This window comes from Lithobates pipiens, unplaced genomic scaffold, assembly GCF_037356315.1.
Source record: "Lithobates pipiens isolate NorthernLeopardFrog02 unplaced genomic scaffold, aLitPip1_a1.2 Scaffold_23, whole genome shotgun sequence".
In the NCBI taxonomy this organism is placed as follows: Eukaryota; Metazoa; Chordata; class Amphibia; order Anura; family Ranidae; genus Lithobates; species Lithobates pipiens.
In genome coordinates this window covers 23,279,601-23,351,689 of record NW_027507785.1, presented here as the reverse complement: position 1 = coordinate 23,351,689, position 72,089 = coordinate 23,279,601, and the positions used below count along the sequence as shown (strand labels likewise).

At 48.1% G+C, this 72,089-nt stretch overlaps 5 protein-coding genes across 5 annotated transcripts in view; 4 read left to right on the top strand and 1 right to left on the bottom strand.

The window, feature by feature from the left end:
• Positions 1–32,668: 32,668 nt before the first annotated feature.
• Positions 32,669–39,957, bottom strand: LOC143927310 (histone H2A type 1-like). The gene is made up of 2 exons (XM_077451317.1): positions 39,537–39,957; positions 32,669–32,937 (listed from the first exon to the last, which is right to left on the bottom strand). Exons 1-2 carry the CDS (start codon positions 39,923–39,925, stop codon positions 32,862–32,864), a joined length of 465 nt encoding a protein of 154 aa, XP_077307443.1. The 5' UTR covers positions 39,926–39,957; the 3' UTR covers positions 32,669–32,861.
• Positions 35,560–36,656, top strand: LOC143927308 (uncharacterized). Its single transcript, XM_077451315.1, has one exon. It carries the CDS (start codon positions 35,560–35,562, stop codon positions 36,220–36,222), a length of 663 nt encoding a protein of 220 aa, XP_077307441.1. The 3' UTR covers positions 36,223–36,656.
• Positions 38,033–38,677, top strand: LOC143926901 (histone H4). The gene has a single exon (XM_077450940.1). It carries the CDS (start codon positions 38,033–38,035, stop codon positions 38,342–38,344), a length of 312 nt encoding a protein of 103 aa, XP_077307066.1. The 3' UTR covers positions 38,345–38,677.
• A 269-nt stretch (positions 39,958–40,226) lies between the features above and the next one.
• LOC143927307 (histone H2B 1.1) lies at positions 40,227–40,896 on the top strand. Its single transcript, XM_077451314.1, has one exon. The coding sequence runs from the start codon at positions 40,250–40,252 to the stop codon at positions 40,628–40,630; it is 381 nt and encodes a 126-aa protein (XP_077307440.1). The 5' UTR covers positions 40,227–40,249; the 3' UTR covers positions 40,631–40,896.
• A 30,220-nt stretch (positions 40,897–71,116) lies between these two features.
• The window catches only part of HEATR1 (HEAT repeat containing 1), a 6,702-nt gene continuing 5,729 nt past the window's right edge, over positions 71,117–72,089 (top strand). The window contains exon 1 of the mRNA XM_077451312.1: positions 71,117–72,089. This exon is cut by the window's right edge and continues 5,729 nt beyond it. Within this exon, the coding sequence (XP_077307438.1) occupies positions 71,276–72,089 (814 nt within the window). The 5' untranslated portion in view covers positions 71,117–71,275.

The window sequence follows — 72,089 nt, the reverse complement described above, 5'->3', positions numbered from 1 at the left end:
TTATTCCAGACTAAATGCACATGAAGCATAGATGAGACATTTATCCGAGAAATATCATCTGATGATCTCGGTGTCGGATTTGGCGGTATAAAAGGGCTGATTGTTTGTCTGTAACGTTCTTCACTATTCAGGCGGGAAAATTTGAAACCAGGAATTTGAAATCTGAGCCAATCAGAGCAGTGGGCGTTTAATAACCCTAACAATAAGGCTCTTTAGATGAGGAGCAGATTGGGAGGGGAATTAATGAACCTTCCTTCTATTCCCATCCCGATTCTTCATGGATTGCGGAGATCATCTCCACATTCCTCTATTCCTCGCCTTGTACTGCACTCACACCCCGTGTTCTACCAGAAATGACCAGGGGGTGGCAGAGCTGAGTAAACACTTATGCCGCACTCACACATTGTTACAATAAAAGATCCTCCACAATCTCCCGCCTTACATTGTTACTTTATCTGAAAAGACACATTGAGACAATCGTGGTGTTCTTAACCTAAATCACAATGGAGGAAAGAAACAAGAAAACAAAACATTGTATCTACTCAATCAGCCCAGTCAAATCTTTGTCTATTTGTATCTATTTCAATCATCAACATCAGATCAATGTACAAAGATAAATCCTGCCTGATAGGTAAATGACACAAAATATATACAAAGTATCAGCTACATAGAAATCTGATCACAATATCACCTCGGACAGCACACAATCCTTTATAGAAGTAGAGGTGGAAAATTGTCCCTAGGGCATTAGACATATTTATCACCGTCACTAATATATACTGTAAATATTAGCAGGGTCGGGACAAGGGGTGGGCAGGAGGGACGGCTGCCCATGGCGCAATGGTATATTGCAGGGGTAGGGGGCACCCTGAGCCTAACCCTAAGGGAAAGGGGGGGGGGGGGGCAGTTTGGCATCTTTGCCCTGGGCGCTGGATGACCTTGTCCCGGCACTGGATATTAGTAAAGGTGATAAACATGCCCAGTGCCATAGGGACAATTTTAATAATAATAATAAATGTGACAATCTACACATTTATAGGTAGAGGTTCAATTGAGTAAAACAAAAACAAGATGTGCATATTGCAATCAATGTGAATGTTTAGCCCTTTATTTATTTTTGATTGCCATTAGGAAAGGTTACAACCTCTGTCAGGTTTTTACGACTTCAACACATTCCATATAGAGGTGCAGGGCTTCAGCTGTAAACTTGAAAACAACAATGTGTGCACCCCATACACTCTACAATCTGATTTCCTCCACTAACAATTACATAGAGCAGCTTACCAGACAGACCTGATATGTTGGGAAGTCAAACAGAGCTTTGGTCTTGATTAGGGATGAGACAAAAAAAACCCGGTTCGGTTTGCACCAGAACCTGCAAAAATGTGCGAAAAATTGAGAACCCTGTTAAAGTTTATGGGACTCGAATGTTCAAAATCAAAAGTGCTAATTATAAAGGCTAATATGCTAGTTATTATCCTAAAAAGGGCTTGGGTACCCGAGTCTTGCCCCAGGGGACATGTATCAATGCAAAAAAAAAAAAAAAGAAGTTAAATATTCCTTTAAATATCATACCTGGGGGTGTCTATAGTATGCCTGTAAAGTCGTGGGTGTTTCTCGTGCTTAGAACAGTCCCTGCACAAAATTAAATTTTTAAAGGAATAAAAGTCATTTAAAACTGCTTGCGGCTTTAATGTAATGTCTGGTCCTGGCAATATAGATGACAATCAGTGAGTCAAGCGGCATAGGTAAACACCCCCCCCCCAGTCCATTACCAGGCCCTTGGGTCTTGAATGGATATTAAGGGGAACCCCGCACACCCCCCCAAAAAAATAATGAAAGGTGTGGGGCCTCCAGGCCCTATATTCTCTGAACAGCAGAATATAGGCGGTGAAAGCAAGGCAGGGACTGTGTAGGTTTGTTGTGAAGTAGAATCTGCATTTTTTTAAAGCTTTTTGGAAAACATGGAAAGGGTTATCACCCCTGTAACATTTTTTTTTTTTTTTTTTTTGCTGTCTATGCACTTCTTCAGAAGATTCCACCTCCCTTTCTGTCCCAATGACATTTATTTTTTTAATTTGGGGTTTCTAGTGAAACAAGGATTGGTGATAAAGCATCAGTGGAGAGGAGACACATTTTTCCCATATCAACTCTTACAGGAAAGAATTTCCCTTCCTAGGGGTCGATTGCAGGCTTAGCAGGATCAGGGAGGCCATGCAGCGTAATTTAACTGAGACATTTGGTCCGGAGTCATCTGGGTTACTAAGGACGACATGATTCACAGCAATCTCCTCCCAGCCACGTACAAGTCCATGGGTTTCTTGGGACTGTAAATGATCCCTTAAAGACTGCTGCTGATGTTGAGTGCTAGGTTCCAAATCCATGCTGACACAATCCTCCTCCTCTTCGTTCTCCTTGTCCTCTTCCTGTGTGATTGGCAGGCCAGCAGGAACAGTGTCTGGATAAGGGGGGGCCTTGAGAGTTAAGGAAGTCCTCCTCTTCCTGCCTCTGTTCTGCCTCAAGTGCCCTGTCCATTATTCCACACAGCATGTGCTCCAACAGGTGGACAAGAGGGACAGTGTCAATTTAGCCAAGCTAGCATTCAATCGCTGGGCATGTCGATGGCTGGGAGTGAACTTCTTTTTGGCGGTGCAGCAGCTGGAGCAGGCAAATTTGCCTGGTACAATCTGATGTTGGTGTACGGATATGTGTGTCACAGCCAAGTACTTGCAGACAATCTACTAATTCTACACCTTCATTCAACTCAGTGCATGTTTCAGAGAGGACTGAAGGTATAGTGGGGTTAGAGATCCCGCTGATGAGGAGCAAGGAGAGGTCTGCTTTTTTCTTTGGTGTGGGTCTTTTAGGTATGCTTGCCAACAAACTGCATGGCAGGTTGACATATGTCTGGTCAAGCATGTGGTGCCCAAGTGGCTGATGCACTCGTCTCAAAAAAGCCCACACCAAAGAACTTTTGGAATAACGTGCAGAGACAGCAGCACCCTGCACATACGGAGCTCTGCGGTGTGATGCAGTCAGTGTGCTTCCCTTGGCCCCTGGAGAGCATCCTACCTCGTTGTAGATGTGCCTCCTTCTCCTCCTCTCTCCTATCAGGCACCCACATGGAGTCAGTGACTTTATCATCTCCTCCCTCCTCATCACTGGAGCAAACCTGGCAGTATGCTGCAGCTGGGGGAACATGACTGCCAGATGACTGTCCTTCTTGGGCACTCCCTCTCTCTGGGCTCACGTTACTGCCTTTGTCTTGCTGGGTACGATCATCAGAGCCTTCAAAATGCTGGGCATCCTCCTGGAGCATGTACCTAACACTGTGGTCAAACAGTTCGGGGGACTCCTCAGGACATGGTGGGGCTAGGGAAGGAGTGACTGATGCTATTGAGCCAAGGAAATAGGCCGCATTTGCAGCTGCTTTGCTAGATAAAGTACCCTGAGCCTGGATGATAGAGGATGAGGAGGATGAGGACAGCTTGGTCATCCACTCTACCAAGTCTTCGGCATGTCAACTGCCTGCCTGTAGTATTATTAGTATGAGAACACTGGCAATTTTAATTAAGTAAAGCTTTGGGCGCACAGTGTGCAAAGGACACTAAAACAAAATACTGCAGCTCCTGCCTGTATTTGTATGAGAACACCAGCAATTGTATTCAGGTAAGCTTTAGGTGCACGCCATGCAAAGGACACTAAAACAAACTACTGCAGCTCCCTGCCTGCATTTATATGAGAACACCGGCAATTGTAGTCGGGTAAAGCTTTAGGTGCACACTGTGCAAAGGACACTAAAACAAAATAATGCAGCTCCCTGCCTGTATTTGTATGAGAACACCGGCAATTGTATTCAGACAAAGCTTTAGGTGCACATTGTGCAAAGGACACAGTACACTAAGTGAAAATAGTGCAGCTCTATGCCTGTCAGTGTATTATGAAGAGAATAAAAGGAACGGATCTAGCTAAACTGAATACAGTGCATAAATATATATACAACACACCTGGGATGCATATATATCCTCTAAACACTGTAACTGAAGCAAACTGACTCGCCTGTATATATATCTGTGGTGCGGATTGGAGACCTGCAAGTCATAGACAATTCCTGCACACTGTCTGGGATCTCCCCGGGGAGGGGGGAGGAGGGGATGAACATTTCCTCTTCTAGACCATCTTTCTACAAGGAATTCTCACAATTCAATATGGAACGCAGCGACTGCAGATACTTCCGTGATCATTAGAAGGGAACCAGTAGGGAGACAAATCATCCTCTGGACGTGTTACAATGATCAGCGACAAGATCATTGTGTTATGTGGACAATGTACTCTTTACTATACTAAATATCCATTTCAGTTACAGATTTTTTTATTTTTTTTATTTTGTTTTACAATAGAATTTTTTTTTATTGAACAATAGAAATAGAAAATACAACATGACAGAACCATAGATAAGGAAAATACAGAGTTCCAGATATAGTAACAGGCAATACAAATTGCATATTACAACTAGTGATGGCCGAACGGTTCGCCCGGCGGTCGTTTCGCGGCGAATTTCCGACTTTCGCCGTCCGCGGGTTCGAACGCCTTTTTCCGTCGTTCGCCCCGGCGGACTTACGTGTTTAATGTATACAAGAACTTTAACCTTTCGTGACACGTTTATCATGTGTTACAGGACAACCAATTGAGACATGACAGCTCATGGACACTTGGACATTCCCCCTAACCTATAAATACACCCGATCCGGTGGCCATTTTACATTCTTTCTTCTGTCACTGTAGGGAAAGGATCCTGTGTGGAGTAGGGACAGAGAAAACGCTAGCTATTTGGTACACAAAAGTTCTTTTCAGGACTGGTATAGGTGTTAGGTCAGCAGCCTGAGTTTCTTTTGTCAGTTTAGATAAAGGGACAGAGCGCTGTATGCTGCTATTTTAGGGACAGCTCAGCCAGATTAGTCTTTCTTCATCATCATCATCATCATCATCATTAGCTGTTACTATCAGGTCCACAAAAGAGCTGTTCCAGCTAATCGTTCCAGCCTACTCTTTTTTGCCAATTTGTATAGGGACAGGCAGGAAGCAGTGTGTCAGGCAGTGAGGATAATTTTAAAGACTTGCTGTTACTATTAGTTCCACAAAGGTTCTTTTCAGGACTGGTATCAGTGGTACGGTAATAGGCTTGTACACGTATAATATTCTTTCTTCCAAATATAGAAAGAATATTATACTTGACTGCTGCCCTTCTGCTGCAGTCTGCTAATCATTCACAACTCACTTGTTCCACAAAGCTCTTTATCAGGACTGGTAACTTGGTCTGTCTAGGGTGCTACGGTACATAGGCTTGGGTGCGGTACAGTCTGCTGTTCTGTAAGGACCGCTATCGGTCCACAATACATAGGGTTGCCGTGCACTACTGCTGACCGCTGCCCTATACTGCAGCAGTCCTTCATTGGTATAGGGACTGACGTACAGTCTGCTAATCACTAACACACAACCTGCTTGGTCCACAAAAGTTCTTATAAGGACTGGTAACTTGGTATAGGGTGCTACGGTACATAGGCTTGAGTGCGGTACAGTCTGCTGTTCTGTAAGGACCGCTATCGGTCCACAATACATAGGGTTGCCGTGCACTACTGCTGACCGCTGCCCTATACTGCAGCAGTCCTTCATTGGTATAGGGACTGACGTACAGTCTGCTAATCACTAACACACAACCTGCTTGTTCCACAAAAGTTCTTATAAGGACTGGTAACTTGGTATAGGGTGCTACGGTACATAGGCTTGAGTGCGGTACAGTCTGCTGTTCTGTAAGGACCGCTATCGGTCCACAATAGATAGGGTTGACGTGCACCACTGCTGACCGCTGCCCTATACTGCAGCAGTCCTTCAGCGGTATAGGGACTGACGTACAGTCTGCTAAACACTAATACACAACCTGCTTGGTCCACAAAAGTTCTTATAAGGACTGGTAACTTGGTATAGGGTGCTACGGTACATAGGCTTGAGTGCGGTACAGTCTGCTGTTCTGTAAGGACCGCTATCGGTCCACAATAGATAGGGTTGACGTGCACCACTGCTGACCGCTGCCCTATACTGCAGCAGTCCTTCAGCGGTATAGGGACTGACGTACAGTCTGCTAAACACTAATACACAACCTGCTTGGTCCACAAAAGTTCTTATAAGGACTGGTAACTTGGTATAGGGTGCTACGGTACATAGGCTTGAGTGCGGTACAGTCTGCTGTTCTGTAAGGACCGCTATCGGTCCACAATAGATAGGGTTGACGTGCACCACTGCTGACCGCTGCCCTATACTGCAGCAGTCCTTCAGCGGTATAGGGACTGACGCACAGTCTGCTAAACACTAACACACAACCTGCTTGGTCCACAAAAGTTTTTATAAGGACTGGTAACTTGGTATAGGGTGCTACGGTACATAGGCCTGAGTGCGTTACAGTCTGCTGTTCTGTAAGGACCGCTATCGGTCCACAATACATAGGGTTGCCGTGCACTACTGCTGACCGCTGCCCTATACTGCAGCAGTCCTTCATTGGTATAGGGACTGACGTACAGTCTGCTAATCACTAACACACAACCTGCTTGGTCCACAAAAGTTCTTATAAGGACTGGTAACTTGGTATAGGGTGCTACGGTACATAGGCCTGAGTGCGTTACAGTCTGCTGTTCTGTAAGGACCGCTATCGGTCCACAATACATAGGGTTGACGTGCACCACTGCTGACCGCTGCCCTATACTGCAGCAGTCCTTCAGCGGTATAGGGACTGACGTACAGTCTGCTAAACACTAATACACAACCTGCTTGGTCCACAAAAGTTCTTATAAGGACTGGTAACTTGGTATAGGGTGCTACGGTACATAGGCTTGAGTGCGGTACAGTCTGCTGTTCTGTAAGGACCGCTATCGGTCCACAATACATAGGGTTGCCGTGCACTACTGCTGACCGCTGCCCTATACTGCAGCAGTCCTTCATTGGTATAGGGACTGACGTACAGTCTGCTAATCACTAACACACAACCTGCTTGTTCCACAAAAGTTCTTATAAGGACTGGTAACTTGGTATAGGGTGCTACGGTACATAGGCTTGAGTGCGGTACAGTCTGCTGTTCTGTAAGGACCGCTATCGGTCCACAATAGATAGGGTTGACGTGCACCACTGCTGACCGCTGCCCTATACTGCAGCAGTCCTTCAGCGGTATAGGGACTGACGTACAGTCTGCTAAACACTAATACACAACCTGCTTGGTCCACAAAAGTTCTTATAAGGACTGGTAACTTGGTATAGGGTGCTACGGTACATAGGCTTGAGTGCGGTACAGTCTGCTGTTCTGTAAGGACCGCTATCGGTCCACAATAGATAGGGTTGACGTGCACCACTGCTGACCGCTGCCCTATACTGCAGCAGTCCTTCAGCGGTATAGGGACTGACGTACAGTCTGCTAAACACTAATACACAACCTGCTTGGTCCACAAAAGTTCTTATAAGGACTGGTAACTTGGTATAGGGTGCTACGGTACATAGGCTTGAGTGCGGTACAGTCTGCTGTTCTGTAAGGACCGCTATAGGTCCACAATAGATAGGGTTGACGTGCACCACTGCTGACCGCTCACCTATACTGCAGCAGTCCTTCAGCGGTATAGGGACTAAGAGTTTTGTCACAGGGTCATTTAAAAAATGACATGCAGAGGAAGAGGCAGGCCCTTCCGCAGGGGTGGTAGGGGTAGGGCAGGAGCAACAGGCTTGAGCCAAAGTGGGAAGTTGCAGAAGGTGCGTTCAATTACTTTAAAGGATGCACCAGACTTGGTTGAGTGGCTCGCTCAGCCTTACTCTTCTGCACCCTCCTCATCCTCTCGATCTGCACCCTCTTCTTCACTCTCTGCTATGTGCACCCCCAAAGACACTACCACCAACAACACGACCACCACCACCACCACCACATACCTTCCGCTTGAGTCACTGGAATTATTTTCCGATCCATATCAAGAGGACATTTCTGATGCGCAGCCACTCTTGGTATTGGATCAGGAAGAGGAGGTAGCAACAAGCGCTACTCAGCAGTCTGACGCCAGTACCCAGATCAGCCCAAGGAGGAGGTTGGTCCCCGGTGTTGCTGCCTACTCTACTTATAGCGGTGGGGAAGGTGACGTTGATGATGACGTGTCTAGTGATGTCACGTGGGTGCCCACAAGAGAGGAAGAGGAGGGGAGTTCAGAGGGAGATATGGACCAGCAGATAGGGAGGAGAAGCAGCAATGACTTACATTGCACAGCAGGGACAAAGCAGACTGCAAATGTATCAGGAGCGAGTCATCGACCATGTACGGTCACATCTGGCGCTCCCAGGACACCGGCACATGGCTCCGCAGTGTGGGCTTTTTTTAACGTGTCCGCTGCTGACAATAGCGTTGCCATCTGCAATCTTTGCAGTCAACGCGTTAGTCGCGGTAAGCCCAATACTCACCTAGGGACGACCGCCTTAAGAAGGCACATGAGCAGCCATCACCGAGCCCAGTGGGAGCAACGGAACACACAAAGCCACACTGCAGGCTCTCACCGTCCAGCCTCGTCTTCTACTTCTCCTTCTCCTCTCTCCTCACAATTGTCCTCCACTCCACCTTCCATCACGCCAAGCTCACATTTTTCTGCAAAAAGGCAGGCTTCCGTGGGCCTAATGTTTGAGCGTAAAAAAATGATGACGCCGGATAACCCTCTTGCCCAACGGTTGGCGGCTGGCTTGTCAGAACTCATAGCCCGCCAACTACTGCCATATAAACTGGTGGACTCGGAGGCCTTTCGCAAATTTGTGGCCATTGGAACACCACAATGGAAGGTCCCAGGAAGGAAGTATTTCTCAGAGAAGGGCATCCCAGAGCTATATGGCCATGTTCAGCGGCAAGTGAATGTATCTCTGGCACACAGTGTCGGTGCCAAGATACATCTGACCACAGACACGTGGTCTAGCAAACACGGGCAGGGAAGGTATATCAGTTTTACTGCCCACTGGGTGAACCTTCTGACGGCCGTCAAGCATGTAACCCGTGGCACCCGTGTAGATTTGGTTTTACCGCCACGGATTGCATGCAGGCCTGACTCTTCTTCTCCTCCTCCTACTCCATCCTCCTCCCTCTCCTCCTCAGCTGCCTCCTCCTTTTCCGCTGCTAGCGTCTCTTCCACTGCACCGCCCAAGCTCCCCAGAACCTATTCCACATGCCAGGTGAGACGTTGCCATGCCGTGCTGCGTCTGTTGTGCCTGGAAGCAAAGAGCCACACTGGCCCGGCACTCCTTTCAGCTTTGCGTTCACAGGCAGATGAGTGGCTAACACCGCTCAATTTGACAGTTGGTAAAGTGGTGTGTGACAACGGTGCCAATCTGCTTAGCGCATTGAAACAGGGCAAAATCACGCACGTGCCGTGCATGGCACACGTCTTAAACTTGGTCGTGCAGCGATTCCTTGTCAAATACCCTGGGGTCCAGGACATCTTGCGGCAGGCAAGGAAAATCTCGGCCCATTTCAGAAGATCTTACACGGCCATGGCTCGCCTTGCTGACATTCAGCGGCGACACCATCTGCCGGTCAGACGTCTTATTTGCGATTGCCCGACGCGATGGAACTCAACCTTCTATATGCTTGATAGGCTGCTCCAGCAGAAACGTGCAGTTAACGTCTACCTGTATGAACTCTGCGAAAGAAACGGTTCTGGGGAGCTGGGTTTTTTTTCACCGCGCCAGTGGCTGCTCATGCGCGACACATGCAGACTTCTGCGGCCATTTGAGGAGATCACCAAACTGGTCAGTCGCAGCCATGGCGCCATCAGTGACATGGTACCTTATGCCTTCTTTCTGGAGCGTGCATTGCGTCGTGTCATTGATCAGGCTGTGGAGGAGCAGGAGCGGGAAGATGAGGAAGTCGCAATGCTGGATGAATTCCCAGGGGGGGCTACTCTATCTGAGACAAGTCAACAACAGGAGTCTGATGAGGAGTCAGAGGAGGATGGTGCCGGGGCGGATGAGCAGGAGCAAGAAGAGCATGCTTTAAACCTTTCTGGGATCCCTGTTGTGCGAGGATGGGGAGAGGAGAATGAAGAGGACGACATTATCCTGGATGATGAGCAGGAGCCAGGCCACCACACCGCTTCCACTTTAGTGCAAATGGGGGCCTTCATGCTCCAGTGTTTTAATAGGGACCCCCGTATAAAAAGCATGAGGGTCAAGGACCAGTACTGGGTGGCAACGTACTTAGACCCCCGGTACAAACACAAAATGGCGGAAATGTTACCGCCGTCGCAGAGGGCTGTCAGAATGCAGCACTTCCAGGCCTTGCTTCGAGAAATGCTGCATTCTGCTTTTGCGTGCGCTGGCAGAGGAGCAATTCCCACTCCCAGAGAAGGATTTGCGGGTACCAATCCAACAGCGCCTGCAAGAAGAGGCCGGTTTGAAGATGTGTTGGTGACTTCGGATATGAGGTCATTCTTTCAGCCGACCCATCGACAGGTGTCATCCGGATCCAGCATCAGGGAACGCCTAGACCGTCAGGTGTCCGACTACATTGGGTTAACGGCCGATGTGGACGCTCTGAGGAGTGATGAACCCCTAGACTACTGGGTGGGCAGGCTTGACCTCTGGCCAGAGCTTGCCCAATTTGCAATCGAACTGTTGGCTTGCCCCTCATCCAGTGTCCTGTCCGAAAGGACGTTCAGCGCAGCAGGGGGGATTGTGACCGATAAGCGTACTCGCCTAGCTCACCACAGTGTTAACTACCTCACATTTCTAAAAATGAATGAGGCATGGATCTCGGAGGAATTCAACACATGTGATCAGTAGACCATGTATATGTCTATAAACAATTTTTGGAATCAAGCACACAGACCTTCTTAATTCATTTGGCTCACTTCCCTGACCCAAAAAAGCACACCGTACTATATGCCCCTACCCTCCTCTTTGAAGAGGTTGAGCGGTGTCATATTTCTACTGGGGCTGCTTATTATGAGGGGTTCCCACCATCCCTGTGCTGTGCTGACTTCCTCCTGGGTGTTCTTATTATGAGGGGCTCCCACCATCCCTGTGCTGTGCTGACTTCCTCCTGGGGGTTCTTATTATGAGGGGATCACACCATCCCTGTGCTGTGCTGACTTCCTCCTGGGGCTGCTTACGGTGCTGCTGTCAGCGCTGTATGTCACGGAGCTGCTGTCAGCGCTGTATGTCACGGAGCTGCTGTCAGCGCTGTATGTCACGGAGCTGCTGTCAGCGCTGTATGTCACGGAGCTGCTGTCAGCGCTGTATGTCACGGAGCTGCTGTCAGCGCTGTATGTCACGGAGCTGCTGTCAGCGCTGTATGTCACGGAGCTGCTGTCAGCGCTGTATGTCACGGAGCTGCTGTCAGCGCTGTATGTCACGGAGCTGCTGTCAGCGCTGTATGTCACGGAGCTGCTGTCAGCGCTGTATGTCACGGAGCTGCTGTCAGCGCTGTATGTCACGGAGCTGCTGTCAGCGCTGTATGTCACGGAGCTGCTGTCAGCGCTGTATGTCACGGTGCTGCTGTCAGCGCTGTATGTCACGGAGCTGCTGTCAGCGCTGTATGTCACGGAGCTGCTGTCAGCGCTGTATGTCACGGAGCTGCTGTCAGCGCTGTATGTCACGGAGCTGCTGTCAGCGCTGTATGTCACGGAGCTGCTGTCAGCGCTGTATGTCACGGAGCTGCTGTCAGCGCTGTATGTCACGGAGCTGCTGTCAGCGCTGTATGTCACGGTGCTGCTGTCAGCGCTGTATGTCACGGAGCTGCTGTCAGCGCTGTATGTCACGGAGCTGCTGTCAGTGCTGTATGTCACGGAGCTGCTGTCAGCGCTGTATGTCACGGAGCTGCTGTCAGCGCTGTATGTCACGGTGCTGCTGTCAGCGCTGTATGTCACGGAGCTGCTGTCAGCGCTGTATGTCACGGAGCTGCTGTCAGTGCTGTATGTCACGGAGCTGCTGTCAGCGCTGTATGTCACGGAGCTGCTGTCAGCGCTGTATGTCACGGAGCTGCTGTCAGCGCTGTATGTCACGGTGCTGCTGTCAGCGCTGTATGTCACGGAGCTGCTGTCAGCGCTGTATGTCACGGAGCTGCTGTCAGCGCTGTATGTCACGGAGATGCTGTCAGCGCTGTATGTCACGGAGCTGCTGTCAGCGCTGTATGTCACGGAGCTGCTGTCAGCGCTGTATGTCACGGTGCTGATGTCAGTGCTCTGTATTACGGTGCTGCTGTCAGTGCTCTGTATCTCCTGCACCCTCTTGTTTGCCTACCCTGGTCCCTGACCTTCCCTCTCCTCCATTGCCTTCATTAGCTCCATAGTCCTGAATTGTCAGAACAATTTCCCAAATAAAAAAAAAATGCTTGTAGTTATCGATCCCAAATTCACCTCATACATGTATTATGCTATTGTCCAGGTGGTGGGACTACGTGCTACCCCCTAATAATTACCCCGTGGCCGCAAATTCGACCTAAAGGTTTGCGAAATTCGCCTCCCATTGAAGTCAATGGAGCCCGCGGCGAACGGTCGTTTTCGCGAACGTTTGTGTCCGTTCGCGTTTCGCGTTCGCGAAACGTCCCGTCGGAAGTTCGTCCATCACTAATTACAACCATACAGTATATAACTGAACAATGTATTAGATAGGGTCTCTCAACAAAGTCCAGAATATTAGAGCACAAAGTAAGTATAGATCCACAAAAGGCCTAGTTTATGTTAGCTATAGGGTAGCGAAAGTAAACTAAGAGAAGAAAGGAAGACGAGGGGGGAAAAGAAAAAAAAAGGAAAAAAGGGGAATTAAGCCCCTACACAGGAGAATCCACAAAGTCACACTAGAGTGCCAGGGTGAGGTGCGTAAAACATTGCAAATCTACCCTCCAGACAGGGAAAGGGGTAAGACAGGAGCCCCACAGATCCAAGACTAAGCCTCACCCGGTTGTCAACTGTGTATTAGACATGTGCGATTTGTTTTGTAAGAATCTCAAATGCGTACGAATTTCTAAAAAAATCTAAAATTCGTACGTTCGGGAGGATCCGAAATACGAATTGCTGTGCGTCCAAATTCTGTACGGAATACGAACTTTTGTTTACGAATTCCGGATTTCGGATCAGTTGTCGTCGAATCGACGACGACTTCAAGCGTTTTTTGCGGCGTTTTTTACCGCGATTCTCGGCGTTTTTTACCGCGTTTTTCAGTCGTTATGCTTATTATGACTTGCAGAAGACTTTTGTGAAAGTCAATGTAAGTTGCCTGAAGACATCAGTGAAGGACTTTCATCCTCTCTCGGCAGGCTGCCAAGAAAATAACAAAATGATACAATGTTTCTTCTTCAATGGGCTGAACTCCATGTGTAGAAGTTCTCAGTTTAACCATTTAAAGACTAAATCTTTTTTGACACTTGTTGCTTACAAGTAAAAATCCAGTATTTTCTACTAGAAAATCACTCAGAAGCCCCAAAAAGTATATATATTTTTTTAGCAGAGACCCTAGGGAATCAAATAGCGGTTGTTGCAATATTTTATGTGACGCGGTATTTGCCCAGAGGTCTTTCAAACGCAAGTTAGCCCTTTTTTTCGGTCGACCTCTAGGGAGCACTGACATTAGCAGCGTGACATACAGCAATGACACCTGCACCGTGATAGAGTGATCTGACACCAGCACCGTGATAGAGAGCACTGACATCAGCAGCGTGACATACAGCAATGACACCTGCACCGTGATATACAGCACTGACACCTGCACCGTGATAGAGTGATCTGACACCAGCACCGTGATAGAGAGCACTGACATCAGCAGCGTGACATACAGCAATGACACCTACACCGTGATATACAGCACTGACACCAGCACCGTGATATACAGCACTGACATCAGCAGCGTGACATACAGCAATGACACCTACACCGTGATATACAGCACTGACACCAGCACCGTGATAGAGAGCACTGACATCAGCAGCGTGACATACAGCAATGACACCTGCACCGTGATATACAGCCCTGACACCAGCAGCGTGACATACAGCAATGACACCTGCACCTTGATAGAGTGATCTGACAACAGCACCGTGATAGAGAGCACTGACATCAGCAGCGTGACATAAAGCACTGACACCAGCACCATGATATACAGCACTGACACCTGCACCGTAAGCAGCCCCAGGAGGAAGTCAGCATAGCACAGGGATGGTGGGAGCCCCTCATAATAAGCAGCCCCAGGAGGAAGTCAGCACAGCACAGGGATGGTGAACTTTACAAACCTACAGGTCATATTTGCAGCCACAAAATAATTACTAGCTGTGCACACATAGTGCCACCACATGGCCAATGACATAACACATGTATGAGGTGAATCTGGGATCGACAACTACAAGCATTCGTTTTTTATATGTGAAATTCTGAAAATGCAGGAATCTTGAGATAATGGAGGCGAGGGAAGGTCAGGGTAGGCAAAGAAGAGGGTGCAGGAGATGATCACCAGCACCGTGATATAGAGCACTGACACCTGCACCGTGATAAAGTGATCTGACACCAGCACCGTGATAGTGAGCACTGACATCAGCAGCGTGACATAAAGCACTGACACAAGCACCGTGATATACAGCACTGACACCTGCACCTTAAGCAGCCCCAGGAGGAAGTCAGCACAGCACAGGGATGGTGGGAGACCCTCATAATAAGCAGCCCCAGGAGGAAGTCAGGACAGCACAGGGATGGTGGGAGCCCCTCATAATGAGCATAGCACAGGGATGGAGGGAGCCCCTCATAATAAGCAGCCCCAGGAGGAAGTCAACACAGCACAGGGATGGTGAACTTTACAAACCTACAGGTCATATTTGCAGCCACAAAATAATTACTAGCTGTGCACACATAGTCCCACCACATGGCCAATGACATAACACATGTATGAAGTGAATCTGGGATCGACAACTACAAGCATTCTTTTTTTATATGTGAAATTCTGACAATTCAGGACTCTTGAGACAATGGAGGCGAGGGAAGGTCAGGGTAGGCAAAGAAGAGGGTGCAGGAGATGATCACCAGCACCAGCACCGTGATATACAGCACTGACACCTGCACCGTAAGCAGCCCCAGGAGGAAGTCAGCATAGCACAGGGATGGTGGGAGTCCCTCATAATGAGCATAGCACAGGGATGGTGGGAGCCCCTCATAATAAGCAGCCCCAGGAGGAAGTCATCACAGCCCAGGGATGGTGAACTTTACAAACCTACAGGTCATATTTGCAGCCACAAAATAATTACTAGCTGTGCACACATAGTCCCACCACATGGCCAATGACATAACACATGTATGAGGTGAATCTGGGATCGACAACTACAAGCATTCTTTTTTTATATGTGAAATTCTGACAATTCAGGACTCTTGAGACAATGGAGGCGAGGGAAGGTCAGGGTAGACAAAGAAGAGGGTACAGGAGATGATCACCAGCACCAGCACCGTGATATACAGCAATGACACCTGCACCGTAAGCAGCCTCATGAGGAAGTAGCATACCATAGCACAGGGATGGTGGGAGACTCTCATAATGAGCATAGCACAGGGATGGTGGGAGCCCCTCATAATATGCACAGCAGAGGGTGCAGAAGAGTAAGGCTGAGTGAGCCACTCAACCAATTCTGGTGCTTCCTTTGACGTAATCGCACGCACCTTCTGCAATTTCCCACTTTGGCTCAAGCCTGTTGCTCCTGCCCTACCCCCACCACCCTTGCGGAAAAGCCGGCCTCTTCCTCTGCCTGTCATTTTTTAAATGACCCTGTGACAAAACTCTCTAGACAAGTGCAGTATGTATGTGGAAGAAGGTATATAACATCCCGCTTCAATCTATTGTTTTTGGGGGTCACAGGTCTATCACACCAGTTACAATACTTTTTTTTGGATTGCGTTTGTCACTCTTTGTAGTATCGCTGCAGAACCGCTCAGCAGTCACAATGCCGGACAGTGGAAAAGCACTATACTAGGTACTGCACACCAAATAGTACACCTATACCAGTCCTTAAGGACCTTTGTGGAACTAGTAGGTTGTGATTAGCAGACTGTACCTCACTCAACCCTATATACTGTAGTATGCTATACCTTACCAGTCCTTAGAAGGACCTTTGTGGAATTAGAAGGTTGTGATTAGCAGGCTGTACCTCACTCAACCCTATATACTGTAGTACACTATACCTTACCAGTCCTTAGAAGGACCTTTGTGGAACTAGTAGGTTGTGATTAGCAGACTGTACCTCAGTCCCTATACTCATAAAGGACTACTGCAGCAGAAGGGCAGCAGTCAGCAGTAGTGCACCTCAACCCTATATATTGTGGACCTATACCAGTCCTTAAGGATTAGCAGACTGTACCTCACTCAACCTTATATACTGTAGTACACTATACCTTACCAGTCCTTAGAAGGACCTTTGTGGAACTAGTAGGTTGTGATTAGCAGACTGTACCTCAGTCCCTATACTCATAAAGGACTACTGCAGCAGAAGGGCAGAAGTCAGCAGTAGTGCACCTCAACCCTATATATTGTGGACCTATACCAGTCCTTAAGGATTAGCAGACTGTACCTCACTCAACCCTATATACTGTAGTAAGCTATACCTTACCAGTCCTTAGAGGGACCTTTGTGGAACTAGTGGGTTGTGATTAGCAGACTGTACCTCAGTCCCTATACTCATAAAGGACTACTGCAGCAGAAGGGCAGCAGTCAGCAGTAGTGCACCTCAACCCTATATATTGTGGACCTATACCAGTCCTTAAGGATTAGCAGACTGTACCTCACTCAACCCTATATACTGTAGTACACTATACCTTACCAGTCCTTATAAGGACCTTTGTGGAACTAGTGGGTTGTGATTAGCAGACTGTACCTCAGTCCCTATACTCATAAAGGACTACTGCAGCAGAAGGGCAGCAGTCAAGTATAATATTCTTTCTATATTTGGAAGCAAGAATATTATACGTGTACAACCCTATTACCATACCAGTCCTGAAAAGGACCTCTGTGGACCTAATAGTAACAGCTAATGATTAAACTGACTGTCCCTCACTGCTACACACAGCTTCCTGTCTGTCCCTATTTAAACTGACAAAACACAGGCTGCTGCAACAATAACTTGAATAGCACTGCACTCAAAACTATATCCTGTACTACTACACCATACCAGTCCTGAAAAGGACCTTTGTGGACCTAATAGTAACAGCTAATGATTAAACTGACTGTCCCTGCAGCACACAGCATCCTGTCCCTATCTGCACTGAGAAAAGACAATCTGCTGCAACAATGACTTGAATAGCAGTGCCTCAAACCTTTATCCTGAACTACACCTATACCATACCAGTCCTTAAAAGAACTTTTGTGGACCTAATAGCTAGCGATTTGTGTCACTGCAGTCTCTCCCTGCTCCACACAGCAACCTCTCCCTATAGTGACAGTAGAAAGAATGTAAAATGGCCGCTGGATCGGGTCTATTTATAAGTTAGGGGGAATGTCCAAGTGTCCAGGTGCTGTAATGTCTCAATTGGCTGTCCTGTACCACATGATGGATATGTCATCATAGGTCAAAGTTCTTTTACACAGTAAACACGTGGGTCCGCCGGGCGAACAGCGGCAATAGTCTGCCGATCGGGTGAATCGCGAACAGCCGAAATTTGCCGCGAACCGACCGCCGGGCGAACAGTTCGGCCATCCCTAATTACGATTCTTGATATAATTGTTCACAGCAGGGCTCTCCAGCACCCACCAAGAGTCACTTTGAGGGCTTACAGTGTTGTGGCAACACCAACACCTTAGGCGCAAATTTCTGCAGAGCATATAGGGCAGGCCCCTACTTTCAAACATCCAACTTACAGACGTCTCCTACTTGCAAACGGAAGGAGACAACAGGAAGTGAGATGAAAAAAGACGGACGGACAAAAAAATTATACAGGAGTGATAACCATTCCCCTTAATATCCGTTCAAGACCCAAAGGGGCTTGTAATGGGCAGGGGGGGGGAGGGGGCTACCCATGCCATTTTTCTCAATGGTTTTCATCCATATTGCTGGAACCAGATATTACATTAAACCCCCAAGCAGTTTTAAATGACTTTTTTTCAGTTAAATGTCATTTTGTGCAGGGACTGTTCTAAACATGGGAAACACGTGGCACTTCACAGGCATACTATAGACACGCCCCAGGCACGATATTTAAAGGAATATTTCACTTTTTTTTTATTTCACTTTAATTGTCATTAAAATCAGTGCTCCCGAAAAAACGGCCGTTTTTAAAACACATTTTAGGCATTGACCCATGTCCCCTGGGGCAGGAGCCGGGTTCCCAAATGTTCGAGTCCCATAGACTTCAATGGGGTTCTAAAGTTCGCACACATTTTAGGTTCATTCAAAAGTTCTGGTACGAACCGAACCGGGGGGTGTTCGGCTCATCCCTAATGAGGAGCAAGGAGAGATCCGCTTTGTTCTTTGGTGTGGGTCTTTAAGGTATGCTTGCCAACGAGCTGCATGGCAAGTCAACATATGTCTGGTCAAGCATGTGGTGCCCAAGCGGCTGATGTTTTGGCCACGCAATATAAGCTTGAGACATATGTTGCAAATAGAAGAGGTGAGATCTGATGCAATCCTCTCAAAAAAGGGCCACATCAAAGAACTTTTGGAATAATGCGCAGAGGCAGCGCCCTGCATAGGCGGAGCTCTGCAGTGTGATGCAGTCGGTATGCTGCCCCTAAGCTGGCCCACGGAGGGCATCCTGCCTCGTTGGAGATGTGCCGCCTCCTCCTCTCTTCTATCAGGCACCCACGTGGAGTCAGTGACCTCATCACCCCCTACCTCTTCATCACTGGAGTACACCTGGCAGTATGCTGCAGCTGGAGGAACATGACGGCCAGATTGCTGTCCTTCTTGAACATCCCCTCTCTCTGTGCTCACGTTACTGCCTTCCTCTAGCTGGGTATTATCATCAGAGCCTACAAAACGCTGGGCATTCTCCTGGAGCATGTACCCAACACTGTGCTCAAACAGTTCGAGGGAGTCCTCAGGAGAACATGATGGGTCTAGGGAAGGAGTGACTATGCTGTTCTGGAGGCACACAACACCTACTAACTCCTGCAGATGTCTGTAATAGTGAACACCAGCAATAAAGGGTAGATACAGGTGTATACTGTGCTGTGCTGGAGGCACACAACACCCAGGGGTCAAGTCCTGGGGAAGAAAAAGTGTGGGAACTCCCACCCAAGATCCACTCCCTCACCAAAAAAAACAAAAAAAACAAATGGGACACTATTCTTCCCACTGCCACTCTATACACCTAAGCTAGCTGTGTTGGCTATCTTACCAAAGAAACACGTGTGTGTGTCCTTCCACTCAGAAGGGCCACCAGGTACTCACGAGTCTGCCGTTCCTGGCTGCCATAGTCGCCACCGCATCAGTACAGGCTGGAACAACTTCCAATCCAGTCCTCACATTGGCATCTGGCTCTCTCTTCACAGTTCTGTCCTTGCAATTTGTAGAGTGCGCCAATGCTGGGACAAGATCATCCAGTGCTCACTCCTCACCCCCATATGACTCCTTCTATCACACATACCCCCCTCAGCACAAATCCTCACTCCCCACATCCCCCCTACAACATAAATCCACAAACCCCCAATCCCCCCTCTCAGCACAGACCCCTGAACCCCCATCTCCCCCTAGCAGCAAAAATCCCACCTTTCTGCACAAATCCTCACCCTCATATAAACCCTTCCAGTAGTAACCCCCCTTCTCAGCACAAACCCTTGCCTTTGCCTTCTTTCCTAGCACACATCCTTCCCTATCTCTCCCTCCAAGCACAAATCCTCCCCCATCTCCCCACCCCAGCATTAATTCTCCCTTTCATCACAAATCCTCTCATCTCCCCCTCTCGGCATGAATTCTCTCTCTCATCACAAATCCTCTCTCATCTCCCCCTTCCAGCATAAATCCCCCCTCTTAGCAAAAAACATCCACCCTCTCCCCCTTCAGCAAACCCCTCCCCCATCTCAAACCTGTGCCTCCTTCTCTTCCCTCCCAGCACAAATCCTCCCCCATCTCCCAATTCCAGCATATATTCCCCCTCTTAGAAAAAAAATAAAACCTCCCCCATCTCCTCCTCCCAGCAAAAATACCCCCTCTCATCACAAATCCTCCCCCACCCAAACCTGTGCCTCCTTCTCTCCCCTTCCAGTACAAATCCCCCTCCAAGCTCCTTCTACTGTTCTGTAAGAGCAGCCTGATATGCTGGGACTTGTAGTGCCCTAGATTATAGAGGACTGAAGAATGGCAGCCTACTCGGCTGGGACTTGTGGGGGACTGAGGATTCCTCAGTCCCCCCACAGTCTAGGGCACTACAAGTCCCAACATAGGAGGCTGCCATATCTCAGCCCACAACGGAGGGCACTACAAGTCCCAGCAGAGCGGGCTGTCACCAGTCCTCCAAACACAGCATGAGGAGATCGCACAGCCTTTCACCCCCATACACTCCTCCCCACTCTCCCCTTACAATAGTGTCCGGCCCCAGACTGCCCCAGAGTCTGGACGGCATGTCACACTGCATGGTTGGGCAGTGGGAAGAATTTCCCCTTGTCAGATAGGTCCCCCCTCGCAGACTCCGGCGCAGCACACAAGGCTGGAGATCACTCCGGCACTGCTCAGACACCTCAGTAGCTGTGGGCAGCAGTGGCCGGAACTACAGACTGGGCATGGGCAGATGCGGCTGCTGACTTCCTTCCTTCACTGTGTCCTTCTGTCCTTCACTATGTGGCGATGCTGGGCATCGGCGCTTAGTGAAGGATCGGCTCGGGCAGCTCTAGCCCTGCAAAGCTAACGTCGTTCCTACTGTGAAAAAAAAGTGCAGGAACGCCGTTCCCATGCGTTCCCGCAGGACTCGAGCCATGACAACACCCACTAACTCCTGCAGATGCCTGTATTAGAGAACACCAGCAATAAAGGGTAGATACATGTGTATATTGTGCTGTGCTGGAGGCACACAACACCCACTAACTTCTGCAGATGCCTGTATTAGAGAACACCAGCAATAAAGGGTAGATACAGGTATATACTGTGCTGGAGGCACACAACACTCACTTTAACTCCTGCAGATGCCTGAGAAAAGAACACACTGCCCCTGCCTATCTAGCTCTTTCCCTGCACAACGGAACACACTACACAAGGCCGCCGTGCTGGCGGCCTCATATAGTGTGGGGTGTGCACTAAACCCCCTGAGCTATAATTGGCCACAGGCATCCTGCCTGTGGCCAATTATGGCTCTCTTCGCTGCCTGCGATGTGATTGGCCAAGCATGCGGGGTCACAGTGCATGCTTGGCCAATCATGAGCCAGCAATGCACTGCGATGGTGCAGTGTATTGTGGGCCGTGAGAGCCACACAAATTTGGCTCGAATGGCCCATAACGTTTGGTATTCGCTGAACGTGCGAACAGCCGATGTTTGAGTCAAGCTCATCCCTAATACTGTGGATGCCTGGGCTGGGCTTTCACACTCACACTGTCACTCTGTCCCCAACTCTCTGGATCGCCAGGATACTCAGACCACTATGAGGGCTCCTCCGTTCCACCTGCACAGCTCGCCTCCTGCTCCTGGTGACTATTTTTTAAATTATGGCGCACCTGGTGGGATGCGCCATGACATCACTCGCCTTGCCACCAGTAGTAGCCAACCCATCCTCTGTCAAGCTTGCCCTCGGGGCCGGGTGGCCCCACTCGCTGGCCGAATACAGGATCACATGGGACCGCTCCGGAAATTGCCAAAAATACGGGCAGCCACGACAGGCAACACTGCTTGCTGCCCAGCCATTCACAAGCACCAGCTTCATATGGTGCCCATGGCACTTGTCATATGTGCCATACCTGGATACTCTATTTTGTGCAGTACCATGGCAACTGCAGATTAAACAGAGACCAAGATGGCAGCTTCCTTGGATGTAAAAGAGGTTTAGTTCCACTTTAACCATGATATCATTAAAGTGGAACTTTTGTCAGAAAAATGAAGTCCTGCTAGAACCCAAACTTGACCACAGGATGGAGCCAGAGAGTGAAATCATTCCACTCTCTGGCTCCATCCTGTAGTCAAATACAGGTATAACATGGCCCATTGTAAATCAATAAATACCCCAAGCTAAAAAAAAAAAGAAAAAAAAATGTGATTAGGAAAAAATAAAAACAAAACAACTCGCAAAAGAAATGAAAAGCTTAAAAACACTCCTGGAGTAAAGGCCTAATAAAGAAAATGTATTAGTAAATTGTAGGATTCTAGAGATAAGGATGGAGGTTTGTTATATGAAGGCTGCCTTCTGTTACCTGGGTGGTCATTAGGGGTTCCCGGAGTTATCTGAGGATGTAGAAAAGAGGAGAGCGCCACACCATCCATGTTTATCTGTTGGTCAACAACCTACTTAAATGATAAAATAGAAGACAACAATATTGTAAGTGAAAACGAAAAAACATAAGCCGCGCTTTAAGCGCGGCTTATGTTTTTTCGTTTATCTATTTTGCTTGTATGTGATACAGTGAAGCCGCAGCTGAACACTTTTGATACTTTTCATTATTTAAGAAATTCACAATTATTTCACACACTTCACAATCTTTCACCTTAGCGCAGTTTGTTTCCCCCTTTTTTTCTAACAATATTGTAAGCTAAGAGCATGTATACTGTATTTGTGTTGTATATGCAGTATATATATATATATATATATATATATATATATATATATATATATATATATATATATATATATATATATATATATATATATATATATATATATATATATTTAGACAGACATTTAGATCTGTTGTATTAGATCTAGACAAATTGTAGAATCAGACTGTATAGTGTTTGTTAGTGATGGACGAACTTCCGACGGGACGTTTCGCGAACGCGAAACGCGAACGGGCACAAACGTTCGCGAAAACGACCGTTCGCCGCGGGCTCCATTGACTTCAATGGGAGGCGAATTTCGCAAACCTTTAGGTCGAATTTGCGGCCACGGGGTAATTATTAGGGGGTAGCACGCAGTCCCACCACCTGGACAATAGCATAATACATGTATGAGGTGAATTTGGGATCGATAACTACAAGCATTTTTTTTTTATTTGGGAAATTGTTCTGACAATTCAGGACTATGGAGCTAATGAAGGCAATGGAGGAGAGGGAAGGTCAGGGACCAGGGTAGGCAAACAAGAGGGTGCAGGAGATACAGAGCACTGACAGCAGCACCGTAATACAGAGCACTGACATCAGCACCGTGACATACAGCGCTGACAGCAGCTCCGTGACATACAGCGCTGACAGCAGCTCCGTGACATACAGCGCTGACAGCAGCTCCGTGACATACAGCGCTGACAGCAGCTCCGTGACATACAGCGCTGACAGCAGCTCCGTGACATACAGCGCTGACAGCAGCACCGTGACATACAGCGCTGACAGCAGCTCCGTGACATACAGCGCTGACAGCAGCTCCGTGACATACAGCGCTGACAGCAGCTCCGTGACATACAGCACTGACAGCAGCTCCGTGACATACAGCGCTGACAGCAGCTCCGTGACATACAGCGCTGACAGCAGCACCGTGACATACAGCGCTGACAGCAGCTCCGTGACATACAGCGCTGACAGCAGCTCCGTGACATACAGCGCTGACAGCAGCTCCGTGACATACAGCACTGACAGCAGCTCCGTGACATACAGCGCTGACAGCAGCTCCGTGACATACAGCGCTGACAGCAGCACCGTGACATACAGCGCTGACAGCAGCTCCGTGACATACAGCGCTGACAGCAGCTCCGTGACATACAGCGCTGACAGCAGCTCCGTGACATACAGCGCTGACAGCAGCTCCGTGACATACAGCGCTGACAGCAGCTCCGTGACATACAGCGCTGACAGCAGCTCCGTGACATACAGCGCTGACAGCAGCTCCGTGACATACAGCGCTGACAGCAGCTCCGTGACATACAGCGCTGACAGCAGCACCGTAAGCAGCCCCAGGAGGAAGTCAGCACAGCACAGGGATGGTGTGATCCCCTCATAATAAGAACCCCCAGGAGGAAGTCAGCACAGCACAGGGATGGTGGGAGCCCCTCATAATAAGAACCCCCAGGAGGAAGTCAGCACAGCACAGGGATGGTGGGAGCCCCTCATAATAAGAACACCCAGGAGGAAGTCAGCACAGCACAGGGATGGTGGGAACCCCTCATAATAAGCAGCCCCAGTAGAAATATGACACCGCTCAACCTCTTCAAAGAGGAGGGTAGGGGCATATAGTACGGTGTGCTTTTTTGGGTCAGGGAAGTGAGCCAAATGAATTAAGAAGGTCTGTGTGCTTGATTCCAAAAATTGTTTATAGACATATACATGGTCTACTGATCACATGTGTTGAATTCCTCCGAGATCCATGCCTCATTCATTTTTAGAAATGTGAGGTAGTTAACACTGTCGTGAGCTAGGCGAGTACGCTTATCGGTCACAATCCCCCCTGCTGCGCTGAACGTCCTTTCGGACAGGACACTGGATGAGGGGCAAGCCAACAGTTCGATTGCAAATTGGGCAAGCTCTGGCCAGAGGTCAAGCCTGCCCACCCAGTAGTCTAGGGGTTCATCACTCCTCAGAGCGTCCACATCGGCCGTTAACCCAATGTAGTCGGACACCTGACGGTCTAGGCGTTCCCTGATGCTGGATCCGGATGACACCTGTCGATGGGTCGGCTGAAAGAATGACCTCATATCCGAAGTCACCAACACATCTTCAAACCGGCCTCTTCTTGCAGGCGCTGTTGGATTGGTACCCGCAAATCCTTCTCTGGGAGTGGGAATTGCTCCTCTGCCAGCGCACGCAAAAGCAGAATGCAGCATTTCTCGAAGCAAGGCCTGGAAGTGCTGCATTCTGACAGCCCTCTGCGACGGCGGTAACATTTCCGCCATTTTGTGTTTGTACCGGGGATCTAAGTACGTTGCCACCCAGTACTGGTCCTTGACCCTCATGCTTTTTATACGGGGGTCCCTATTAAAACACTGGAGCATGAAGGCCCCCATTTGCACTCAAGCGGAAGGTATGTGGTGGTGGTGGTGTTGTTGGTGGTAGTGTCTTTGGGGGTGCACATAGCAGAGAGTGAAGAAGAGGGTGCAGATCGAGAGGATGAGGAGGGTGCAGAAGAATAAGGCTGAGTGAGCCACTCAACCAAGTCTGGTGCGTCCTTTAAAGTAATTGAACGCACCTTCTGCAACTTCCCACTTTGGCTCAAGGCTGTTGCTCCTGCCCTACCCCTACCACCCCTGCGGAAGGGCCTGCCTCTTCCTCTGCCTGTCATTTTTTAAATCACCCTGTGACAAAACTCTTAGTCCCTATACCGCTGAAGGACTGCTGCAGTATAGGGCAGCGGTCAGCAGTAGTGCACGTCAACCCTATGTATTGTGGACCGATAGCGGTCCTTACAGAACAGCAGACTGTACTGCACTCAGGCCTATGTACCGTAGCACCCTATACCAAGTTACCAGTCCTTATAAGAACTTTTGTGGACCAAGCAGGTTGTGTGTTAGTGATTAGCAGACTGTACGTCAGTCCCTATACCAATGAAGGACTGCTGCAGTATAGGGCAGCGGTCAGCAGTAGTGCACGTCAACCCTATGTATTGTGGACCGATAGCGGTCCTTACAGAACAGCAGACTGTACTGCACTCAGGCCTATGTACCGTAGCACCCTATACCAAGTTACCAGTCCTTATAAAAACTTTTGTGGACCAAGCAGGTTGTGTGTTAGTGATTAGCAGACTGTACGTCAGTCCCTATACCAATGAAGGACTGCTGCAGTATAGGGCAGCGGTCAGCAGTAGTGCACGTCAACCCTATGTATTGTGGACCGATAGCGGTCCTTACAGAACAGCAGACTGTACTGCACTCAGGCCTATGTACCGTAGCACCCTATACCAAGTTACCAGTCCTTATAAAAACTTTTGTGGACCAAGCAGGTTGTGTGTTAGTGATTAGCAGACTGTACGTCAGTCCCTATACCAATGAAGGACTGCTGCAGTATAGGGCAGCGGTCAGCAGTAGTGCACGGCAACCCTATGTATTGTGGACCGATAGCGGTCCTTACAGAACAGCAGACTGTAACGCACTCAGGCCTATGTACCGTAGCACCCTATACCAAGTTACCAGTCCTTATAAGAACTTTTGTGGACCAAGCAGGTTGTGTGTTAGTGATTAGCAGACTGTACGTCAGTCCCTATACCAATGAAGGACTGCTGCAGTATAGGGCAGCGGTCAGCAGTAGTGCACGTCAACCCTATGTATTGTGGACCGATAGCGGTCCTTACAGAACAGCAGACTGTACTGCACTCAGGCCTATGTACCGTAGCACCCTATACCAAGTTACCAGTCCTTATAAAAACTTTTGTGGACCAAGCAGGTTGTGTGTTAGTGATTAGCAGACTGTACGTCAGTCCCTATACCAATGAAGGACTGCTGCAGTATAGGGCAGCGGTCAGCAGTAGTGCACGTCAACCCTATGTATTGTGGACCGATAGCGGTCCTTACAGAACAGCAGACTGTACTGCACTCAGGCCTATGTACCGTAGCACCCTATACCAAGTTACCAGTCCTTATAAAAACTTTTGTGGACCAAGCAGGTTGTGTGTTAGTGATTAGCAGACTGTACGTCAGTCCCTATACCAATGAAGGACTGCTGCAGTATAGGGCAGCGGTCAGCAGTAGTGCACGGCAACCCTATGTATTGTGGACCGATAGCGGTCCTTACAGAACAGCAGACTGTAACGCACTCAGGCCTATGTACCGTAGCACCCTATACCAAGTTACCAGTCCTTATAAGAACTTTTGTGGACCAAGCAGGTTGTGTGTTAGTGTTTAGCAGACTGTGCGTCAGTCCCTATACCGCTGAAGGACTGCTGCAGTATAGGGCAGCGGTCAGCAGTAGTGCACGGCAACCCTATGTATTGTGGACCGATAGCGGTCCTTACAGAACAGCAGACTGTAACGCACTCAGGCCTATGTACCGTAGCACCCTATACCAAGTTACCAGTCCTTATAAGAACTTTTGTGGACCAAGCAGGTTGTGTGTTAGTGATTAGCAGACTGTACGTCAGTCCCTATACCAATGAAGGACTGCTGCAGTATAGGGCAGCGGTCAGCAGTAGTGCACGTCAACCCTATGTATTGTGGACCGATAGCGGTCCTTACAGAACAGCAGACTGTACTGCACTCAGGCCTATGTACCGTAGCACCCTATACCAAGTTACCAGTCCTTATAAAAACTTTTGTGGACCAAGCAGGTTGTGTGTTAGTGATTAGCAGACTGTACGTCAGTCCCTATACCAATGAAGGACTGCTGCAGTATAGGGCAGCGGTCAGCAGTAGTGCACGGCAACCCTATGTATTGTGGACCGATAGCGGTCCTTACAGAACAGCAGACTGTAACGCACTCAGGCCTATGTACCGTAGCACCCTATACCAAGTTACCAGTCCTTATAAGAACTTTTGTGGACCAAGCAGGTTGTGTGTTAGTGATTAGCAGACTGTACGTCAGTCCCTATACCAATGAAGGACTGCTGCAGTATAGGGCAGCGGTCAGCAGTAGTGCACGTCAACCCTATGTATTGTGGACCGATAGCGGTCCTTACAGAACAGCAGACTGTACTGCACTCAGGCCTATGTACCGTAGCACCCTATACCAAGTTACCAGTCCTTATAAAAACTTTTGTGGACCAAGCAGGTTGTGTGTTAGTGATTAGCAGACTGTACGTCAGTCCCTATACCAATGAAGGACTGCTGCAGTATAGGGCAGCGGTCAGCAGTAGTGCACGGCAACCCTATGTATTGTGGACCGATAGCGGTCCTTACAGAACAGCAGACTGTAACGCACTCAGGCCTATGTACCGTAGCACCCTATACCAAGTTACCAGTCCTTATAAGAACTTTTGTGGACCAAGCAGGTTGTGTGTTAGTGATTAGCAGACTGTACGTCAGTCCCTATACCAATGAAGGACTGCTGCAGTATAGGGCAGCGGTCAGCAGTAGTGCACGTCAACCCTATGTATTGTGGACCGATAGCGGTCCTTACAGAACAGCAGACTGTACTGCACTCAGGCCTATGTACCGTAGCACCCTATACCAAGTTACCAGTCCTTATAAAAACTTTTGTGGACCAAGCAGGTTGTGTGTTAGTGATTAGCAGACTGTACGTCAGTCCCTATACCAATGAAGGACTGCTGCAGTATAGGGCAGCGGTCAGCAGTAGTGCACGTCAACCCTATGTATTGTGGACCGATAGCGGTCCTTACAGAACAGCAGACTGTACTGCACTCAGGCCTATGTACCGTAGCACCCTATACCAAGTTACCAGTCCTTATAAAAACTTTTGTGGACCAAGCAGGTTGTGTGTTAGTGATTAGCAGACTGTACGTCAGTCCCTATACCAATGAAGGACTGCTGCAGTATAGGGCAGCGGTCAGCAGTAGTGCACGGCAACCCTATGTATTGTGGACCGATAGCGGTCCTTACAGAACAGCAGACTGTAACGCACTCAGGCCTATGTACCGTAGCACCCTATACCAAGTTACCAGTCCTTATAAGAACTTTTGTGGACCAAGCAGGTTGTGTGTTAGTGTTTAGCAGACTGTGCGTCAGTCCCTATACCGCTGAAGGACTGCTGCAGTATAGGGCAGCGGTCAGCAGTAGTGCACGGCAACCCTATGTATTGTGGACCGATAGCGGTCCTTACAGAACAGCAGACTGTAACGCACTCAGGCCTATGTACCGTAGCACCCTATACCAAGTTACCAGTCCTTATAAGAACTTTTGTGGACCAAGCAGGTTGTGTGTTAGTGATTAGCAGACTGTACGTCAGTCCCTATACCAATGAAGGACTGCTGCAGTATAGGGCAGCGGTCAGCAGTAGTGCACGTCAACCCTATGTATTGTGGACCGATAGCGGTCCTTACAGAACAGCAGACTGTACTGCACTCAGGCCTATGTACCGTAGCACCCTATACCAAGTTACCAGTCCTTATAAAAACTTTTGTGGACCAAGCAGGTTGTGTGTTAGTGATTAGCAGACTGTACGTCAGTCCCTATACCAATGAAGGACTGCTGCAGTATAGGGCAGCGGTCAGCAGTAGTGCACGGCAACCCTATGTATTGTGGACCGATAGCGGTCCTTACAGAACAGCAGACTGTAACGCACTCAGGCCTATGTACCGTAGCACCCTATACCAAGTTACCAGTCCTTATAAGAACTTTTGTGGACCAAGCAGGTTGTGTGTTAGTGATTAGCAGACTGTACGTCAGTCCCTATACCAATGAAGGACTGCTGCAGTATAGGGCAGCGGTCAGCAGTAGTGCACGTCAACCCTATGTATTGTGGACCGATAGCGGTCCTTACAGAACAGCAGACTGTACTGCACTCAGGCCTATGTACCGTAGCACCCTATACCAAGTTACCAGTCCTTATAAAAACTTTTGTGGACCAAGCAGGTTGTGTGTTAGTGATTAGCAGACTGTACGTCAGTCCCTATACCAATGAAGGACTGCTGCAGTATAGGGCAGCGGTCAGCAGTAGTGCACGTCAACCCTATGTATTGTGGACCGATAGCGGTCCTTACAGAACAGCAGACTGTACTGCACTCAGGCCTATGTACCGTAGCACCCTATACCAAGTTACCAGTCCTTATAAAAACTTTTGTGGACCAAGCAGGTTGTGTGTTAGTGATTAGCAGACTGTACGTCAGTCCCTATACCAATGAAGGACTGCTGCAGTATAGGGCAGCGGTCAGCAGTAGTGCACGGCAACCCTATGTATTGTGGACCGATAGCGGTCCTTACAGAACAGCAGACTGTAACGCACTCAGGCCTATGTACCGTAGCACCCTATACCAAGTTACCAGTCCTTATAAGAACTTTTGTGGACCAAGCAGGTTGTGTATTAGTGTTTAGCAGACTGTGCGTCAGTCCCTATACCGCTGAAGGACTGCTGCAGTATAGGGCAGCGGTCAGCAGTAGTGCACGGCAACCCTATCTATTGTGGACCGATAGCGGTCCTTACAGAACAGCAGACTGTAACGCACTCAGGCCTATGTACCGTAGCACCCTATACCAAGTTACCAGTCCTTATAAGAACTTTTGTGGACCAAGCAGGTTGTGTGTTAGTGATTAGCAGACTGTACGTCAGTCCCTATACCAATGAAGGACTGCTGCAGTATAGGGCAGCGGTCAGCAGTAGTGCACGGCAACCCTATGTATTGTGGACCGATAGCGGTCCTTACAGAACAGCAGACTGTAACGCACTCAGGCCTATGTACCGTAGCACCCTATACCAAGTTACCAGTCCTTATAAGAACTTTTGTGGACCAAGCAGGTTGTGTATTAGTGTTTAGCAGACTGTGCGTCAGTCCCTATACCGCTGAAGGACTGCTGCAGTATAGGGCAGCGGTCAGCAGTAGTGCACGGCAACCCTATGTATTGTGGACCGATAGCAGTCCTTACAGAACAGCAGACTGTACTGCACTCAGGCCTATGTACCGTAGCACCCTATACCAAGTTACCAGTCCTTATAAGAACTTTTGTGGACCAAGCAGGTTGTGTGTTAGTGTTTAGCAGACTGTGCGTCAGTCCCTATACCGCTGAAGGACTGCTGCAGTATAGGGCAGCGGTCAGCAGTAGTGCACGTCAACCCTATGTATTGTGGACCGATAGCGGTCCTTACAGAACAGCAGACTGTAACGCACTCAGGCCTATGTACCGTAGCACCCTATACCAAGTTACCAGTCCTTATAAGAACTTTTGTGGACCAAGCAGGTTGTGTATTAGTGTTTAGCAGACTGTGCGTCAGTCCCTATACCGCTGAAGGACTGCTGCAGTATAGGGCAGCGGTCAGCAGTAGTGCACGGCAACCCTATCTATTGTGGACCGATAGCGGTCCTTACAGAACAGCAGACTGTACCGCACCCAAGCCTATGTACCGTAGCACCCTAGACAGACCAAGTTACCAGTCCTTATAAGAACTTTTGTGGAACAAGTGAGTTGTGAATGATTAGCAGACTGCAGCAGAAGGGCAGCAGTCAAGTATAATATTCTTTCTATATTTGGAAGAAAGAATATTATACGTGTACAAGCCTATTACCGTACCACTGATACCAGTCCTGAAAAGAACCTTTGTGGAACTAATAGTAACAGCAAGTCTTTAAAATTATCCTCACTGCCTGACACACTGCTTCCTGCCTGTCCCTATACAAATTGGCAAAAAAGAGTAGGCTGGAACGATTAGCTGGAACGATTAGCTGGAACAGCTCTTTTGTGGACCTGATAGTAACAGCTAATGATGATGATGATGATGATGATGAAGAAAGACTAATCTGGCTGAGCTGTCCCTAAAATAGCAGCATACAGCGCTCTGTCCCTTTATCTAAACTGACAAAAGAAACTCAGGCTGCTGACCTAACACCTATACCAGTCCTGAAAAGAACTTTTGTGTACCAAATAGCTAGCGTTTTCTCTGTCCCTACTCCACACAGGATCCTTTCCCTACAGTGACAGAAGAAAGAATGTAAAATGGCCACCGGATCGGGTGTATTTATAGGTTAGGGGGAATGTCCAAGTGTCCATGAGCTGTCATGTCTCAATTGGTTGTCCTGTAACACATGATAAACGTGTCACGAAAGGTTAAAGTTCTTGTATACATTAAACACGTAAGTCCGCCGGGGCGAACGACGGAAAAAGGCGTTCGAACCCGCGGACGGCGAAAGTCGGAAATTCGCCGCGAAACGACCGCCGGGCGAACCGTTCGGCCATCACTAGTGTTTGTTACAGGAGAAATGTAGACGTTCATTATATTGAGGCAACAACAATCCATCCAACACCTTGATCTCATGTTTATAAGCGTACCTGATTGGAGACTGGTGGAAGGGGGCGTGGTCACAACTATTCTGTCCTGTGCAGACAATGACTTCTATTCAGAGCCTTGTAAACATTTTGCTGGATTTTAGTTACAAAGAAGAAATTGATTTGGTTCTTTTTGTTAAGCCCCATACACACTATCAGATTTTTTTCCTTTTTTTTTTTCCCCCTTTAGATTTACCAAAAACATATAATATGAGGTCAGACTTTAGGAGTTACAATTTGTATGCAATCAGGCAGGCCCTTGCACTACATGGTTTTGGTAAATCTGAAGGAAAAAAAAAAAGTCTGCAGAAAATCTGATAGTGTGAACGAGGCTTTAATCATTCCTTGTATAGATTTATCTGGCAGTGTCATAATTGCTACATAATGTACTTCCCCATGTCTTTACACATTTCTTTTTAGGAATGTTCTGGTTGGGATAAGGGCAACATCTGTAAATGCAGCATTTGTGAAAGAGTGACAAATACACATCGCTCAGTGACATGATGGAGATCCGGTGATTAAATGCACACTAATCTATATGATTCCGGTGGGAAAATTTGAAATTCAATTTGAAATCTGAACCAATCACAGTTATGGGCGTTCCATTCATCAACCAATGATATCTTTCTTTTGAGGTTTCCAGAAAGAGAGATCTCCCCATACTTGTTCAGTAGACTTTTCATTGATCTCTATAGCAAAAATCCTATAGCAGAGCGGATTCTGAAATAAACTCAAAGGGCAGATTTCATTTGATTGTAATATTGACTCTTGTCTGAAATAAAATGTTCTCCGGAAAGTATGGAAAGCTTCCTATCGGATTTGGCAGTTGGAGGGCGGATTGCCTGGAACGTTCCATGGAATTCAGTTTGAAAGTTGAGCCAATCACAGTCAGGGGTGTTTCTCTCTGATATTATTTGTTTTATTCCTCTGAGGAAAGAGAGACGATCTGGGTTCCTTTCCAGTGGGGAGGATGATTGGAATCGTTTGAATGGTTTCTGAAAGAAATGAATCAGAAATAAAAGATGGAGGAGAAGGAAGAGGAGTCCCTGTAATGAGATCACATTGTTCTATAAATTGAAAGCTTTATTCTGGTAACATGTGTTGGTATGGAGAGGTGTGTGGTCATTATCACATTGTTCCGCCATGGGGATGAAACTTTCCATTATCTGTATTTACAATCAAATCTCCCGATAAAAAATGTATGTGGGGCTCTTTGTATGGGGAGGCGGTGTCTTTGTGTTGTATAGTGGAAATGAGCCACCCACATACTACACATAAGAGTTTATTCTAACCATGTACAAAATGATTCTGGATTATTCGATGGGCTTTGCTAGCCAGGTACATCTATATTTCCCAAAAAGAAAAAAAAAAATCAAAAGAAAAAACAAAACAAACAAAAAAAACACACATCGAGTATTTAGATGGCCGCTTGTGTTTCCAATTCACTACATCCCCAGACATTGTTCTGGTTCAGCTACCAAAGTCTACATTGTAAACACAACTTGGGAATTAGGAAGGGAAACATTACAATGAATCACATTGTATCTCTTCGCAGATCCCAGTACAGATGCCATGTATCATGTTCACCGCCAGGTGTCAGTGTTGCACCTTCATTTGGAATAGAGTGGGATAATTTTTTTTTTTTTTTTTTTATACCTTTTTATTGAATATTATCAGTGATCAGAGTAAATCTCCAGAGGGTCACTTCCAGGTAACTCCCTGATATAAATCAACTTGCAGGACTTACATAACATCAACATGGTTCATGTGTGGTATTTGTATACCGCAAGTATGGAAAATAGAGCAACTCCTCCAGTCCACAAACTGGAGGGTGGCCCAGTTAGATGGGGAGGTCCTCCTTATGGAGATATCGGTGGTCTTTTCAGCCCCAATGTCTCCCCTCCCCCATATGTGATAGTATTGGTCAGGTAACATGTCCTCTTTATGGAGATATTGGTGGAGTCGTGATAATTAGGATACAGCGGAGACGTGCTATTCGGGATATAGAGGAGCGATGCTTTGTACATACGGTGGAGCGGTGCTATTAATGATAGGAAGGAGCGGTGTGCTATATATTGAGTATAAATCAGAATAAAGTTGGGGGAGGAGGCGGACATCATGTGTGGAGTTTCTGGGGATTTATCTATCTATCTATCTATCTATCTATCTATCTATCTATCTATCTATCTATCCTTTTTCCTTTCTTCACAGTGATCTAGTAGTTATTTAGAATTAATATCTGTGTATCTGGTGATTTATAGTATTATGAGATACATGTACTTTCCATGTGATTGGGATCATTGGATCAGTGACATTTTTGGCGCTGTATATTTTCAGGATTAGCCGGGATTCATCCACACTAGTAGATCGGTGCTTTGGGGATACAGAGGAGAGGAGATATTGAGGATACAGAGAGGAGATGCTATCTAGGGAAAGGAGGAGCGGAACTAACTGGGATACAGAGGGGAGATGATAATGGGTTAAAGGGGGTCTAATATTAAAATCCTCGGGTTCAAACTTTTGGTGAATTCCTTATACTTTTAGTTCTTCTTGGATCTGAGAGGAAGGGAACACCCTGAAAGCTTGTAATGGAAAATGTTAACACAAATAAAATAAGTTCCCTGGTCAGTATGTATTTTTTTATTTATTAGATTTTTTTATTTTTAGTAGCCTAGAAATAAATCCAACCCTCACTAACCTACAAATAGCCAATATTTACTATCCAGATTCACCTCAAGCTACACTATATTAGGGTTTTCAGTAAAGTTCTTGTTACTGAAATGATCTCTTGGGGGATTTAATGTTGATGGATTGGCTCTTTAATTACTAAAACAATAAACTATTTACACAATGTCATATTTTATGTGTTATGTATCATTATCTGGTCAACACGATACATAGATTGTTATCCAGATACTTTGAGGACGTTTATTGATCTCTTTTACTACACAGCTATAGAAGGATTCAAAGCAAACATTATACCTGCGTAGGATGTATAGCTGTGTAGTAAAACAGATCGATAAACGTCCTCAATATCTGCCATCACATCACACAAGGATCTCATGTCACCGGCTGATGTTTTTGTTCCAGGCTCCTTCTACTCAGCTATAGATGAGCAGAGTTCTGTATTAGAGGGAAATGTTTCCTGATGGTCACTCTTCACTCATCTAATGTGAAGATCATTCTAGTGCGAGATGTGAGAAGATTGTTTTCTGTGTAGAATTTGTGTAGAAAAGAAGATAGAAGGAAGAATGGGAGCCACACTCAGGAGGATGGTTGTGTTTGCAGCCTCTGTGTTCAGCCTCCTCAGCAGCTCCTGACAGCTGTAAGTGACCCCCGATAAGTGACAGTCCAGTGAGCAGATCGGGTCCCCGATGACGATCGGACATCGTTCTATTTCAGTATAAAATCGTTTTTCTCTCTGCCCGGGAAACACAACAAGAGGGAGAAGATTCCCCATTACTGAAGTAAGAGTGGGTGGGCGGGTCTAATGTGTAACCAATAGCAGTGCAGACAGCGTACTGCTACCAACCAATAGAAATGACGATCGTACTGTATAAAGGCAGAGTGTTGGGATGATCGAGTTATGAACGTTTTGTAAACCTTTGTGAAGAATCATGACGGAGACTGAGAGCGCCCCAGCCGCCGCTCCTCCAGCGGAGCCCGCCGCTGCCAAGAAGAAGCGGGCTAAGAAGGCGGCAGCCGGAGGAGCCAAGAAAGGCAGCAAGAAGCCGTCCGGTCCCAGCGTGTCCGAGCTCCTCGTCAAAGCCGTGGCCGCTTCCAAAGAGCGCAGCGGGGTCTCCCTGGCCGCCCTCAAGAAGGTCCTGGCCGCCGGAGGATACGATGTGGACAAGAACAACAGCCGCCTCAAGGTCGCCATCAGGGGGCTGGTGACTAAGGGGAGCCTCGTCCAGGTCAAAGGACACGGCGCCTCCGGATCCTTCAAGATCAACAAGAAGCAGCAGGACGACAAGGCGGCAAGCGCTAAGAAAAGTGCCAAGAAGCCATCGGCTGCGGCCAAGTCCCCCAAGAAACCGGCCGCCAAGAAGCCAGCCAAGTCCCCCAAGAAGAAGGCGACCACCAAAGCCCCCACCGCAGCCAAGAGCCCCAAGAAACCCGCAAAAAAGCCCGCAGCTGCCAAAGCCAAGAAGGTGCCAAAGAGCCCCAAGAAGCCCAAAGCTGCAGCCAAGCCGAAAAAAGCCGCCAAGAGTCCGGCTAAGAAGGCGGCTAAACCCAAGACAGCAGCCAAGCCCAAGAAGGCCGCTCCGAAGAAGAAATAATCCCACCGGAGACCTCCTTTCATCTACACCCCCCCCAAAGGCTCTTCTCAGAGCCACCCACCTCCTCCTCACAGAGCTCTACATACCCCGACCAGGGGCACCATTATACCTCCTACCTACCGTCTACTTACAGGTCATCAGAGCCACCTACCCCCTCCTCACAGAGACATCCATACACAGATCAGGGGCGCCTCCTACTTACATAACACTGACATCGCTAATAGCACACAGTGCTTCCCATGTCATCTCTTCTACTAAAATGATTTATAAATCGGATATGAGCGCCGATTGGCTTCGGAACGGACGATTTTATACGACCATTCACTCCTTTCATTATTTAGTGCGGCCGCTGTGTGTTCTAAGGAGATTCATTGTTGGAATGATAAACAACCCAAATTGAGTGTTATGAGAATAAAGGAATATTTTGTTCTAAACATTAGATTTCAATTCTCTCAAAAAAAAAAAAAAAAAATATATATATATATATATTACATATGTCACCCCCGATTCTACTTTGAGTAAACAATTGATCCCCGTGTCTGTCTGATCCTCCAGACACTCCTATTGGCCGACAGATAAAAACAGTCCATTCTCAGCCAAAATATTAGAATCAATAGTCGATTCCCCAGATGGACGATCATGAAACAAAAGGTTTTCGGGGAGTTCACAATCCATCTGTCTGGATTTTCCTCTCCAACCCCGAATCTATTCTTCCCTGTAATGTGTGCCGCCCTGGCGGTAGTATAGTACATCCCATAACGCCATCTCCATGTGGACTGTGTACCCCCCTTCATCAAATAGTCTAACCTGCTGATCGATCCTCACCCCATATTTCTAAAAACTTGGCAAAAACTTGCTGAACCATGAGAAAACACTTCTATATGTTCTCAGAATCCAGCATCTCACCACTGCTACACACAGAACACGATAGAGAAATGTCTTCTATTATAGATCTCTACTTTCTATATGATGGGGAAATAAAGTCACGATCACATACAGATCTGATCATGAAAAGTTCATGTCACTGACTGATAGATATGTGTATATATATATATATATATATATATATATATATATATATATATTGTTCTCTTTCAGACATGTATCAGTTAAGATCGTCCTCATATCACAACCAGAATATGTATAAAAAGAAATGTGAAATAAATAGTAGTAACCATGACACAGATACATATGTACAGTGAAGGAATAAGTGAAAAAAAAAAAAAAAATATATATATATATATATATATATTGTCTGATGATCGGTTTCCCCCTCTGTAACATGCAATTTGCTAAATATTTACAAGGTTCTAAGAATGTGAAATTCTCTGCAGAAAACCAACACGCTGTGACCCCGCCCCTTTCCATTAGTCTCCTATCAGGTCCGCTAAATTCTTAAGCCTGTGAAAAAACAAGGGGTTATCCGTATAATATTTTTCATTTTCAGAGAACTATTTTATAGATATGACATTATTATTGACAATAGTATCTGGTGATTGTGGTTTCTGTTATGAAGAGTCCAAAAAAATGATATTTTCGGTTCAATCTTCATAGAATAGCTATAAAATCAATAAGAAGGAAGAATATATTTGTCTTCTCTAGATGTATTTCTGTTGCCTTAATATTTTTCCAAACAGCAGAATGTTTAGGAGCCTAACGTGGAAAAACAAATCTATTCTGTGTAATGAATGGGTGTGACTCCGCCTTTTCTCAGGGTGGTTTCAATCAGGTCCGCACAGTCTCTATAAAAAAGAGGGCGGACAGACCTTTCGCTATTCTCAGTTTCTCTTAGTAACAGGAAAGAGTTATCATGTCTGGTCGTGGTAAAGGAGGGAAGGGTCTGGGGAAAGGAGGCGCCAAGCGGCACAGGAAGGTGCTCCGGGACAACATCCAGGGCATCACCAAACCCGCCATCCGACGTTTGGCCCGCAGAGGGGGTGTCAAGCGCATCTCCGGACTCATCTATGAGGAGACCCGCGGGGTGCTCAAAGTCTTCCTGGAGAATGTCATCCGCGATGCCGTCACCTACACCGAGCACGCCAAGAGGAAGACCGTCACCGCCATGGATGTCGTCTATGCTCTCAAACGCCAGGGCCGCACTCTCTACGGATTCGGAGGCTAAACCCTCATAAACACCTACCCACTTCACCGAAACAAAGGTCCTTCTCAGGGCCACCCACCTTCTCATACAAAGGGCTATCATTATCTGTACATTTCTGGAGTTAGAACGATTAATATGTGGGGAAGGGAGTTCTTTTTAGCTAAACATACACTATACAATCCGATTGCACGATTTTCTTTAGATGTAATATAACTGATCTGTATTACAATATTATCTCACTTTTGTTTTTCAGGTGGATTGTTCCGCCGATAAACACCACTTTCCATAGAAAATTAATCTGATGTCTGTGGTTCTCATTTTGTCCACATTTTTCACCTGAGGTGTCGTTGCAATAAAAATAGAACATATTTAAATGTTTGATTTACTAATTTGAAGTCCTTCCTGTCTGACCGAAATGTAAAATGTCGGATTTGGCGGTATAAAAGGGATGAGTTTTTGTCTGTAATCTACACATTTCTGTCGGGTACAATGTGAGATTTTGGCCCCACAGCCAGCAATGTTTTATTGGAGAGTCCAAAAAGTCTCTGCTTTCTCAGAGGAGAAAACACGTGTTCAGGAGACTTTCTAGTGATCTCCACTCTGCAGTACAAACAATACAACGGACCTTACCAATTCCCGCCTATGTATTATTGTTGGGGGATTGCACGGTGTGAAATGACAGGGGTCTAATATCGCAATTGTCGGATCAATCCATAGGACTCTGGCGGGAGATTGCTTGTGGGGGGAGTGAAGATGGGGGATGAGATCAGTTGGGAGAATCATCGGAAGAGAATGAAGAGTCCCTGTAATGAAAGCTGACCGTATGAAATCTATCGCCATTTCTTATTAGTGACACGTGTCATCCTGACACATCGTCCCCCATCGGGATCTCACCTCATTGTCACAGGAAACATTTTATTTCCAACATGTAAAAGAAAATCTTTTTTCGGTTGTCTATTTTTACAATCAGATCTCCCGATAACAATGTATGCGATTCTTTGTATGGAGAGGTATAATACAGCTGAATATTCCTACTGACCCGTAAGAAGTGTGAATGAATACAAAGTAATTGATCATATTAAAAAAATAAAAACATAGAAGTGAATGGTAAAGGAAGCGATGTATGCGGGGCTCTTTGTATGGGGAGGTGGGTGGCTCTGAGAAGAGCCGTTGTGTTGGGTAATAGAGGCGGCGGGCGGATTGTCGGGATTACTTGGATTTGGCGGCCTTGTGGCTCTCGGTCTTCTTGGGCAGCAGCACGGCCTGGATGTTGGGCAGGACTCCTCCCTGGGCGATGGTGACTCCGCCCAGCAGCTTGTTGAGCTCCTCGTCGTTGCGGACAGCCAGCTGGAGGTGTCGGGGGATGATGCGGGTCTTCTTGTTGTCGCGGGCGGCGTTGCCGGCCAGCTCGAGGATCTCAGCCGTCAGATACTCGAGGACGGCGGCCAGATAGACGGGAGCTCCGGCCCCGACCCGCTCCGCATAGTTGCCCTTCCTCAGCAGGCGGTGAACACGACCGACTGGGAACTGCAGACCAGCCCGGGATGATCGGGTCTTGGCCTTAGCCCGAACCTTGCCTCCTTGTTTGCCGCGTCCTGACATGATATCTGGATGATCGGGTTATTCACTGGTAGAATATCACCCCACAGCCACTCCCCTTCATTTATACACTCAGTGCTCTGACGTCACACGCTGTGATTGGTCACCCTTGAATCCAGCCAATAGTTTCCTGACTTATCTCTAAACCAATCTGTAAAGGAGAAAAGTAAGCATGACGTCACTCCCCATCACATGCCCGAATTCTCCAATAGAAGAGTGAGGAGGGATGAGGTTCATTTGCATAGGACGCCTATATAAGCAGCACACGGGGGGTGGCTCCAGCACATTTTTCTTTCCTAGAGCAGAGAATCTACAATCCCCCGAATCATGCCTGAGCCAGCCAAGTCAGCCCCGGCGCCCAAGAAGGGCTCCAAGAAAGCCGTGACCAAGAGCCAGAAGAAGGACGGCAAGAAGCGGAGGAAGAGCAGGAAGGAGAGTTATGCCATCTACGTGTACAAGGTGCTCAAGCAGGTCCACCCCGACACCGGCATCTCGTCCAAGGCCATGGGCATCATGAACTCCTTCGTCAATGACATCTTCGAGCGCATCGCCGGCGAAGCTTCCCGCCTGGCTCATTACAACAAGCGCCGCACCATCACCTCCCGGGAGATCCAGACCGCCGTCCGCCTCCTCCTGCCCGGAGAGCTGGCCAAGCACGCCGTCTCCGAGGGCACCAAGGCCGTCACCAAGTACACCAGCGCCAAGTAATCCCCCATCCCCCCATCATCATCCCAACACAAGACACAAAGGCTCTTCTAAGAGCCGCCCACCATTTCCATCAATGAGCTCTCATCACATCGCAATTCTCAGCCCGTTATACATGCCGAATACTCTGCACAGAATTCCATTTACTTAGACACACTGATAACATGTTGCTGGTTTCTAGTTACAAAGAGGGGACACATCTGATTCTTCAGACATGAAATATTTGTTTTATTGATTCATTGTACAAATGTCATGATTTCTACCAGTAATCTCACTATGTATTATTCTAGTTCTACTATGGGGGGGGAAATCTGTAACTGGTACATATCTGATAGAGGTCAGTCCCATCATCCTATACAGATCTAATGATGAAACGTGGAATACTTTATTTCCCATCATATAGAAAGGTAGAGATCTATGAAAGAAGTCATCTCGCTATCCTGTTCTGTATGGGGGGGGGGGGGGGCGGATTCTGCATTTTGAGGACTTGACATAAAAAGAACACATGGAAATGTTTTACGTTATTCGGTAACATTTAGAATCCATTTCTATTCATTCCAGACTAATCAATGCACATGAAGCATAGATGAGACATTTATCCGAGAAATATCATCTGATGATCTCAGTGTCGGATTTGGCGGTATAAAAGGGCTGATTGTTTGTCTGTAACGTTCTTCACTATTCAGGCGGTAAAATTTGAAACCAGGAATTTGAAATTTGAGCCAATCAGAGCAGTTGGCGTTTAATAACCCTAATAATAAGACTCTTTAGATGAGGAGCAGATTGGAAGGGGAATTCATGAACCTTCCTTCTATTCCCATCCCGATTCTTCATGGATTGCGGAGATCGTCTCCACATTCCTCTATTCCTCGCCTTGTACTGCACTCACACCCCGTGTTCTACCAGAAATGACCAGGAGGTGGCAGAGCTGAGTAAACACTTATGCCGCACTCACACATTGTTACAATAAAAGATCCTCCACAATCTCCCGCCTTACATTGTTACTTTATCTGAAAAGACACATTGAGACAATCGTGGTGTTCTTAACCTAAATCACAATGGAGGAAAGAAACAAGAAAACAAAACATTGTATCTACTCAATCAGCCCAGTCAAATCTTTGTCTATTTGTATCTATTTCAATCATCAACATCAGATCAATGTACAAAAATAAATCCTGCCTGATAGGTAAATGACACAAAATATATACAAAGTATCAGCTACATAGAAATCTGATCACAATATCACCTCGGACAGCACACAATCCTTTATAGAAGGTAGAGGTGGAAAATTGTCCCTAGGGCATTAGACATATTTATCACCGTCACTAATATATACTGTAAATATTAGCAGGGTCGGGACAAGGGGTGGGCAGGAGGGACGGCTGCCCCTGGGCGCAATGGTATATTGCAGGGGTCACCTGAGCCTAACCCTAAGGGAAAGGGGGGGGGGGGGGGGGCAGTTTGGCATCTTTGCCCTGGGCGCTGGATGACCTTATCCCGGCACTGGATATTAGTAAAGGTGATAAACATGCCCAGTGCCATAGGGACAATTTTAATAATAATAAATGTGACAATCTACAAATTTATAGGTAGATGTTCAATTGAGTAAAACAAAAATAAGATGTGCATATTGAAATCAATGTGAATGTTTAGCCCTTTATTTATTTTTGATTGCCATTAGGAAAGGTTACAACCTCTGTCAGGTTTTTACGACTTCAACACATTCCATATAGAGGTGCAGGGCTTCAGCTGTAAACTTGAAAACAACAATGTGTGCACCCCATACACTCTACAATCTGATTTCCTCCACTAACAATTACATAGAGCAGCTTACCAGACAGACCTGATATGTTGGGAAGTCAAACAGAGCTTTGGTCTTGACTAGGGATGAGAGAAAAAAAACCCGTTTCGGTTCGCACCAGAACCTGCAAACGGACCGAAAATGTGCAAAATATTTAGAACCCCGTTAAAGTTTATGGGACTCGAATGTTCAAAATCAAAAGTGCTAATTATAAAGGCTAATATGCTAGTTATTATCCGAAAAAGGGCTTGGGTACCCGAGTCTTGCCCCAGGGGACATGTATCAATGCAAAAAAAAAAAAAAAAGAAAAAGTTTTAAAATCGGCGGGTCAAGCGGCATAGGTAAACACACCCCCCCCCCCCCCCCAATCCATTACCAGGCCCTTTGGGTCTTGAATGGATATTAAGGGGAACCCCGCACCCCCCCAAAAAAAAGAAAGGTGTGGGGCCCCCCGGCCCTATATTCTCTGAACAGCAGAATATAGATGGTGAAAACAAGACAGGGACCGTGTAGGTTTGTTGTTAAGTAGAATCTGCAATTTTGAACTGGTACATTTTTAAAGTGTAGCTCCAGTCAAAAAATAGCTTTTTTTGAAAACATAGGAAGGGTTATCACCCCTGTAACTTTTTTTTTTTTTTGCTGTCTATGCACTTCTTCAGAAGATTCCACCTCACTTTCTGTCCTAATGAATTTTTTTATTTTTATTTTTTTATTTGGGGTTTCTAGTGAAACAAGTATTGGTGATAAAGCATCAGTGAAGAGGAGACATACTTTTCCCATATCAACTCTTACAGGAAAGAATTTCCCTTCCTAGGGGTAGATTGCAGGCTTTGCAGGATCAGGAAGGCCATGCAGCATAATTTAACATTTGGTCCGGAGTCACCTTGGTCACTAAGGGCGACATGATTCACAGCAATCTCCTCCCAGCCACGTACAAGTCCAAGGGTTTCTTGGGACTGTAAATGATCCCTTAAAGACTGCTGCTGATGTTGAGTGCTAGGTTCCACCTCCATGCTGACACAATCGTCCTCCTCCTTGTCCTCTTCCTGTGTGATCGGCAGGCCAGCATGAACAGTGTCTGGATAAGGGTGGGCCTTGAGAGTTAAGGAAGTCCCTCTCTTCCTGCCTCTGTTCTGCCTCAAGTGCCCTGTCCATTATTCCACACAGTGTGTGCTCCAATAGGTGGACAAAAGGGACCAAGGTATGATCGGTTCCAGCAACCATCGCCAGCGTCTGATTTACATGGCGCAGGAATAGCTAGGGGCAAGGTCAGACTTGGACACCTTTCCCACCGAAAATCCTCTGGCTTACTGGGTCTTGAGGATGGATCACTGGCCAGAGCTTGCACAGTATGCAATTGAGCTACTGGCCTGTCCTGCATCCGGCGTTCTTTGGGAACGCACCTTCAGTGCTGCTGGTGGCTTTGTTATCAATCACAGGGTGTGCCTGTCCACAGACTCAGTTGATCGACTGACCTTCATAAAGATGAATCAGTCTTGGATCACCCACAGCTACCAAGCACCTGAAGCTGATGTAACCGAATATTTTTTTTTTGAAATATCACATCCCTTCAAGACTGCCTATGCTGATGCTGAGTGACTGCCCTGTTATGTTGATTGTCTATCGTCTTCCTCCTCTGCTGATATGTTGGAAGAACATTTTTGCTTCTGGGTGATGCCACCAACCCAATTTTTCAGTCCCTGCCAACTTTAAAACCAGATATGGATGGGGAGCTATTCACGGTGCGGATAAAAGGTTCCAACGTCAGAATGAATAAAAAGGGTGATAGTGGGCATCCCTGCCTGGTACCATTCCGCACCTGCACTTTACCAGACAGGGACCCATTGATTTTTAGTTTCATTGTTGGATTCTGATACAGGGAAGATATCTAGGCTAACATGTGTGGCTTCAGGCCAATGTATGAACAAGTGGCCAAAAGGTAGTCCCAAGAGACCCTGTCGAAGGCTTTCTCCGCGTCGGTTGACAGGAGAAAGCCCTCGAGTCCTACCTTACGGCAGTGAGTAATCAGATCAAGGGCCTTCGTCACATTGTCCCTAGCCTCCCTACCTGGGGCAAATCCCACCTGCTCTAGTCCAATCAGTTGTGGGAGGAAAGGACTTAATCTGTTTGCTACAATCTTTGCAAGGATTTTTAAATTTAGATTCAAAAGGGAAATTGGCCTGTAACTGGTGCAATCTGTCGGGTCTTTGCCCGATTTAGGTATTACCGTACCATGCGCCTCCAAAAATGTTTCTGGTAGTTGACGTGGTACCATTAAGAAGTTTTGTGTATTTAATAGGGGCCCGGACAAGCTATCGCTAAAGGTTTTAAAATAGTGGGCTGAGAACCCATCAGGGCCAGGGCTCCTGCCAGATTTAAGGTTTTTGATTGTGTCTGTCAGCTCAGCTGAAGTGATTGGCCCCTCTAAGGACTCTGCTTCCTCCGGGGTAAGGGTGGGCATTCCACTCTGGGTTAAGTAATCCCCAATAATGTGACCCCTATCCCCTCTAAGCTCGGGAGGTCTGTGTGGATTTGGGATGTTATAAAGCTTGGCGTAAAATTGTTGGAAACAGACTGCAATGTCCTCAGTGCGATTAGTCAAATTGCCCTCTGTAGTCTTGATTGCTATGATGTTATTGGCCAGAGAGGCCTCTTTCAGAGCTTTAGCCAGCAGCCTACCTCCCTTGTCCCTGTGTTCGTAATACACCTTTTTTTAAAAAGATCGCTCTTTAACTTTTTGAATCCGAAATAGTCTGCAATTCTTGACGTAGGGATAGGAGTTCCTCTGCTACTGTCTCATCTAAAGTTTGCTTATGTTGGCTCTCAAGGCGTGCAATCCGGATCACTAGTGACTGAACCTTGTTTTCAGCTTCCTTTTTATGGGTTGCTCCTAGGGAGATCAGTTCCCCCCTCACGATGCACTTGTGCGCCTCCCAGATGGTTAGGGGGGAAAGGTCCTCCGAGGAGTTGTCCACAAAATAATTGCGTAAAGTGTCCGTTAATCTGGTCTTAATGTCGAGATCAGCAAGGAGGGAGGGATTCAACCTCCACGTGCACGGTTTAGAACCAGGGGTCAGCCGTTTAATAGTCAGAGCGACAGGAGTGTGATCAGAAAATGATTGTATGCCAATGTGGGCTTCTAACAAGTCAGGGAGGTCCCTTTGGGTCAGGAACACATAGTCAATTCGGGAGTGCTTTCAGTTTGGTACCGAGTAGTGTGTAAAATCTCGCCCTCTCGGATGGGCCATCCTCCATGAGTCGATCAAGGTAAGGGAAAATATGGAAGCCTTCATTTGTTTCAGTACACGGTAAGAAAGGCTTGATTTCCCTGTGGACGTGTCCTGCAGTGGATGAAGAGGGATATTAAAATCACCTCCCAACACCACTCGTCCCGAGGTGAAACCCCTCAACTCGTCAATCATATTTCTGCAAAAAGTTACATGTGCCCTATTGGGAAAATACACGTTTGCTAAAGTCAGGGGAGAGGAGCGCCACATCCCCTTCAGAAATAGGAATCTACCACCTGGGTCTGCTAGCTGCTGGGTCACCTTGAAGCCTGCTGATTTATTTCTAAGTATGCAAACCCCCTTAGTTTTTGCCCCTGGGTTCGTGGCATGGTATACTTTTGGGAAATTTTTGTGAAATAGATTAGGGATTTTGGGGGCATGTAATTACAATTCTTGATATAATATTTCACAGCAGGGCCCATTCCTGCGCCCACCGAGAGTAACTGTGAGGACTTACATTGTTGTGGCAAAGGCCCTATTTTTCTACCACTGTTCAAAAATGGCATGTAATTACAATTCTTGATATAATTGTTCACAGCAGGGCTCTCCAGCGCCCACCAAGAGTCACTTTGAGGGCTTACAGTGTTGTGGCAACACCAACACCTTAGGCGCAAATTTCTGCAGAGCATATAGGGCAGGCCCCTACTTTGAAACATCCAACTTACAAATGTCTCCTACTTGCAAACGGAAGGAGACAACAGGAAATGAGATGAAAAAAGACGGACGGCCAAAAAAAATTATACAGGGGTGATAACCCTTCCCTATGTTTTCCAAAAAGCTTAAAAATAGATTTTTTGACTGGAGCTACACTTTAAAAATGTACCAGTTCAAAATTACAAACAGATTCAACTTAACACAACAAACCTACACAGTCCCTGTCTTGTTTGCACCGCCTGTATACTCCTGTTCTGAGTATATAGGGCCTGGGGGCCCCACGCCTTTCCTTTTTTTAATATGGGTACGGGGTTCCCCTTAATATCCGTACAAGACCCAAAGGGGCTGGTAATGGGCAGGGGGGCTACCTATGGCATTTTTCTCAATCATTTTCATCCGTATTGCCGGAACCAGATATTACATTAAAACCGCAAGCAGTTTTAAATGACTTTTTTCCGTTAAATGTCATTTTGTGCAGGGACGGTTCTAAACACGGGAAACACGTGGCACCCCCCAGGCACGATATTTAAAGGAATGTTTCACTTTTTTTTTTTTCACTTCAATCGTCATTAAAATCAATGCTCCCAAAAAAAACGTCAGTTTTTAAAAACATTTTAGGCATTGACCCATGTCCCCTGGGCAGGAGCCAGGTCCCCAAACCCTTTTTAGGTAATATCTTGCATATTAGCCATTAAAATTAGCACTTTTTATTTTGAACGTTCAAGTCCCATAGACTTCAATGTGGTTCTAAAGTTCGCACAAATTTTGGGTCCATTCGAAAGTTCTGGTGCGAACCGAACCGGGAGGTGTTCGGCTCATCCCTAGTGGTGACCAGGAGAAAACCTCAGCACGGAGCCAATCAAAAAATGGGTTGTTATAAAGATTGGAGAAACTGCACTAATCAGTTCTAGGTGTAGGATAAGCAAACCCAGGCAATGGACTCAAAAAATGTATATATATGTATATATATTTTTAGGTTGCAGCCCCCCCAAAAATGAAGAAAATCCCCACACGGGGTTTCCACAACAATAAATACAACCTAACAACTGGGGTATCTGGCGCTACCTTTTATCGGAAAATAATAATTATAAATGATTGAAAGGAAAGTGTATTTTGGTGGAAAACCCTAAAAAATGCCAGCAGGTCCAATAACGCACCAACCTGTCTCTCAACTAGTAATCTCATTTGTAATCGGAGTCTTCAAGTGGGAAATGCAATATTACTTAAGAAACAAGGCCTGAGGTGTGCCATGGCCTGGATGGTCAGTATGCCTGAAAAGAGGGCATACCCTGAATGTAAGAATAAGAAAAACACTATGAGTATGAGTATGAGTATGAGTGAATAACCTGGGGGAAACGGGTGGGTGGGCACCTAGAAAACCCCAACCCTGGCCCTGACAGAGGAGGAGGGTTATATAGTCTCCGACTCCTCCCACAAATACAGGCTGGCCTACGGCCAGCCTTCCCACTTGTAATCGGAGTCTTCAAGTGGGAAATGCAATATTACTTAAGAAACAAGGCCTGAGGTGTGCCATGGCCTGGATGGTCAGTATGCCTAAAAAGAGGGCAAAAAGACACAAGTTTAGGTGGGAGAGGGAAGGTAGAGATCCCATCCATAAAATGACGTATGCCCAAATGCCAACCGTAAGTAACCGGTAAGTATCCGCTGTGAGAGTAGAACCCACCGACTCCAGACCTGGAGATGAGAAGGAACCTCCTTAGAGCCTGCAAGCTACGCAAACCCAATTGAACGTCCCGTGAAGGATAGGATGAGCCTGATGCCCAAGGTGACCCGGACATGAGAATGAACTGCTATGAATGAGAGGATACGTGGGGAAAAGAGAGCAAGGGCTGACCCGAAGAACCCCTACAACAGACACCAGAAGAAGCACCGTGAAAACACCCCTTCCCATAACTGGTAAGAGGAAGTGAGAGGGTGAGTGGCAAAAATACCAGTGATAGGAGAGGAAACCTGGCTGCCCGATGGATGTGATGGAGTAGGTGCCATGGCAATGAGCATCATCAACATGGCGACACCAAGACAAACTGGTCCCACCGGATGCGAGCAGGTCATGCTACTGACCGAGACCTCCCAACCGAGACCGAATCCTGAACCGAAGAAGGAGAACCCAGGGGAATAAGTCCCATAGCATGATCCAGCCATGCCCGAAGTGACTAAAGCACCCCCCTCCCCACCTGGAACAAACCGGGGAGGAGCAAAGATGACTGGACCGACGTCTCTGAGCAGTACTCCAGGCAACCTCCTAGACAAGAGATCGGAGCTGAGAGTGGAATCCAGATTGGTGATGATGTCGCCCAACCTACCACCTAAGGACCATGGCTTGGACACACCCTGAGAGTATGAATCCCAAGGCGGTAACAAGGGCCTCTATGCAACAGGATGTCAACTAAGAAAATTGACGTCTGCTTCCAACCCGAGGGTGCGCCCAGTGGCGAAATGACATCTGTAAGTGAGTGCAGGCATGGTTGATATTGGTATGGATGCCAAGACGACCCAACCTGAAAACGCAACTAGAAGGAAAGACAGACAACCAGACATGAGAACAACAACGCCCCTCTGCCTACCTAAGAATGAGAACATGGCAGAAAAGTCAAGACTACGGTGCATGAATGAACCTGATGATGAGCCCCCCCCCCCCGTGTGTGAGTTGTGAATAGTGAGTTAACCCGAGTAACCTGCAGCGCAGAGACAGGTAATTAACAGAAACTCAGGCCTAGAGTACCCACAGACCGTGGTGGGTAGACGTACAGGTGTGGTGAATGAACATGCATCGTATGACGTATGGTATACAGGCGAGAAGATTGTGGTCAACAATCATTAATAACGAAACCTCAGCCCGTATGGATCTGTAGACGTGACAGATCCCGATGTGCGAGCCCTAGCTAACTGACCCCGGTACAAACATGAACACAGATACGATGAGACATGACAATCAATGCAGACAAACCTAACCAGAATATGTCATAAGTGAACAACGCCCTTCTGAGAACTCTGAAGCCAAACAGAGGTTGAAACACCATGACAGAAACGCTATGACAGAAATACTGCCAGAAAAATGTCACGACAATGCCATGACAGAAATGCTAAAAGTTAACCTGGGTAGAACGATGACTGAAATCCCGGGGCAGAACGCTATGACAGACATGCTGGCAGAACGCTATGACAGAACTCCAGGGGCAGAACACTGACAGATAACCTGGGGCGGAACGCTATGACAGACATGCCGGGCAGAATGCTATGACAGGAACCCAGGGGCAAACCACTATGACCGCCATGCTGGACAGAGCGCTATGACGGAAATACTGGACCGAACGCTATGACGGAAATACTGGACCGAACGCTATGACGGAAAAGCTGGACTAAATGCTGTGACCGAAACCTGGACAGAACGCTATGACAGGAAAGCTAGAAAGAATGCTATGACCGAAAATGCTGGACCAATCGCTATGACAGCATTGCTGGGCCGAACGTTATGACAGAAAATGCTGGGCCGAACGTAATGACAGAAAATGCTGGGCCGAACGTAATGACAGAAAATGCTGGGCCGAACGTAATGACAGAAAATGCTGGGCCGAACATAATGACAGAAAATGCTGGGCCGAACGTAATGACAGAAAATGCTGGACCGAACGTAATGACAGAAAATGCTGGACCGAACGTAATGACAGAAAATGCTGGACCGAACGTAATGACAGAAAATGCTGGGCCGAACGTTGACAGATAATGCTGAACAGAACGCTGTGACAGAAAAACTGGACTAATGCTATAACCAAAACCTGGACAGAACGCTATGACAGGAAAGCTAGATCGAATGCTATGACAGAAATGCTGGACCGAACGCTGTGACAGAAATGCCGGACCGAACGCTGTGACAGAAATGCTGGACTGCACGCTGTGACAGAAATGCTGGACTGCACGCTGTGACAGAAATGCTGGACAGAACGCTGTGACAGAAATGCTGGACAGAACGCTATGACAGAAAATGCTGAACAGAACGCTGTGACAGAAAACTGGACTGAATGCTGACCGAAACCTGGACAGAACGCTGTGACAGAAATGCTGGACAGAACGCTATGACAGGAAAGCTAGATGGAACGCTATGACAGAAAATGCTGAAAAGAACACTGTGACAAAAAACTGGACTGAATGCTATGACCGAAACCTGGACAGAACGCTGTGACAGAAATGCTGGACAGAACGCTATGACAGGAAAGCTAGATAGAACGCTATGACAGAAATGCTGGGCCGAACGTTGTGACAGAAAATGCTGGGCCGAATGTTGTGACAGAAAAATGCTGGGCAGAACGCTGTGACAGAAAAATGCTGGGCAGAACGCTGTGACAGAAAATGCTGGGCAGAACGCTGTGACAGAAAATGCTGGGCAGAACGCTGTGACAGAAAATGCTGGGCAGAACGCTGTGACAGAAAATGCTGGGCAGAACGCTGTGACAGAAAATGCTGGGCAGAACGCTGTGATAGAAAATGCTGGGCAGAACGCTGTGACAGAAAATGCTGGGCAGAACGCTGTGACAGAAAATGCTGGGCAGAAAATGCAGGGCAGAACGCTGTGACAGAAAAGCTGGACAGAACGTTGTGACAGAAATGCTGGATAGAACGTTGTAACAGAAATGCTGGGCCGAACGCTGTGACAGAAAATCGCAGGCAGAATGCTGTGACAGAAAATCGCAGGCAGAACGCTGTGACAGAAAATCGCAGGCAGAACGCTGTGACAGAAATACGCTGGCCGAACGCTGTGACAGAAATACGCTGGCCGAACGCTGTGACAGAAATACGCTGGCCGAACGCTGTGACAGAAATACGCTGGCAGAACGCCGTGACAGAAATACGCTGGCAGAACGCCATGACAGAAATACGCTGGCAGAACGCCATGATGGAAAACGCTGGCAGAACGCCATGACGGAAAACGCTGGCAGAACGCTATGACGGAAAACGCTGGCAGAGCGCTATGACAGAAAACGCTGGCAGAACGCTATGACAGAAACCGCTGGCAGAACGCTATGACAGAAAGCAATAACTAAAGCAGCGTCAATTAAAACATAATGCAGCTACTGGTATTTACCACACACTTGTTGATAAAAATAATTGAAGATTTAAAATCACTTCAGTCAGAGCCTGCACACAGTGCTAAAACTTACTACAGGAAAAACGCCTATGTGAGGGGGGGGGGGGGGGAGAGCCAGCGCAGCCGAATACCTCCCCCTCCCCCCCCCCAGGAGCACCGGCGGGTACCCTGCATATGTGAGGGGGGAAGGGGAGCGGTCGCTTACCTCCCCCTCCCCCCCACGGGGAAAACCGGTGGGAAGGGCGGACTGCACGCAGGAGAGCTGAGGGAGGGGAGAATGTGGGCGAAGGACAGCTGATCACCTCCCCCCCCCCCCCCATAACACCGAGCCGACTGCCTGCCGGAGAGCTGAGGGAGGGGAGAGTGAAGGACGGCCGAATCGGCGGGTGTACAGCATATGAGTGTATGGGGGGGGGGGGGGGGGGCGGCCGACCACCTCCCCCTCCCCCCCGCCAGGAGAATCATCGGAACAGAGCATATGTGAGGGAGGGGGAGGCGGCGCGGTCGACCATCTTCCCCCCCCCCCCCCACGAGGAGAAACGGCGGGTGCTCCGTACCCGCGAGGGGAGAGGGGGAGGCCGACTCTCTCCACCTCCCCTTACCAGGCGTGCGGCTCCCCCGTGAAAAGATGCCTGGAGAGCGGAGCTGGCGGGTGGCTCCCTCGTGGAGCAGGTGAACATCCTCCCAACGAGAGGCGGAACATAACAGAAGGACGCCCCTCTCCCCCCGGCATGAGCACCAGGAGAAGGAGGCGGGCGGCACGTCAGCCAGAGCTGTGGGTGGCAAAGGGAGGAAGTAGGACAGACGGATGGATGAACCGTCCCGTCCTCCCCCGTACCCGAATGCTGGGAGAAGCAACCCCCCTCCCTGCTGGAACACGGCCGAACCAAAAAGGGGGGGGGGGGGGCGACGGCAGGGCGGCCACCACAAGCCAGTGGACCCAGGGACGAGGGAGAGAGGCGGCCGACCGCCGCTCTGCAAAGACAAGCTCACCCCCCCCTCTCCCCACACTGGAAGAGGACAGGGGAACGCACCCCCCTCTCCACCAGCATGACTGTAGAGAAGTGAGCGGTGGGGGATAGCTGGACAGCCCTTCCCCCATGAGCTGCCTCCACCTAGAAAACCCCAACACTGGCCCTGACAGAGGAGGAGGGTTATATAGTCTCCGACTCCTCCCACAAATACAGGCTGGCCTACGGCCAGCCTTCCCCCATATCCAATTACTGCCACATGAATATATTGACTCCTTATCAAAGGAAAATACAATACAATCATTTAGAACCCACTAGCTCTAATTCAGTACAAGAAAAACGGTGACCTCTGCTAAAATCGCATAGATTGACCTTTTGCGATTCAGACACAATTATGGTAAGTATGACCTTATCTAATATATTTTTTTAAACCGTGTTAGAAGAATATATAATTTACCAAAAAAATTATATATAAATTCTGTGAAGAAAATCTAAATAACAAAAAGTGATACTTAATGCGACCATAGTCTTGAAATCGCATGAGTATTAATAATGTGATTTATCCAACAACTCATCGGCTAAATTAGTAAACAAGTCTAATTTGAAAGTGCAGATATCTTAACCACTTAACAACCGCCCATTGCCGATTAACGGCTTCAGGGCGGTTGTTTAACTCCGAGAGGCCGTTAATTAACGGCCTCCCAGAATTCTGCTCTCGCACGCCCCCTGGGGCGCGCACACGAGAGCATCCGTGACCGCTGGGTCCAGTGGACCCGGCGCATCACGAATCATGGTAAACGGCCGCTCATCGCGGCCGTTTACCACGTGATCGCTCCGTCAAATGACGGTTCCTCCCTCCCCCTCTCTGTACCGATCGGTACAGCGGAGGGGGAAGAGATCGGTGTCAGCAGCGATGTGGGCTGCATCTGCAGTGCCCACATCGCTGCTCACCGAAAATTAACCCCTCAATTCCCTGCCAACGCTCTGCAATACCCTGCAACGCTCTGCAATACCCTGCAACGCTCTGCAATACTCCGCAATGCCCTGCAACACTCCGCAATGCCCTGCAACACTCTGCAATACCCTGCAACGCTCTGCAATACCCTGCAACGCTCTGCAATACTCTGCAATGCCCTGCAACACTCCGCAATGCCCTGCAACACTCCGCAATGCCCTGCAACACTCTGCAATGCCCTGCAACACTCCGCAACACCTTGCAACACTCCGCAATACCCTGCAACACTCTGCAATACTCTGCAACACTCTGCAATACCCTGCAACACTCTGCAATACCCTGCAACACTCCGCAATACTCCGCAACACTCCGCAACACTCCGCAACACTCTGCAATGCTCTGCAACGCTCTGCAATACCCTGCAACACTCTGCAATACCCTGCAACACTCTGCAATGCTCTGCAACACCGGCCTGGGGGCCACACGCATTTCCTTTTTTTAATATGGGTACTGGGTTCCCCTTAATATGTGTACAAGACCCAAAGGGGCTGGTAATGGGCAGGGAGGGCTACCCATGCCATTTTCTCAATGATTTTCAACCATATTGCAGGAACCAGATATAACATTAAAACCACAAGCAGTTTTAAATGATGTTATTTCCGTTTAATGTCATTTTGTGCAGGGACTGTTCTAAACACGGGAAACACGTGGCACTTCACAGGCATACTACAGACACCCCCCAGGCACCATATTTAAAGGAATATTTCACTTTTTTTTTTCACTTTAATCGTCATTAAAATCAGTGCTCCCGCCAAAAAGGCCATTTTTAAAAACATTTTAGGCATTGACCCATGTTCACTGGGGCAGGAGCCAGGTCCCCAAACCCTTTTTAGGACAGTATCTTGCATATTAGCCGTTAAAATTAGCACTTTTAATTTCGAACGTTCGAGTCCCATAGACTTCAATGGGGTTCTAAAGTTCGTACGAATTTGGGGTCCGCTCGAAAGTTCTGGTGCGAACCGAACCGGGGGGGGGGTGTTCGGCTCATCCCTACCGGAGGGAAAGCTCCCCGCAAGCAGCTGGCCACCAAAGCCGCCCGCAAGAGCGCCCTGGCCACCGGCGGAGTGAAGAAGCCTCACCGCTACAGGCCCGGCACCGTGGCTCTCCGAGAAATCCGCCGCTACCAGAAATCCACCGAGCTGCTCATCCGCAAGCTGTCCTTCCAGCACCTCGTCCGAGAGATCGCCCAGGACTTCAAGACAGACCGGCGCTTCCAGAGCTCCGTCATCATGGCTCTGCAGGAGGCCTCTGAGGCTTACCTCGTCTGACTCTTCGAGGACACCAACCTCTGCGCCATCCATGCCAAGAGGGTCACCATCATGCCCAAAGACATACAGCTGGCACGCCGCATCCGCGGGGAGAGGGCATAGAGACACTCATAATTAGGGATGAGCCGAACACCCCCCTGTTCGGTTCGCACCAGAACCTGCGAACAGACCTAAACTTCGTGTGAACTTTAGAACCCTATTAAAGTCTATGGGACTCGAACGTTCACAATCTAAAGTGCTAATTTTAAAGGGTAATATGCAAGTTACTGTCCTAAAAAGTGTTTGGGGACCTGGGTCCTGCCCCAGGGGACATGGATCAATGCAAAAAAAAGTTTTAAAAACTGCCGTTTTTTCAGGAGCAGTGATTTTAAAAATGATTAAAGTGAAACAATAAAAGTGTAATATTCCTTTAAATTTCGTAGCTGGGGGGTATCTATAGTATGCCTGTGAAGGGGCGCATGTTTCTGGTGCTTAGAACTGTCCCTGCACAAAGTGTCATTTGTGCAGGAAAAAAAGTATTTTAAAATCACTTGCGGCTAAATTGTCGGCTCCCCGTAATACAGAGAACACTCAATGAGTGTTCTCTGTATTAGCCGACAATTCATTCATTCATTGATAAAAAAATAAATAAAAAAAAGTGTGGGGGTTCCCCTAAATTCAATTACCAGGCCCTTCAGGTCTGACATGGATATTAAGGGGAACCCCGTGTCAAATTAAAAAAAAAAAATTGACGTGGGGGTCCCCCTAAAAATCCATACCAGGGGTCCAGCAATGGATGATCATATCCAGCGACGGGGGATCTCTCAGTCCAGCGCTGTCCATACATCCTTCTTCTGTCTCCACTGCGGAGACACTGCGGAGATCCCAGCGCTGACGTTTCTTATATTAGGAGGGCGGGGCCACTCGTCACCTGACCCCGCCCCCTCTGACGCTGGTGAAGGGAGCCAGGGGTTCCCCAGTGACGTGTGGGTGACCCCGCCCCCTCTGATGTAACGGAAACCTGCGTTACATCAGAGGGGGCGGGGTCACCCACACGTCACTGGGGAACCCCTGGCTTCCCTCTCCAGCGTCAGAGGGGCGGGGTCAGGTGACGGGTGGCCCCGCCCTCCTAATATAAGAAACGTCAGCGCTGGGATCTCCGCAGTCTCCGCAGTGGAGACAGAAGAAGGATGTATGGACAGCGCTGGACTGAGAGATCCCCCGTCGCTTTATATGATCATCCATCGCTGGACCCCGGAGATCCATCGCTGGATAGCAAGAATGGATTAGCAATGCTGGAATCTTTTTTTTATTTTTTTTTATTTTTAATAAAGGAATTTTTCAAAAGTGTGTTTGTCTTATTTAACCATTTTGACACTTTCTTTGTGAAATGGTAGGGGTACAAAATACCCCCTTACCATTTCAAACAGGGGGGGTCGGGATCTGGGGGTCCCCTTGTTAAAGGGGGCTTCCAGATTCTGATAAGCCCCCCGCCCGCAGACCCTCACAACCACCGGCCAGGGTTGTGAGGATGAGGCCCTTGTCCTCATCAACATGGGGACAAGGTGCTTTGAGTGGTCACAGACCCCCAAAGCATCCTCCCAATGTTGAGGGTATGTGGCCTGGTACGGTTCAGGAGGGAGGGGGGCCGCTCTCTCGTCCCCCCCTCTTTTCCTGTGGCCTGCCAGGTTGCGTGCTCGGATAAAGGGTCTGGTATGGATTTTTAGGGGGACCCCCACGTCAATTTTTTTTTAAAATTTGATGCGGGGTTCCCTTTAATATCCATATCAGACCTGAAGGGTCTGGTATGGATATTTAGGGGGACCCCCACGTCAATTTTTTTTTTTTTTATTTGACACGGGGTTCTCCTTAATATCCATGTCAGACCTGAAGGGCCTGGTAATTGAATTTAGGGGAACCCCCACGCTTTTTTTTTTAATCAATGAATGAATGAATTGTCAGCTAATACAGAGAACACTCATTAAGGCCGCGTACACACGCGGGGACTGTTCGCTCAACTTTGTCCGTCAAACAGTTTCAGCAAACAGTCCGCTCAAAATTAGCATGGACGGACTTGCCCACACACGACGAACGAAACCGTGCGCGATGACGTGAACGGCACGTACGACGGGACGGAAAATACGACGTCCCATACACTGCATTACAACTTTCGGCGTGTAAATCCTTTCTGAGCATGCGCGGAACTTAGTTTGACGAACAAGCCTACACACGAGGGGACTGTTCGCTGAAACCAAGTTTCAGCGGACAGTTTTTCGGAATTTCCGAAAAACTTTGTTCAGCAGACTGTCCGCTGAAAGCCCACACACGGGCGGACTGTCCGCCGAAACACTGTTCAGCGGACAAAGTTGGGCGAACAGTCCCCGCGTGTGTACGCGGCCTGAGTGTTCTCTGTATTACGGGGAGCCGACAATTTAGCCGCAAGTGAGTTTAAAAAACGGCAGTTTTTAAAACTTTTTTTTGCATTGATCCATGTCCCCTGGGGCAGGACCCAGGTCCCCAAACCCTTTTTAGGACAGTAACCTGCATATTACCCTTTAAAATGAGCACTTTAGATTTCTCCCATAGACTTGTATAGGGTGTTCCGGCTTTTCGAATTTGCTGCGAACAGCCCAAATTGTTCACTGTTCGCTAAACAGGCGAACAGGCAATGTTCGAGTCGAACATGAGTTCGACTCGAACTCGAAGCTCATCCCTACTCCTAATTACTCATCCCAACACAAAGGCTCTTTTCAGAGCCACCACATCCACCGACTATATGACAGGGAAACTTATACAAGACATCTGCATTCATTACATACGGATTATGATTTACACTTTTTTTGTAAATCAACTCCAACTAATATGTTTGGGGGATTCATATGTGTACAATGGGCTCATGGGAATAAGAGAATTATCTATGACTTGTGGGGATTGTTATTTATTGATACAATTATTTCCAACATCAATCCATCACAAAGTAATAATTCATACTTCTGTTCCCGTACAATCTCCTCTGATGTTCTCCGACCTCGTACAATCATTCCCCGATACAGAGGAGACACATCCACACATCTTCTTTTCTCTTATTAGGACTCTTCCCATTCATCAGCAGATTAGAGCATGGGGGGGGGGGGGGTCACTTCATCTCCTCTACTAGCACTGTGTGATGGAGGAGATCAGAGCTCTCTGCCGGGGCGCTCACATGGAGAGACTAGAAGGAAGAATTCATCCAGTATTGTGTGGAGGATCCGGGGAACTCCCCTGAACCCCCCTTGTTCACTTGTTTTATTATTCACCACTGCTTATATGGGGGGGGGGGGGGTGGTAATTGTTGCAGAATTCAAAACTGTGAAAATTTACGATCCGCCAATCATAGCAGCCTGTGCTTCATCTGTCAACCAATCGCATCGTTTAGAGGACCCTTCAATGAAACTTCTACCATGGAGACTGAAGTTCAAATGTTTCCTTCCTAATGTCATATCCCCCCCCCCCCCCCCCCCACCATGATATCTCTTTAAGGGGCGGGAGATGATATTTAGTACAGTGCACATTGTTCACATAACATAATCTTCTTGTCACTGATCATTCTAACACATCCATAGGATGATGTGTCTCCCTATTGGTTCCCCTCTAATGATCACAGAAAGATCTGCAGTCGCTGCGTTCCATATTGAATTGTGAGAATTCCTTCTAGAATGATGGTCTAGAAGAGGAAATGTTCATCCCCTCCTCCCCCCTCCCCGGGGAGATCCCAGATGGTGTGCAGGAATTGTCTCCAATCCGCACCACAGATGTGTTATACATAGAAGGGGGGAGATACCTGAAGCTATAATTTGTATCACGGAGGGATCTCCGGGATATGTTGGGAAGTGTCCTGTGATCACATCTCCCGCTGTATGAATAGATTATTCTATAGAGGGGATCGTGTAAGGTTGTCACATTACTATGTATGTAGGAGGTATAATGGCGCCCCTGATCTATGTATGTATGTATATAGAGCTCTTTGAGGAGGGGGTAGGTGGCTCTGATGACCTGTAAGTAGCCAGTGTAATGTGAGGAAGATGTAGACGGTAGGTAGGGAGGTATAATGGTGCCCCTGGTCGGGGTATGTAGAGCTCTGTGAGGAGGAGGTGGGTGGCTCAGAGAAGAGCCTTTGGGGGGTGTAGATGAAAGGAGGTCTCCGGTGGGGATTATTGCTTCTTTGGATCGGCCTTCTTGGGCTTGGCTGCTGTCTTGGGTTTAGCCGCCTTCTTAGCCGGACTCTTGGCGGCTTTTTTCGGCTTGGCTGCAGCTTTGGGCTTCTTGGGGCTCTTTGCCACCTTCTTGGCTTTGGCAGCTGCGGGCTTTTTTGCGGGTTTCTCGGCGGCCTTCTTGGGGGTCTTGGCTGCTGTGGGGGCTTTGGTGGTTGTCGTCTTCTTGGGGGACTTGGCTGTCTTCTTATCCTGGCATCGTATCCTCCGGCGGCCAGGACCTTCTTGAGGGCGGCCAGGGAGACCCCGCTGCACTCTTTGGAAGCAGCCACGGCTTTGACGAGGAGCTCGGACACGCTGGGACCGGACGGCTTCTTGCTGCCTTTCTTGGCTCCTCCGGCTGCCGCCTTCTTAGCCGGCTTCTTCTTGGCGGCGGCGGCGGGCTCCGCTGGAGGAGCGGCGGCTGGGGCGCTCTCAGTCTCCGTCATGATTCTTCACAAAGGTTTACAAAACGTTCATAACTCGATCATCCCAACACTCTGCCTTTATACAGTACGATCGTCATTTCTATTGGTTGGTAGCAGCACGCTGTCTGCACTGCTATTGGTTACACATTAGACCCGCCCACCCACTCTTACTTCAGTAATGGGGAATCTTCTCTCTCTTGTTGTGTTTCCCGGGCAGAGAGAAAAACGATTTTATACTGAAATAGAACGATGTCCGATCGTCATCGGGGACCCGATCTGCTCACTGGACTGTCACTTATCGGGGGTCACTTACAGCTGTCAGGAGCTGCTGAGGAGGCTGAACACAGAGGCTGCAAACACAACCATCCTCCTGAGTGTGGCTCCCATTCTTCCTTCTATCTTCTTTTCTACACAAATTCTACACAGAAAACAATCTTCTCACATCTCGCACTAGAATGATCTTCACATTAGATGAGTGAAGAGTGACCATCAGGAAACATTTCCCTCTAATACAGAACTCTGCTCATCTATAGCTGAGTAGAAGGAGCCTGGAACAAAAACATCAGCCGGTGACATGAGATCCTTGTGGGATGTGATGGCAGATATTGTTATAATATACAAATGTCTCAGCTGATTGCACAATGTCATGTGTTATGTGCTATGTATCATTATCCGGTCATCATGATACATGAGGACGTTTATCGATCTGATTTACTAAACAGCTAGATATCCTACGCAGGTATAATGTTTGCTTTGAATACTTTTATCTAGAATATAAATTTATTGTTTTGGTGATCAAAGAGCCAATCCATCAACATTGGATCCCCCAAGAGAACTTTGCTGAAAAGCCAGATATATTATAGCTTGAGGTTAATCTTGATAGTACATATTGGCTATTTGTTGGTTAGTGAGGGGTGGATTTCGTTCTAGGCCACAAGAAAAAAAAAAGACATACTTATTAAATGTTTGAACCTGAGAATGTAAATGTTATTGCAATATATATATATATATATATATATATATATATATATATATATATATACCACTGACAGTATTCAGTTGTTTTTGTTACAAGTGTAACTAATAGGGCTACAATCACCTCTCTGGGCCACATATACCATGGCCTATTGCATTAGCTGAAAGGGAAGACATATAAAGAGGAGAAATATTAGACCCCTTTTATCCCATTATCACCTCCCCTCTGCAACCCCTTTTTCTAGATAGCATCTGTTCTCCGCATCCTCAATAGCTCAGATATTTTGTATCAATACCTGTGCTCCTCTGTATACCAAATAGCACTATTTATCTTAAACAATGCCTCCTCAATATCTCCACTCCTCTGTATTCAACGGAGCACCTCTGTATCCTCAATATCTCCTCTCCCCTGCATCCACTATAGCGTCAATGGAGACACTGGGGTCACTAGAAACACTGGGGTTATTGGAGACACCGTGGCCACTAAACACATTGGGGTTCACTGGAGACACTAGACACACTGGCATCACTGGAGACTCTGAGAACACCGGGGACACTAGGGACATTGGAACCAGTGGAGACATTGGGGACCAGAGATACAGGGGTCACTGGGGACTTTGGAGACACTGGGGTCACTAGACACACAAGGCACACTGGGATCACTGAAGACACTGGGGTCCCTGGAGACATGGGGCACTGAAGTCACTGGAGATACTAGGGACATTGAGGGAAATGGGCACACTGAGGACCAGAGACACTGAGGTCACTGAGCATATTAGGATCACTGGAGACACTAGGGTCACTAGAGACATTGGTGGCCACTGGGGACTGGAGACATTGGGATCACTGGAGACATTGGGCACACTGGGATCACAAGGTCACTAAAGAGACAAGGAACACAGGCGCAAACACTGGAAGTATGGGAGAGGGGGTGAGAAAGGGATGTAGGTTTAGGGAAAGTGATGAATGGTAAGCAACACACTGCCTAACCTTTAGAGATGGTGCCCAGGAGCTGATTGGTTGTGGCACCAGTGTTGTGACAAAATTGCTTTCCTCTGGCTCTTGGCTGAGATCAAAACTCCATCCCTCCAGCTTTATGCACTCCAGTTCCTCCCATTCTCCCTCTGTGGGATGCTTTAGTAATCTATGTCAAAATTACACTAATTTATTCACTCTTCCCCCACTCCCCGTGCACGCCCCTGATGCAGCCATTAATTTTATAGACCACAAGTTTTTTTTTTAAATGGCGTGGAGTTCCCCCTTAAAATCCATACCAGACCCTTTATCCGAGCACGCAACCTGGCAGGCCGCAGGAAAAGAGGGGGGGACGAGAGATCGGCCCCCTCCCTCCTGAACCGTACCAGGCCACATACCCTCAACATTGGGAGGATGCTTTGGGGGTCTGTGACCCCTCAAAGCACCTTGTCCCCATGTTGATGGGGATATGGGCCTCATCCCCACAACCTTGGCCGGTGGTTGTGGGGGTCTGCGGGCGGGGGGCTTATCAGAATCTGGAAGCCCCCTTTAACAAGGGGACCCCCAAATCCCCCCCTTTTTGAAATGGTAAGGGGGTACAAAAGTACCCCTACCATTTCACAAAGAAAGTGTAAAAGAATGTTAAAAAAAGACACACACATCGTTGAAAAAGTCTTTTATTAAAAATTAAAAAAATATATAAAAAGATTCCAGTGGTGGTAATCCACTCTTGCTATGCAGTGACGAATGATCATCTCTCTGGGGTCCAGCGATGGCTGATCTGATCCAGCGACGGGTGATCTCTCCCTTCAGCGCAGTCCATCCATCCTCTGTCTACACTGGCGGAGACACTGCAGGGATCCCGGCAGCCTGACATTTCTTATATGAGGAGGGCGGGGCCAATTGTCACCTGAACCCGCCGCCCTCTGACGCAAGTGGGGAAGCCTGGCTTCCCCATGACATGTGGATGACCCCGCCCCCCTCTGATGTAATGGAAACCTGCGTTACAGGGCTTGCCACGCTTCGCTCGGCATAATTATAATCTAAACTCTATGTCCACTTGGATGGTGGGGCTTGAACCTAGACTCAGGCGTGTGGCCAAAAAATTCTGCACAAGCACAGAACGCCACAGTGTTGGAGCGCACATGGTGGCGTCGCACATGCGCAGTCCAGCGAGTAGCCAAATGTGATGGGTCGCCATATGTGATGAAGCACCCCTTCTCAGTGTGTCCTTATTATGGAGTGTGGGGTGTAACAAGATGGCGGCAATGAAACATCACTTCTGTTGTCACGTCACATTCGGCTACCCATCACATTCAGGCACCCACTGGAGTGCGCATGCGCAACGTCGATATATGCGTTCCAACACAGGGCACCTCACGGGCTTGCTTCGCTCTGCATAAATATAATCTAACTTTATGTCCACTTGGATGGTGGGGCTGGAACCTGGACTCAGGGGTGGAACGCATACGGTGGCGTCGCACATGCGCAGTACAGCGGGTAGCCAAATATGATGGGTCGCCATATGTGACGAAACACCGTTACTAATAAAACATAAGTGTAAAATGCAAAGCTCTGGTGGGTGTAACAAGATGTCTGTTTCCCCCTTCTCAGTGTATCCTTATTGCGAGGTGTGGCAAGATGGTGGCGACAAAATGTCACTTCCGTTACTAATTAACTAGATGCCGACCGCCGGCTGTCAAATGACGGCCAGGCGGCGCACCTATTTTGGCATGAGGCCGTCATATGACGGCCTCCCGGTTAAACAGGGAATGCGCGCGATCGTGCGCGCGCATCCCTGTTTCTTCGGTGGCGGCGTGTCACGGAGACACCGCTCGCCACCGAAGGGGGTGAACAGCCATTCGTTATGGCTGTTTACCACGTGATCGGCCGTGATGAAGTCACGGCCGATCACAGATGGTCACACCCCGAACGTGCACGGCGCATGCCGGGAACACTGCTCGTCACCGACATTGGCCGGCTGTTTACCCACGTGATCGGCTGTGATCCTTTCATAGCCGATCACTAAAATGTAAACAAACCGCGGTAACGGGATGTTACCGGGTTCTCCTCCTCACACACCGATCGTGTGTGAAGAGGAGATTGCGGTAACATCTCGTTACCGCATACAGTGTACACCAATCATACTGATTGCCCCCCCCCCAATAAAGAGGACCTGTCACCACCCCTCATAGTACCTGTCAATCACAGTCCATCAGAGTACCTGTCACAGTCCATCAGAGTATTTGAGTACCTGTCACAGCCCATCAGAGTACCCGAGTACCTGTCACAGCCCATCAGAGTACCCGAGTACCTGTGCCAGCCCATCAGAGTACCCGAGTACCTGTCACAGCCCATCTGAGTACCCGAGTACCTGTCACAGTCCATCAGGGTACCCGAGTACCTGTCACAGTCCATTAGAGTACCGAGTACCTGTCACAGTCCATTAGAGTACCGAGTACCTGTCACAGTCCATCAGAGTATTTGAGTACCTGTCACAGCCCATCAGAGTACCCAAGTACCTGTCACAGCCCATCAGAGTACCCGAGTACCTGTCCCGGCCCATCAGAGCACCCGAGTACCTGTCCCGGCCCATCAGAGTACCCGAGTACCTGTCCCGGCCCATCAGAGTACCCGAGTACCTGTCCCGGCCCATCAGAGTACCCGAGTACCTGTCCCGACCCATCAGAGTACCCGAGTACCTGTCCCGGCCCATCAGAGTACCCGAGTACCTGTCCCGGCCCATCAGAGTACCCGAGTACCTGTCCCGGCCCATCAGAGTACCCGAGTACCTGTCCCGGCCCATCAGAGTACCCGAGTACCTGTCCCGGCCCATCAGAGTACCCGAGTACCTGTCGCGGCCCATCAGGGTACCCGAGTACCTGTCGCGGCCCATCAGGGTACCCGAGTACCTGTCGCGGCCCATCAGGGTACCCGAGTACCTGTCGCAGCCCATCAGGGTACCCGAGTACCTGTCGCGGCCCATCAGGGTACCCGAGTACCTGTCGCGGCCCATCAGGGTACCCGAGTACCTGTCACAGTCCATTAGAGTACCGAGTACCTGTCACAGTCCATTAGAGTACCGAGTACCTGTCACAGTCCATCAGGGTACCCGAGTATCTGTCACAGCCCATCTGAGTACCCGAGTACCTGTCACAGTCCATTAGAGTACCGAGTACCTGTCACAGTCCATTAGAGTACCGAGTACCTGTCACAGTCCATTAGAGTGCTGAGTACCTGTCACAGCCCATCTGAGTACCCGAGTACCTGTCACAGCCCATCTGAGTACCCGAGTACCTGTCACAGTCCATCAGGGTACCCGAGTACCTGTCACAGTCCATTAGAGTACCGAGTACCTGTCACAGTCCATCAGGGTACCCGAGTACCTTTCACAGTCCATCAGGGTACCCGAGTACCTGTCACAGTCCATCAGGGTACCCGAGTACCTGTCACAGTCCATTAGAGTACCGAGTACCTGTCACAGTCCATTAGAGTACCGAGTACCTGTCACGGTCCATTAGAGTACCGAGTACCTCTCACAGTCCATTAGAGTACCGAGTACCTGTCACAGTCCATTAGAGTACCTGTCACAGTCCATCAGGGTACCCGAGTATCTGTCACAGCCCATCTGAGTACCCGAGTACCTGTCACAGTCCATTAGAGTACCGAGTACCTGTCACAGTCCATTAGAGTACCAAGTACCTGTCACAGTCCATTAGAGTACTGAGTACCTGTCACAGCCCATCTGAGTACCCGAGTACCTGTCACAGCCCATCTGAGTACCCGAGTACCTGTCACAGTCCATCAGGGTACCCGAGTACCTGTCACAGTCCATTAGAGTACCGAGTACCTGTCACAGTCCATCAGAGTATTTGAGTACCTGTCACAGCCCATCAGAGTACCCGAGTACCTGTCCCGGCCCATCAGAGTACCCGAGTACCTGTCCCGGCCCATCAGAGTACCCGAATACCTGTCCCGGCCCATCAGAGTACCCGAGTACCTGTCCCGGCCCATCAGAGTACCCGAGTACCTGTCCCGGCCCATCAGAGTACCCGAGTACCTGTCACGGCCCATCAGGGTACACGAGTACCTGTCACGGCCCATCAGGGTACACGAGTACCTGTCACGGCCCATCAGGGTACCCGAGTACCTGTCACGGCCCATCAGGGTACCCGAGTACCTGTCACGGCCCATCAGGGTACCCGAGTAGCTGTCACGGCCCATCAGGGTACCCGAGTACCTGTCACGGCCCATCAGGGTACCCGAGTACCTGTCACAGTCCATTAGAGTACCGAGTACCTGTCACAGTCCATTAGAGTACCGAGTACCTGTCACAGTCCATTAGAGTACCGAGTACCTGTCACAGTCCATTAGAGTGCTGAGTACCTGTCACAGCCCATCTGAGTACCCGAGTACCTGTCACAGCCCATCTGAGTACCCGAGTACCTGTCACAGTCCATCAGGGTACCCGAGTACCTGTCACAGTCCATTAGAGTACCGAGTACCTGTCACAGTCCATCAGGGTACCCGAGTACCTTTCACAGTCCATCAGGGTACCCGAGTACCTGTCACAGTCCATCAGGGTACCCGAGTACCTGTCACAGTCCATTAGAGTACCGAGTACCTGTCACAGTCCATTAGAGTACCGAGTACCTGTCACGGTCCATTAGAGTACCGAGTACCTCTCACAGTCCATTAGAGTACCGAGTACCTGTCACAGTCCATTAGAGTACCTGTCACAGTCCATCAGGGTACCCGAGTATCTGTCACAGCCCATCTGAGTACCCGAGTACCTGTCACAGTCCATTAGAGTACCGAGTACCTGTCACAGTCCATTAGAGTACCGAGTACCTGTCACAGTCCATTAGAGTACTGAGTACCTGTCACAGCCCATCTGAGTACCCGAGTACCTGTCACAGCCCATCTGAGTACCCGAGTACCTGTCACAGTCCATCAGGGTACCCGAGTACCTGTCACAGTCCATTAGAGTACCGAGTACCTGTCACAGTCCATCAGAGTATTTGAGTACCTGTCACAGCCCATCAGAGTACCCGAGTACCTGTCCCGGCCCATCAGAGTACCCGAGTACCTGTCCCGGCCCATCAGAGTACCCGAATACCTGTCCCGGCCCATCAGAGTACCAGAGTACCTGTCCCGGCCCATCAGAGTACCCGAGTACCTGTCCCGGCCCATCAGAGTACCCGAGTACCTGTCACGGCCCATCAGGGTACACGAGTACCTGTCACGGCCCATCAGGGTACACGAGTACCTGTCACGGCCCATCAGGGTACCCGAGTACCTGTCACGGCCCATCAGGGTACCCGAGTACCTGTCACGGCCCATCAGGGTACCCGAGTAGCTGTCACGGCCCATCAGGGTACCCGAGTACCTGTCACGGCCCATCAGGGTACCCGAGTACCTGTCACAGTCCATTAGAGTACCGAGTACCTGTCACAGTCCATTAGAGTACCGAGTACCTGTCACAGTCCATTAGAGTACCGAGTACCTGTCACAGTCCATCAGGGTACCCGAGTACCTGTCACAGTCCATTAGAGTACCGAGTACCTGTCACAGTCCATTAGAGTACCGAGTACCTGTCACAGCCCATCTGAGTACCCGAGTACCTGTCACAGCCCATCTGAGTACCCGAGTACCTGTCACAGTCCATCAGGGTACCCGAGTACCTGTCACAGTCCATTAGAGTACCGAGTACCTGTCACAGTCCATCAGGGTACCCGAGTACCTGTCACAGTCCATCAGGGTACCCGAGTACCTGTCACAGTCTATTAGAGTACCGAGTACCTGTCACAGTCCATTAGAGTACCGAGTACCTGTCACAGTCCATTAGAGTACCGAGTACCTGTCACGGTCCATTAGAGTACCGAGTACCTGTCACAGTCCATCAGGGTACCCGAGTACCTGTCACAGCCCATCTGAGTACCCGAGTACCTGTTCCAGTCCATCTGTGTACCAGAGTACCTGTCACAGTCCATATGAGTACCTGTCACCGCCCTTCAGAGTACCCAAATACCAGTCACCAAACCATCAGAGTACCTGTCACCAGGCCATCAGAGTACCCGAGTACCTGTCACCAGGCCATCAGAGTACCCGAGTACCTGTCACCAGGCCATCAGAGTACCCGAGTACCTATTTGCAGCCCATGTCTCATAGAATATACGTTGGGGTGTTTGCTTTCCAAAATGGGGTCATTTTGTGGGTAATTCCACTGTCCTGTGGTCCAGGACCTTCAAAAGTGTGATGGGTAGGAATGAAATGAGATGTGTCATTTATGCTTCTAGAACGCCTGAACGTACTACTTCAATGTTCGGCCTCTCTATTTGGCCAGGCTGTGTAAAAATCCTACACATGTGGTATTGCCATACTCGGGAGGAGTAGCAGAATGTATTTTGGGGTGTAATTTTTGCTATATACATGCTATGTGTTAGAAATATCTTATAAATTGACAATTTTGTGTAAAAAAAAAAATGCGTTTTAATTTTTTTCCACATATTCCAAAAACTTCTGGAAAAAAATGAACCATTCAAAAGACTCATTATGCCTCACAGATTATACATTGGGGTGTTTGCTTTCCAAAATGGGGTCATTTTATGGGAAATTCCATTGTTCTGGTACTCCAGGGCCTTCAAAATTGTAATAGGTGGCTGTGAAATGAGATGTGTCACTTTTTGCTCGTAGAACGTCTGAAGGTACTACATCAATGTTGGTCCTCTGTATGTGGCCAGGCTGTGTAAAAGTCTCACACATGTGGTATCGCCGTACTCGGGAAGAGTAGCAGAATGTATTTTGGGGTGTAATTTGTTGTATGCATATGCTGTGTGTGAGAAATAACCTGATAATATGACAATTTAGTAAAAAAAAATAAAAAATCTTCATTTTGCAAAGAATTGTGGGAAAAAATGACAACTTAAAAAAACTCACCATGCTACTTACTTAATACCTTGGGATGTCTATTTTGTAAAAAGGGGTCATTTGGGGGGTATTTGTACTTTCCTGACTTGTTAGTGTCTCAAGAAATGAGATACACCTGATGTACTGAAGGCCTGATCAGAAGTGATCAATTTTCAGTGATTGGCACCATAGATTGTAGACTCTATAACTTTCACAAAGACCAAATAATATATACTAATGTGGGTTATTTTTACCAAAGATATGTAGCAGTATAAATTTTGGCCAAAATTTATGAAGAAACGAAGAAAAAGGCATTTTTTTCACAAAATTTACATTTTATTTTATTTATAGCACAAAAAATAAAAAACCCACTAGTGATTAAATACCACTAAAAGAAAGCTCTATTTGTGTGGAAAAAAGGACGCAAGTTTCATATGGATACAGTGTTGGATGACTGAGTAATTGTCATTCAAACTGTGAGAGCGCTGAAAGCTGAAAATTGGTCTGGTCAGGAAGGGGGTGTAACTGCACTGTATTGAGGTGGTTAAAAATAAGTGTAAAATGCAAAACTCCGGTGGGTGTAACAAGATGTCCGCTTCTCCCATTACTCCGGGGTGGAGCGCATACGGCGGCATCGTGCAAGCGCAGTCCAGCGGGTAGCCAAATGTGATGGGTCACCATATGTGATGAAACACCCTTCTCGGTGTAGCCTTAGGCCGCGTACACACGGGCGGATTGTCTGCCCAACTTAGTCCGCTGAACCGTGTTTCAGCGGACAATCCGCTCGTGTGTGGGCTTCAGCGGACTTTTTCAGCGGACAGTCCGACGGACTTTGTCTTTCGGAATTTCTGTAATTTTGTCCGCTGAAACTTGGTTTTGTCCGTCCAAACTTGGTTTCAGCGGACAGTCCGCTCGTGTGTAGGCAAGTTGGACAGACTAAGTATGGCGCATGCTCAGAAAGGATTTACACGGCCGAAGGTTGCATTGCAGTGTATTGGACGTCGTTTTTCTAGTCCCGTCGTACGCGCTGTACACGTCATCGCGCACGTTTTCAGCGGACTGTCTGTTCATCGTGTGTGGTCAAGTCCGTTCATTCAAAAGTTGAACGGACTGTCTGCCGGATTGTCTGACGAACTTAGTTGGGCGGACAATCCGCCCGTGTGTACGCGGCCTTACTGTGAAGGAGTGCGGGGTGTAGCACTCCGTTACCCATTCCAACGGATCACCTAAAATTAAGAAACACTGGTGTAACGGCATATTCGGTCACCCATCGCAGTTTGCTACGGAAGTGAAGTTCCGTCACCGCCATCTTGCTACACCCCACACTCGTCCACAGTAAGGATACACTAAGAAGGGGGAAAGCGGACATCTTGTTACACCCACCGGAGTTTTGCATTTTACACGTATTTAGAACAGTAAAGTCAGTTTCTATAGTGAAATACAGGACTTACAACTTCTGTCAGATTAAACCTGTGAGATGAGAAGGGTTGCCACTGCTTTTAAAATTCAACATCTAAGTAGTCAGACGGAGTTGTAAGTCCTGTATTTCACTATATAAACGCACTTTACTGTTATAAATACATGTAAAATGCAAAACTCCGGTGGGTGTAACAAAAATGGCCGCTTTCCCTCTCCTTACTGTAGATGAGTGTGGGGTGTAGCAAGATGGCGGCAACGGAAGGTCACTTCTGTAGGAAACGGTGATGGGTCGCCGAATATGTCGTTACACTGGTGTAACAACATATTCGGCGACCCATCACAGTTTGCTACGGAAGTGAAGTTCCGCCGCTGCCATCTTCCTACACCCCACACTCGTGCACAGTAAGGATACACTAAGAAGGGGGAAAGCGGCCATTTTTGTTACACCCACCGGAGTTTTGCATGTTACATGTATTTATAACAGTAAAGTGCGTTTATATAGTGAAATACATGACTTACAACTCCGTCTGACAACTTAGGTGTTGAATTTTAAAAGCAGCGAACTTCCGTCAGATTAACAAACCTGTGAGATGATCAGGATTGCTGCTGCTTTTAAAATTAAAGAGCTAAGTAGTTAAACGGAGTTGTAAGTCCTGTATTTCACTATATAAACGCAATTTACTGTTATAAATACGTGTAAAATGCAAAACTCCGGTGGGTATAACAACATGTTCGCTTTCCCCCTTAGTGTATCCTTACTGTGGACGAGTGTGGGGTGTAGCAAGATGGCGGCATCGAAACGTCACTTCCGTAGCAAACTGCACTGGGTCGCTGAATATGTCGTTACACCCCTTCTTAGTGTATCCTTACTACTGTGGACGAGTGCGAGGTGTAGAAAGATGGCGGCGACAAAACGTCACTTCTGTTGCAAACTGCGACGGGCCGAATATGTCGTTACACCGGTGTAGTGTCATATTTTGCTCCCCATCATAGCATTTAGCACTGTGGATGCGCGATGCGTTCCAAACACTTGCGCCATGTGTTCCAAATGATTTGCGACAATGCAGACCAGTGAGGGGAGGTAATCCCCTCCCTGAGCCACAGTTACCTGCTCTCTTTCCGCCGCTCTCTGCTCTGTCTAAAGTTAATGTCACGATTACCTCCCCTCACTCCCGTGACATTATCTGACGGTTTCACTGAACTACATTGTCGGAAATCCTCTGGAACGCATAGTGCAAGATTTGGAACGCATCGCGCATGCGCAGTGTAAAAATTTCTGGCTGCAACGTCACTTCCGGAGCATTCTTTGATGGGGAGCAAAATATGACACTACACCGGCTTCTCTTCGCAGCTGACGGCTGCAACCACATCCACCACCGCTCCGACCCGCCTTATACCCTCCCCCCCCCTCGGTCTCGCTCTCTGCAGTGCTTTGGCCTTCGCGTCCACTTCTCCCCCTCCCTCTAGTAATTGTGACGTCCACCGGAAGTGAGCTCCACGAACTACTTCCGGGTAAAGACGTGCTCCGTAGCCCATGTGGTGTGGAGCAGTTGCTTGTGAATAGGTCGGCTTCTCGGTAATCGGGCCGCACAAACGAGTCACCGGAACGGGCGGGAAGCAGAGGACCTCCAGCGATGACTTCTCTAGCGCACCAACTGAAGCGCCTGGCTCTGCCCCAGACGGAGGCCGGCCTCCCTCAGAGGAAACATGTCGCCTCTCTCCTGTTTGAAGCCAAGGAAGCCTCGGCCGTGGACCGGGAGACGTTCTATGCTATCGGGTGTACGGGCCTGGACGAACTGGTGGGGATTGACTGTTCCTTCGAGGCCTTCCGGGAGACTCTGTTCAGCAGGAGGTCTATGAGTGTGGAGCGCAGTGTGCAGAGCAAGGAGGTGGGCCGGCAGCTGGACGAAGACATCTCCGTGTTCCTCACACACCTCTCCCCATACTTCATGATCAAATCGGCCCACAAGTGTCTGGAGTGGCTCATCCACCGCTTCCAGGTCCACGTGTACAACGAGGACAGCGTGCTGGGCTGCGTCCTGCCCTACTATGACACCAAAGTCTTTGTCCGGGTCGTTCAGCTCCTGAGGATCTCGGACCCGACTCATAAATGGCACTGGCTGCACCCCATTCAGAAAGCCGGCGTCCCATTGGCCCGCAGCACTCTGGTCACGCATTGTTCCACGGACATGGGGTTTTTGGAATTCATCTGCAGCTCAGTCACCAGATCCGTGAAGGAGCTGTCCAAAGACGCCGGGGTCACAGCCAAACTCCGAATCTGGATGTCCTTCTATGTCTCCAGCGTAGTGGCCGCTTTGGATTCTGGTAACGTTTCCGACATGCTGGTCGCCAAGCTCCTTCCTTATATACAGAAGGGGTTAAAGACTTCCCTAGTGGAATACAAATCCTCCACGCTCATCATCGTATGCCAGTTGGCATCGAAATCCA

Excerpts from the sequence above, each read along its gene's own strand:
- LOC143927310 (XM_077451317.1), bottom strand. The coding sequence starts at position 39,925 with ATGTCAGGACGCGGCAAACAAGGAGGCAAGGTTCGGGCTAAGGCCAAG. Across the intron at positions 32,938-39,536 it reads CACAAGGCCGCCAAATCCAA|AAACCATTCAAACGATTCCA; the intron begins GTAATCCCGACA and ends CATTTCTTTCAG.
- LOC143927307 (XM_077451314.1), top strand. The coding sequence starts at position 40,250 with ATGCCTGAGCCAGCCAAGTCAGCCCCGGCGCCCAAGAAGGGCTCCAAG.
- LOC143927308 (XM_077451315.1), top strand. The coding sequence starts at position 35,560 with ATGACGGAGACTGAGAGCGCCCCAGCCGCCGCTCCTCCAGCGGAGCCC.
- LOC143926901 (XM_077450940.1), top strand. The coding sequence starts at position 38,033 with ATGTCTGGTCGTGGTAAAGGAGGGAAGGGTCTGGGGAAAGGAGGCGCC.